This window comes from Diuraphis noxia, unplaced genomic scaffold, assembly GCF_037042655.1.
Source record: "Diuraphis noxia isolate RWA-SAM2 unplaced genomic scaffold, SU_Dnox_SAM2 contig0001, whole genome shotgun sequence".
NCBI lineage: Eukaryota > Metazoa > Arthropoda > Insecta > Hemiptera > Aphididae > Diuraphis > Diuraphis noxia.
This window is the reverse complement of record NW_028301711.1, coordinates 16344412-16416500: the sequence shown is the minus strand read 5'-3', so window position 1 is coordinate 16416500 and position 72089 is coordinate 16344412. Positions and strand designations below refer to the sequence as shown.

General features: G+C 28.8%; 4 protein-coding genes and 1 pseudogene across 7 annotated transcripts; 3 read left to right on the top strand and 2 right to left on the bottom strand.

Moving 5' to 3' along the window:
* The first annotated feature begins 3 nt into the window (after positions 1-3).
* LOC149059944 (uncharacterized) lies at positions 4-942 on the top strand. The gene has a single exon (XM_089226982.1). It carries the CDS (start codon positions 4-6, stop codon positions 940-942), a length of 939 nt encoding a protein of 312 aa, XP_089083108.1.
* Positions 943-2960: 2018 nt separating this feature from the next.
* Positions 2961-3755, top strand: LOC107168894 (uncharacterized). Its single transcript, XM_015518442.1, has one exon. The coding sequence runs from the start codon at positions 2961-2963 to the stop codon at positions 3753-3755; it is 795 nt and encodes a 264-aa protein (XP_015373928.1).
* A 26611-nt stretch (positions 3756-30366) lies between these two features.
* Positions 30367-35343, bottom strand: LOC107168899 (uncharacterized; annotated as a pseudogene). The gene is made up of 8 exons (XR_016191594.1): positions 35159-35343; positions 34649-34985; positions 34414-34553; positions 34144-34318; positions 33956-34062; positions 30883-30975; positions 30554-30622; positions 30367-30479 (listed from the first exon to the last, which is right to left on the bottom strand). The product of XR_016191594.1 is annotated as an uncharacterized LOC107168899 (transcript).
* A 7005-nt stretch (positions 35344-42348) lies between these two features.
* LOC149059943 (small ubiquitin-related modifier 3-like) lies at positions 42349-43915 on the top strand. Its single transcript, XM_089226969.1, has 3 exons — positions 42349-42462; positions 43243-43359; positions 43763-43915. Exons 1-3 carry the CDS (start codon positions 42445-42447, stop codon positions 43913-43915), a joined length of 288 nt encoding a protein of 95 aa, XP_089083095.1. The 5' UTR covers positions 42349-42444.
* Positions 43916-54245: 10330 nt separating this feature from the next.
* On the bottom strand, positions 54246-67753 carry LOC107168898 (uncharacterized). 3 transcript variants are annotated; one of them, XM_089215681.1, is made up of 5 exons: positions 67210-67753; positions 57053-57198; positions 56327-56524; positions 55227-55363; positions 54246-54527 (listed from the first exon to the last, which is right to left on the bottom strand). In XM_089215681.1, the coding sequence occupies exons 2-5, from the start codon at positions 57141-57143 to the stop codon at positions 54351-54353; spliced, it is 603 nt and encodes a 200-aa protein (XP_089071807.1). In that variant the 5' UTR covers positions 57144-57198; positions 67210-67753; the 3' UTR covers positions 54246-54350. The 3 variants fall into 3 exon arrangements, with proteins under 3 accessions (XP_089071807.1, XP_089071806.1, XP_089071808.1); XM_089215680.1 differs by having other exon boundaries at positions 67121-67752; XM_089215682.1 differs by having other exon boundaries at positions 67300-67752.
* Positions 67754-72089: the final 4336 nt, after the last annotated feature.

Below are 72089 nucleotides of genomic sequence, written 5' to 3'. Positions count from 1 at the left end.
ATCATGGGTGATCTTCCCAAGGCTCGTGTACGGCCTACACGGGCATTCAAAAAGACAGGTGTAGATTTTGCGGGTCCATTTATGATCAGGTCCAGTTTAAGGCGGAATGCTCCATTGAATAAGGCATATGCTTGCTTATTTGTTTGTTTTATTACTAAGGCGGTGCACGTAGAATTAGTAGGCGACCTGACCACTCAATCGTTTCTCAATGCGTTGCAGCGGTTCTGTGATAGACGCGGACTGTGCACGGACATTTATTCCGATAATGCCACGAACTTCGTGGGCGCCAACCGTCAACTCCAAGAATTGCAAGCACTTTTTCAATCTACTGAACATCAGGAGCGTATTCAGGACACATTATCCAAATCAAGTATTCAATGGCACTTTATACCACCGAGGTCACCACATTTCGGCGACCTTTGGGAAGCGGCTGTGAAGTCGCTGAAAGCTCATTTATATCGTACACTAGGCAATGCCTCACTCACTTTTGAAGAGTTGAACACTATATTAATACGTGTAGAGGCAATTTTAAATTCGCGACCTTTAACCCCTTTGTCCTCACATCCTTCCGATTTATCCATTCTCACCCCCGGCCACTTTCTTATTGGTGACGCATTAACTTCGCTACCCGATCGTGATGAGAGAGATGTCCCGACCAATCGATTGTCGAGATGGCGACGAGTTGTACAGTTCACGCAACAGTTATGGGCCCGTTGGACGAGGGATTATCTAACGCAAATCCAGGAAAGGACAAAATGGATGAGCTCCAGCGGACCTAAACTCGGAGTTGGTACGGTCGTGCTCATGCGCGACGACAATGTGCCTCCGCTCCAATGGTCCATGGGCAGGGTAGTCGCCCGGCCCTTCGGGGAGGCATGGGCATGCCATCGGGCGCGTCCCCGGGTTGCGGATAGGGGAAAGTCCTGCAGATATGCAGGATAGCCGCGAAATAAGCCATACCCTTCGGGATTGGACGAATAAGCGGTCGCGGACAAGCACACCATCGGGGAGCCGATCGACCCCCGGTGTTCCAGATGATCACGGCCTACTGACGGAAAACAGGACAACCGACGCGAGGCTGGCGTCGGCAGTGTTGGCTTAGCCACCAAAAGTCAATATGGAAAGTCACAAAACAACGAATATTGTTACTTCCCCAGGAGGTTCGGATATCCTCCAGGAGACTACTTCGCAGGGTGGGCAAGGGAGCCATGCGGGGTCGAAGAACGATCCCAAGACCGCCAGCGTTCCTGCACAGGCGCTGGCGGGCACCCGCGTGGGTGTCCAGAGATGTGAGATGACCGACTCGGAAAACAGAAACAAATTGGATTTACTGGAACGGACAAGGACGAAATTGGAGATTGAGAGGGTGTCACTGGCACAGAAGCTTAAGGCATCTGGGTCAGTGGGCACGCCGAGTGTTGAAAAGGGGAACGCAGTAGAGGTGGCCGGCCAGGCCTCTGTTTCTGGTACTACTACTAGCGCCGAGAACGATGGCATTAAACCATTGAAGCAGACGGCGTCATCGTCTATCGTACAAATGGACATAGAAGGGAAACGGATGGGAAACTCCACACCACAGACGGTAAGGACAATCAACATCCCCTGTGTGAGGATCAGTTGCTGGAAAAGATCCTGTTCTATGTAACAAGCATGAACAAATTCGCGAGTGCTACGCGAAATCTTCATAAGGAGATCAAGGATACTATCCCGAAAACTTGTATGCTCCTGACACAGTACATGAAAGTGAGGAACCAGAGACCAACGGCACTGAACAGCAAACCAGTCGCGGAAGACACGGGGAAAAATGCGGCTATCCAAACGCCAGCGTTGACCAACGCCGAGAAGCCAGACAGCCCCCTTATGCCAATACTGGAAAAGATACAAGAGCAGTTGGCGACGCAGCAACAATCAATTGACCAGTTAGTGGCCGAGCGGAACCACCAGCTGCCTCCGGAAACATCGAGGAATCAAAAGAACCAGGCCCTACGGAGCGAGCCACGGGAACAGCAAGGGAAGGTGGAAGGGGAAGAGCCGAACCCACCCGAGTACAAGGCTGTCAAAAGAAAGCGAAACGGGAAGAAAAGAGCAACCGCAGCTCCAGTTCCAGATGCAGCCCCTAGTGCAGCTCTCTACAGCCAGCAAGAAGAGAGACCAGCACCGGACCAGCTGTCTCCAATGATTCTGACGGGAACCGGAGGTACCAATTGGACGACAGTCAGGAAGAAAGGTACGGGAAAAAATCTGGCTAAAGAAGTTCCGGACGTCCTTATTGTGAAGGTAAACGAAGATAAGACCTATGCGGAAACATTAAGAAGGCCGAAGAAAGGACTAGGCGATGCTGGGCTCACGAACGAAGTAGGAATGACCAAGAGAACCGCTAGAGGAGATCTCCTCTTAAGAATGGTAAAAAGGACAAATAAAACTTCGCAGGTGAGAGAAACAGTACAGAAAATAACAGGAGCTGAAACGCACCAAAAGACGAGCAAAGTCGCGGTGGAGATACGTGGACTCGATGCAGATGCGACGCCAGAAGACCTAGCTGCGGCAATTTCAGTAAGAACAACGACTACAATGACCATAGAGGACATCAAGGCGATCAAACCCGGAAATGAAGGGAAATTGACATCAGTGGTCTTGCTCCCTGCTAGAATAGCCAACGAGCTAGCAACAGGTCCACGGTTGCGTATGGGCTGGGCAAACTGCACAGTCAAAATACGCATACCAATGAACAGATGTGCTCGTTGCCTGGACTTTGGTCACAGGAAAAGTGGGTGTACCGGACCAGACCGTTCAAGCGTATGCCTCAACTGCTGGAAGGCTGGACATACGAGAAAGGACTGCGAGGCAGAACAGCGTGGGCTGTGTGAAGAAGATGGTGTCGAGGGATCAGGTAACCACTTTTCTGGCAGTGGGGGATGCCCAACATTCAAGCGATTCCTTGCTAACCACGGGAAGAAACGATGACGAGAATGCTACAGATAAATCTCAACTGCTGCAAGGTGGCGCAGCAGTTGATGCTTCAAACTGCCACTGAAAAGAAGGCTGACGTTTTAATTGTATGTGAGCAAAACACAACACTGCCACATTGGCATTCAGATACAGACGGGAAAGCTGCAATCGCAATCCATCAGGAGACTATCTTAGAAGAAGTAGGGGACGCCGGAAAGGGGTACGTGTGGGTTAGGATCGGAGGGATCCGAATCTATTCCTGCTACGTCTCACCTAACACAACTTTTAATGAATACAGAGAGTACCTAGAGCGGCTAGAATCCAGCATACGAGCTGGAACGGGGGAAGTCATACTAGCCGGAGACTTTAATGCCAAAAACGCAGAGTGGGGATCAGCTATTAGTGATCAAAGAGGCAACGAGCTCGCAGCTCTAATCGCCTCCCTGAACCTGAATGTATGCAACATCGGAAGCACTCCTACGTTCGAAAGAGGATCGAGTCGCTCCATCCTGGACCTGACATTCACATCGCCGCTCACGGCGCGACAAATGTTAGATTGGAGTGTGCTTGATGAAGAATCGAGAAGTGATCACAAATACCTCTTCTTCAGAATTGGACCACATACCGGAAGACATCCCGATGTTCCCACGGGATGGTGCCGCAAGAAACTCGACCCCGGAAAACTCAAAGAATACCTGGATGGCAAGGAACTACCGCGAAATGCGTACGAATTGATGGATAGAATAAGAGGAGCATGCGACGCGGCCATGATCACAAACCTCAATATTGGTGGACAAACGAAATAGCAGAGCTAAGAAGAGCATCGTTGACAGCCAGAAGACGATACCAAAAGCGGCAAGGAGAGGTCCGTCCGAAGATGAAAATCAAGCATTCAAGGCTGCCAGGACAAATCTACGGTTGGCGATAAGGAGGAGCCAAGAGGCCTGCTGGAAAAGCCTGTGCGCCGAAGTGGATCGTGACCCCTGGGGAGTGCCATACCGAACAGTCATGAAGAAGATTGGGAAGCTACCGGCAATTCCCACAAGCATTGTCCCCGCCATAATATCAGAACTCTTCCCAATCCACCCGACAATAGAGGAAGGGAGCGCACCTCAGCGTCAAACACCAATATCTCCAGTCACGCTACAGGAAATGGTAGTGGCAAGTACAAGACTGTATCCGGGAAAAGCCCCTGGCCCAGATGGCGTGTCGAACGAGGCGCTGAAAGTGGCGGTGAAAACGCATCCAGCTATGTTCCAGGAAGTCTATGGACAGTGCATGGAAAACGGGGACTTTCCAAAACCGTGGAAACGAGCGAGACTGGTGTTGCTGCGGAAAGGGGACAAACCAGCAGAGCAGCCATCAAGTTATCGTCCATTATGCATGTTGGATACAACGGGCAAATTGTATGAGCGAATACTCTGCAACCGCATAGAGAAGGCAATGGATATGGAAAAAACCGGGCTGGCAGAAAACCAATATGGATTCAGGAAAGGACGTTCGACGATTGATGCGATTAGCAGAGTCATGGCGGAGGTGATGGTTGCTGGAACAGGGACGCTTCGTAAAACACAGTTGTGTGTGCTCGTTACAATTGACGTTGCCAACGCGTTTAACTCGGCACCATGGTGGGCAATAATCGAAGCATTGACAAGGAAAAAAGTCCCCGACTACCTTGTTAGGGTCTTGCGAAGCTACCTCTCCGACAGGGAGATAATACAAGGCAAGGGACACCAGACGGTTAAACTAACCAGCGGAGTACCACAGGGGTCTGTGCTTGGCCCACTTCTATGGGGTATAATGTACGATACCTTGCTCTTAACTAAAATGCCCGATGGAATAATACTGGTTGGTTTTGCTGACGATATAGCTATCGTAGGAAGAGCGGGGACAGTTGACCAACTGGAAGGCGCTATCAACGAATCCCTTAGGCTAGTTAAAGAATGGATGGACGCGCATCAGTTAAAACTAGCCTTACATAAAACGGAAGCTGTCATGCTTACGAGGAAAAAGGGCTACCGTAGGCCAACGTTCCTGATAGGAGGACAACAGATAGGAATACAGCACTCCATCAAATATCTGGGAGTTGAAGTGGACTCTGGAAGAAGATTTAAAGAACACGAGAAGATGGTCGGAGCCAAAGCCATGAAAACAGCGCATGCCTTGTCTAGGATACTGCCAAACATAGTAGGGTCGTCAACAGCAAAGAGGAGGCTACTGACAAGCGTGGTTCATAGCCAACTATTGTATGCTGCACCGATATGGGAGCCGCTGTTGTTCAACAGAGCGGGCAGCAGCACGCTGATCAAAGGAGACGCAGCCAAGCATTTGAAGGCAGCAAAACGGTTGATGGCTCTTAGAGTCACCAGAGCTTACAGGACGGTGTCTTATGAGGCAGCAATGCTTATAGCTTCAATACCCCCAATAACGCTTCTAGCGAAAGAGCGAGCCGCGGCGCACACTGCTACGAACAAAGCGCAGGCACTCAGAGACGCCCGGAAAGAAACAATGACGCGATGGCAACAGGATTGGGATACCACAGAGAAAGGAAGATGGACACACGTGCTGATAAGAAATGTGGAGAAGTGGACAAGCAGGGGCCACGGTGATATTGACCACTTTCTAACACAAGCCCTCACAGGCCACGGATTTTTCAACGAATACCTATATAGATTCAAAAAACTTGAATCCCCAAGATGTTCCCTATGCGAGGCGCCCATAGACGACGTGAATCACACGATATTTGAGTGTGACGCATTTGGAAACTGGAGATGGCAACTGATGGAAGAGATCGGGTACAGCCTAACAGCAAACAACCTAGTGGAACAGATGCTCCGGGGAAAGGCCGAATGGCAGCTCATCGCAGCGTACATCAACCGAATAATGAGGTTCAAGTGCAAGGAAGAAAGGAGAAGGCAGGCGGAAATACGCATAACAATCTAGTTTAAGTATATTTTTTTTTTATATGCTGAATAGCAAAAATAGAGGGGTAGGGCCCTCAAAATTTTGTAAAATTGATATTGTAAAGAAGGCAGGTAAGGGGATTGTCCTACCTTCCTTTCTATCTTGAAGCTGTATGTGTTTACTCAATAAACGATGGTGGCGTCCTTCACGATGTGCGGAAGCAGTTCGAAGGACGCCTACCGATACCGAACGCAAAAAAAAAAAAAAAAAAAAAAAAGGGTAGTCGAGGTCATTCACGGTTCCAATGGGCAAGTACGGGTGGCTAAGGTGCGAACTTGCGAAGGCGAATTTTCCCGGGCAGTTCGTTATTTATGTCCCTTCGAGGGCAATTCACCACTCGATCAACAGTAAAAAAAAAAAATTGTTTTTTCTAAAGTCAGGGTTAATAACCGAGTATTATATTTCGTATGGTATTAACTTTATTGTATACAATTTGTAGAATTATTTAATATTTATAGTAACCATATGTCATGATTTATATTTGCGTATCCACGCCTATTACATATGTATTTTTTATTTTTTATTTTATTTCATGTATAATCTGTTGATTGTATAGTAATGTATATGTTAATGTGTATAATAATGTATTTGTATAATAACTATAGGTAAGTAAAATTTGAAACATAATGTTCCAAGGTGGGCGGCATGTTCGGTCACTACTCATTATATATATTATTATTATTATCGGTTGTACTGTTATCGGTGACCGAGACACCGGATCTATAAAATTATTGTTAAGTCAGTCGACATAGTACCGCGCGACCGAGTGCGCGTCGTTCGACCCTCTAAGCTATTTTGTATTATTAATTGTAATATTTCAAGTTATGTTTGCATCAGCTAAATAAATTTATACCCAAAGTAAAAAAAACCAAGTCGGGTAATTAGTTTCATGAGTACCTACCCAAACCACGTAACATGATCTAAAAACAGTTATAAACAAAGGTACATTTTATTAGTTTTCATAAATAAATATTCATAAAAGCATTAATATATTATAAATTACATCATTTTGAAATACCTACTTACCTTATAGCAATGGCCAACATTTCTTCGGATCCTATAGATTTCCTCATTTTTGTATCTTTAAGAGATATTTCTTCTTTTAGAGTAACATGTAATTCATCAAATGTAGAAATTGACATCCGAAAAAAATTAAAGAATTTTTTTGGGTCAGACCTTAATTCATTGTATAAAGTTTTGTAAACACCCAAATTTTCACGATTTTGTAATATTGGATGAACCCAGTACTTTCTTCTGTGAGGTCTTATTACTAGTTTGTGTCTTCGGTAAAGTAAGTATAAAATTAATAACTTTTTTAATTGCTTTTTTAACACCATGATTACAAAAACTTCACAATATTTGCACACAACGTACCGATTGGAACTGTACGAGGGACTGTGTGAAAATTTTGTCCGTTTTCTATTTTTATCCGATCCGTTTCCGTTGCCGTTAAAGAAACGGACTGTGTGGCCTTATTCCTATAACCATTAGTAATAAAACGTAGATATCGCGTGCTAATGCACCAATGACCGCAGTTTTATGCAATAAATGTTCCCCGTTTCCCCCTTCATCAATTCGTCGTCGACGTGCCGTGGTTCGTGGTTGCCCGCCGCCCGTCGCCTCCAGTGCTTTCGTCGCGTCCGACGGTACAGCCTGCAGGTAATACTGTACTCCCACGATATAATTGTAATAATCCCGCAAAAGTACGACAATGAGCTGCCCCACTACTCAAATAAAGCATCAAGTTCCGTCGACGGCCTACGGCACACCGCCGCCGTCGTTCGCTTGACATTTTCTTTTTCAACGGCTACAACAGCAGACGTCTCCATCCACACTTTCGTCCAGAGATCTGCCAGATATCTCGTGAGCCGAGCCGCCACAAACAATACCGCGTTGGGTCCTGGTGTATTTTGTTTTTTTTCTACGTTGTCAACCCGGCCACCAGCCAAAATGATGGGCTAAGCCAATCACTACGGGCCCGAGGCGGGCGGAGCCAACACCACGTCGATCAACAACCATGTGCAGCTCAAAAGTCGTGATTATTTTTCCCCCAACATTCCTTTTTTTTCATTTTGATTATGTATCACAACTTTTTTTTTTACACTCCGGTTCTTCTCAACGGTGCCCCGAGATAATTAAATATTATTTTTTCCTTTTTTCATTTTGATTATGTATCACTACTGTTATGTCTACTTATGCTCAATTTCTCCTAATAGGTGTCCGGGTAACCGTCATGCGGAGCCGTGGGTCTTTTCCTTTAATACATATAAGAGTATAATGTGTCATACCGACGTATGATTATCATTCCGTGCCGGTAACCGCTTGTCGGCCGTATCCATTTTCCTCCAAAAACGAGATACCGTTTTCCTCCACTGACCATTTTCCTCCAATAAATAATAAAGTAGGTAATATAAATAATTTATTGCTATGGACTAGCGTCCCGCATTGCTTAGTTCACGGTCAACTAGGTAATAATTATGTAGACACCACCTGAGAGGGTAACAATTCCAAGGGAGTGGCCATGGATTATTAAAATAATAAGAGACTACTAAAGGTAAATGTTGGGCGTGGACACCAAATAACATTACATAACAATGGGGGATTAACTGAACATTTAGGGAAACAGATCGATAGGCGTTCCATGTCCTCAGGACGTCAGACACGACTATGGGATAAGAATTCCAAGAAACGATACCCAAATTAGGAATATACTGTCATAATAATAGATACAGTATTATCAAGCATGCAGCTGCACGGGATGTGTACTGATCTCATATGTGGGCGGGTGGCGTTTCCGTCAGTTTAGATGATTATACCACATCCGTGAGAACAGCGACAAGCAGGGCCGGATTTACTTAAGAAGCGCCCCTAGGCTAATAAAAACCAAACGCCCCTACTCCTTGGAACATAATTTATTCAATAAGAGCTGAGAGTCCCCCTCCTTATACAAAAATGTATAATCAAAAAATTAAATTTTTTTTGAAGTCAACCTAAAAAATTGAGTCCTAAATTTTTGTTGAGTAAGATACTTAAAAGATACTAGACCAGAAGGGCAAAAAAAATACATTTTATTATGATGACAGAAAAAAATATTATTCTTGATATATTTTATTAAATAAAAAAAATTACAAAATAATTAAAAACAAATAATCAATGCATTTTTTTTTCAATCTTGTGATAATATAATAATTAAACAATAAACACTATTGTAGAAAATAATAGCTAAACTTAGATAAATATATTATACCACCTGTTGTAAATTTTATCTACAGTTACAATAAGCAACAGTGGCGTAACTAAAAATAATTTTAAAAAATAAATAAATAACATTTTCAACTGAATTCATTTTTTAAATACGAATATTAATAAAATTGTGAGTACCTACGGCAAAAGAAAATATCAGTACTTAAAGACTGATGAAGTTATTCTGATAACTAATTACTAGTCTAATAAAATCTCTTTTAATAAGATGAAATATTGAAATCTATACATATAATTCACATATTAACATTAATAAAATAATAATATTTTTATTTTGTATTATAGAATAAAATGTATTGTTTAACAGATATCATATTACAATTAAAATACATTTTGACTATTTTATCTTTAAAATTCTATGTGGAGTGTGTTCAACTGTTGAACTGTACACCTGCACAGTGCACGTCGGCACGAGCCGCAAATGCAGCTTCTGTGTCTGTCACTTATTAATACTTAATAATATTAAAATATTTAATTAAGTTAAATACCTTTTACGTTTGAATCATCGCTTTCTATAACTGAAGATGTAGACGATGGGGCTGCTTCATTTGATTTTGATGTTTTTGATACATTAGATGGCAAAACATTAAAAAAATGATCAAGCTTTTTCACTTTTGTCATTACATTATTATGTTTATCATATTTTTCTTTTTGTAATTTTCTCCTTTGTGCACCACTTAATTTACTATTTGACATGGTGGTAGTTAATTAAATAATTTAAAACAAAACTAGTCAACAAACTGCAGAGCAATGAGCGTATAAACTTAATAATAATATCGTATAATGTTCAATAATATTAAATATAAAATATGTATAACCGTCCAATTTTCCATTAGTGGCTCTTGAGTCTTGGTGATTTGACACTGTAATGAGTGTAATGCGATAAAAATATAAACCAAAATAATAAATAAGCTATAAATAAGTGTACCTAACTAAAACTGCCGTCGACGCTGAAAGTATTATACGCTGCCGCTCGAATTATAATATAATTAGATTTATACACACAACAAAAAACTTGTTTTTATATTATATGCAATATTCAATATGTATCACACACTATTTATACGGTGATTGTTACCCCACATTTTACCATACAAAATCACATTATGTATATAATATATATATATATATATATATATATATTTACAACAGTAAACTAATTTATAATAATAAACATTATTCATTACTAATATTTAGGTTCAACTATATAAATTCTCGTAGACGGTAAATTAAATTTGCAAATAGTAATTATATTATCTATAGTATCTACAAAAAAAAAAATTCACCATCCACGGCTTAGCGCCCCCCCCCCCCCCAAGTCGTAGCGCCCCTAGGCTATAGCCTAGGTAGCCTAGTCCTAAATCCGGCCCTGGCGACAAGAGCAAGTAGACTATGAGGAGTAGAGGGTAGCACTATATAAGAGACCCCGAAACGGCCTGTATTCAGACGCGACTTGACCAGACTAGCCAGAGCACCTTCACGCCAGTCTGTTGTTTAATTTAATTCATTGGACTTAGAAAATTTCTTATAAACAATATTTTGAACTTAGAAAATATTCGAGTCAAACCGAATTTATTCTATCATTCAGAATACTTAACTTACATTCAGCTTTCATGTTATAATAAATATATGTTTTACCACAATAAATAAACAATTAATCTAATTAAGAAGAATTCTACGTTGTGTAATTAACTCAAGAGTCACCTTCCAAACATCATCCTTGACTACTGATACCTGTAGGCGACGTGATCACTACATTATTTATAGCATAGAAAAAAAATTATATTTGTCAGGTCATTATGTTTAATATAAATAAAATAACAAAATAGTTAATAGGTACCTATAAATAATTTATACATAGCAAAAAAAAAAAAAAATTATCAGGTATTATGTTCAATATAAATAAAATAATAAAATAGTTAATAAAAATAAAAATGAATTGAATATATTATTATATATTTTTTAAATTATAGGATATTTCAGGATATTATAGACATAATATGATAATATGATAATTATTTTTATATAGTCTATATATAATATGATGAAAAACGATTCTGAGTGATGATATACCAAGATTGCTAAACTGGATTAGAAATAAAATACTAGGTTTAAAGAATAAAAAAATTGTCTTTATTATTAAAAAACACAAAATAAGGGTAAAATACATTTATACATTAATATTGAAGCATAATTATTAGAATAAAAGTAAATTGTGATGTTTGTTGGTTCTGAAAAGAACCGTTTAATAAAATTGAAACAAATAGTCTTAAAAAAGACTATTTAAAAATGTAATGCTAAGTCCTGAAAAGAACTGTTTAATATAATAAAAATCAACGCTTAATCCTGAAAAGAACTGTTTAATGTAGTTGATGTGAATTGTCCTAAAAAAGACAGTTTAATGTAATTGATGCAAATAGCCCTGAAAAGAACTATTTAATGTAATTGATCCTTAGTCCTGAAAAGAACTATTTAATGTAATTGATCCTTAGTCCTGAAAAGAACTATTTAATGTAGTTGATGTGAATTGTCCTAAAACAGTTTCCTAAGACAGTTAAGACTGCTTCTATATTGTTTTATGCAAATAGGTACAAGGTCAGAACAAGAAAAAATGTATTTAATTTATTTAAATATGGTTTAATATTTTTAATTTAGAAAGTTTTGCTAATTTTGAAGACCTAGTTGAAAATAATTTTGTTTTATTAAATATTTTACAAATTAAAAGTTGTTCAATTATGTACATTTTATGATCTATGCAGTTTGTCAATGATTCATCAAGCCATTTTTTAATTGTATTATTATTTTTTAAACGCTCAGTTAGTTGAAATTTTATTTTCTTTTTATGCAAATAGTTTTAATAATTGTTTTCAAAAATATTTAAAATTTTATTTACTACATTATTTAAGCTATTTGATGGTGCTTTAAGTCCACTTTCATTATCAATTGAAGTATATTTTTATTAAGAAGATGCAACTGCTTTTTATCATTTAAGTTTTTATCAACAAATAGTTCAAGTTGACATTGGTTACAATTAAATTTTTTCATACATTTATAGCCCAAATATCCTGCGAAATATGTTACAGAACAGTCTTCTAAAGTGACATCATTATTACTATCAGTATTATTTGAGTCCTCGTTAGATGAAAAAAAACAGAGAGATAAATTAGAATTACATTCTGTGTCGGAATCAGATGATAATTTCGAACTGTTAAAATTTATTTTATTTAGTGAACTAACTGGGTCAATTTTTTAGTTATAGTAGTCAATGATTTAAGTGATAAAGTGGATCTTGAAAACTCAGTTGTACAACAGCAACATGAAGAAAATAATATTAGTATGAATTCATCAACCTCAACAAAAACACCTCCACAAAAGTATTATTTTTTTTTTCAATTGTTTTTATACAAATTTTTTATGTACTAAAAAATGAAAATTTTTAGGAGAAGAAAACTATTTCGTTACTTGGGAGATTATGAAGAAGAAGATTTGGAAACCCCTAGAAAGAGGAAAATGTTTTGGACTGTTTATAAAAAAACCTTAGAAAAAAAAGCCAATACCGAAAGACTGTTAAGACAAAAAAATCATAGATTGCAAGCTAAAATAAAGACATTAAATACATTAATTGATAGTTTACAAGCCGATAACAAAATTACAGCCAATTGTTCCAATATTTTGACGGTAACTTAAAACCTTCAACCTTCAACCTTCATCTACCTATCTTCATCTCAAAAATATACAACATAGCAAATTTATTTAAGCTAAATTTGGTATGTTGTCAAGACAACAAAATCTAAGTTTTACCTTATTTAACTATTCTGTTGGTGTACTTACAATATGCTAAATAATTATTATAACTCGCTTTAAAATTCAAATATAAAAAAAACCTATGAGATTCACAAAATCAGTGGTCGGTAATAGGCGGCTCACAGCCAAATCCGGCCAGCGGAGGAGAATTAATTGGACCGCCAGAGAATTCAATTGCCGACCCCTGCACTAGATAATATTCTTATTTATAAATTTGATAATAATTATTTGAATTCATGAGAATGTACCTTACTCAGTCTGTGCGCACGTGTGTTGAATGCTTAAATATTATATAAATATATATGTATATATATAGCATAAGATATTAAAATATATATTATGTAAGCAATTGCATACTTATTAAATAAAAATTCTTTCAAAACTATTATGTATATTTATTTATTTATACAACCTTCATGATACTATCTCCTTACAGTGGCATGGCGTGGAGAATGGTAATTTTAGAGGTAATTGCCTCTGAGATTTTTCTTAAATAGAGGGTGGGCGGTAGCCAGTGGGCCCCCTAGTAAATGATATTCTCAATAAGTAGTCAATAACTTTCTGAAATATAATTAGTTATATTATATTAATACATTATTATGCATTAATACTTGGAATATTTGTAATTTGCTTCTGGGAAATTTATAGTTCGCCGCGTCACTGTCTCCTTATAATATTTTATAATTAAGCTATGAATTAAAATCAATGTATTTACTTACTATAGTGTGCAACAACAGAAGAAGAAAAGCATCTCCTCATGCGTCAACTAAGTCTGTCATCTAAAACCATCAGTCCAGAATTACGGAAATTTGCTCTAACATTACATTTTTATTCCCCGAATGCTTATGACTATGTCCGTAATATATTCAACAAATCTTTACCACATCCAAGTACAATTAGAAAGTGGTATGCAACAGTAGATGGCCGTCCAGGATTGACATCAGAATCATTAAGAGCTATACAAATTAAAGTTCAAGAATTTCAAGAAAGTGGAAAACAATTAATTGGAGGACTAATGTTAGATGAAATGTGTATAAAAGAAAATATTCACTGGACTGGATCACGTTACCAGGGTTTCATTGATTACGGTCCGGGTAGCATAAATGAAATGGATAATTTGCCATATGCCAAGGATGCATTAGTAATTATGGTTGTGGCATATAATGCACATTGGAAAATAGCAGTTGGCTATTATCTTATTAATGGTTTATCTGCAGAAGAAAAAGCTAATATAATAAGAACATGTTTATCACAATTACATTCAACAGGCATTTTAATCAAGTCACTTACATTTGATGGAGCTTCCAGTAACATAGCCATGGCAAAAGTATTGGGAGCTAATATACATTATCCATACTTTCAAAGTTCTTTTGATCATCCTGAAACCATCGAAAAAGTACACCTTATTTTAGACCCTTGTCACATGCTTAAATTATGTAGAAATACTCTAGGAGATTGGGGATTGTTATTGGATAATGAAGGACAGCAAATCAAATGGTCATATTTTAATGCACTTGTTAATATACAAAATAAAACAGGATTACATTTAGCTACAAAAATTAGATCACAACATATCAATTATACCAAAGAAAAAATGCGTGTCCGGTTAGCTGTTCAAACCTTCAGTAATAGTGTTGCAGATGCGATTGAATATTGTATGAATGATTTGAAGCTACCCGAGTTTCAAGGAGCAGAAGCAACAGTTAAATTTTGCCGTTTAATGAATAATATATTTGATGTACTGAATACTAGGAATTTTTTAAGTAAAAACACATACAAAAAACCAATTAATGAAAACAACAAACAATCAATTATACAATTCATGAATAAAGGAATAGTGTACATAGAAAAATTACAATGTCTTGATAATAAGTCAAATAATGTAAGTACTGTAAAATAATTATTACAATCAAATAGAAGAACAGGATTCGAAGGATTATATTATGCCTTAAATCTTTAATAAATTTAACTTACGATCTTATTGATGGTGGTTATCTTAAATTTATTTTAAGCTACAAGTTCAGCCAAGACCATGTGGAGATTTTTGTTTCTGCTATAAGAGCTAAAGGAGGCTTCAATAATAATCCGACGGTAACTCAGTTTGAAGCTGCATATAAAGCACTTCTAGTACATGCTGAAATCAAATCAAGCACAAGTGCTAATTGCCTTGCACAAGGTGGTACAAGTATACTAAAAATATCAAGTTTAAAAAAAAAAGTCACCAACCAAAGATCAAGATATGGTACTTGATTTATTATGTGCAGCTGGGAGTCAACATATTGTAGAAGATGAAGATGAACTATTAACAGTATACCAAAATTCCAATTATATTAAATATGTGGTGGGGTATATCGCTGGATTTGTGGTGAGATCCATTTTGAAGCGTATTCAGTGTGAAGTTTGTGCTAAAGAAATAAAATCACATGAAACAAATTCACTATTACTGAATAAAAAAAATAGAGGTGGTCTTACAATGGCCAATGCTGATGTAGTTAGTATATGTCAGGTTGCAGAACGTACAGTCAGAGAATATTCCAAAAAATCTAACCACATAAGTATTGACTACTTGGTATTAAAATCAATATCAATGTTATGTATAGATAAATATTTTTTAAATTTAACAAACCACTTTATGGATCAAGAACCGCTCAATAACCATTTGATACAGATGATTAGGTTAATACTTAAAACATTTATAACTATAAGAATCCATCATATTAACACAACTTCAAATGAAATAGACCAAAGAGTAAGAAGGTTATTTACTAAACTAATCCACTTTAAACACCAGTGAAAAAAATTACTATAAGGAAATACTTTGTTTCAAAATATTATTGTATTGAGTTTAATTTTTAAGCAACTATCACTATTGTAAAATAAATTAGTTGTTACACTTAGTTATTTGTTATGAAACTAAAAAATATATTGACTAAGTTTATAAAATGTTAATTTTTAAATAAACTATTATTAATAACTAAACAATAAAGTACCATTTTTACTTACTTTTGTGATAATATACATTATAATTTATAATAATATAATATAGCGTATAATATAATAATTATAGTGGTAGTAACTAGTAAGTAACTTACCTTAATCTAGAAATATTCACAGATTACAGACATACTAGATTAAAATATAATACTGCCCAAAACAATTCAGGTATACTGGTATACAGAAATAGAACTACTTCAATAGTTCAATAATAATAATATTATGTAATGGCACGAAAATAAAATATTTCAAAGACTAATTAATATATTTTTGCTTATATCGTCTTTGGTATTTCTAACATAGCCCTTTCTCTCTCGCACATATCTTTGATTCACGAATCTCTCTCTATGCGCGGTCCATTCTTTTATAGGTCTATGGTTGGAACAGCTGATTTGCTCAAAAGATTTGGGCTTCAAGAAATACAGGCGTCTCGCGACAAGATAATTTCCGATACCAAAACTCAAAGCGCATGCGTGGGGACTTGGATTTTTTTTCAGGAATCGCATGCTTATCACTATTATTGCTTATCGCTATTCTTATCACTTTTGATCTTTTGAAATATATAAAAAATATTATCATGTCTAAAAATAGAGTAAAATATAGACGCCCGGGTCAGATATATGGTACATTAAAGTCTAATGTCTAAATAGTAATTATAGTATTATACAAATATTCATTAACTGCTAATAAATAAGTATGTTTTTATAATTATTAGTTTTTATAATTATTAAAAATGTTTAATTGTGATTTTTGCTCACTCCAATATAAAAAAAGATGTTCGTTGCTTCGCCATCAAAAATCCAAACACAATATTTTTTTATATAACTGCAACTATTGTGGGTATGGTTGCAATATGAAAACGGTTCTAATTCATCACTTTCAAGAACAACACTCTTTTTCAAATTTCAAAATAAGTATGTTATTATAGTTTTAAGTTTATACTAAATACTTTTAGTTATTACGTCATTTCTGATTTAATGTGTAAAAAGGAAACTGTAACATAATACACTATATTTAAATAATAATAATAATAAAAAGTATATTTACGAAAAACGATTCTGATCGGAGATGATTTGTCAGCCTAGGATAATATAATATTTTCCACTGGGTGTTGTAAAAGGTTTATGTTTTATTTGTTTTAATGACCTGAATACCCCTAAATTAAATCGTATAGAAAATGGCAATTTAAACAACTGATGTATATTTCAAGTTTCTACGAGTTATAATTTTTAACTATAACAACAATACAAAATTATTTGATGGTAAATCACTATTTTACACATGAATTTTGGATTTTGTAAAAATTTAAACTTATAACACAAATATCTTAAATGGCTAACGCTCAACTTCTTTTATAACTATTGTAAGCCAAACTTATGGAAAATCTTGTTTTAAATTGTCAACATTAACATATTAAACAAAACATTTTAAATTTAAAACTAATTTGCCTTTATAAAAACACTGGTGATGTGTATAAGTTATATTATATAGTAGTTTCTATATAATGTCATTTGACATTAATTATATAATATATTATTTATATTATTTATTTTTCTTAATTTATTAAAATTATTTATTTTTTCCATGTAACTTGTTCCATTTAATTCACTTGAAGATGTTTTCCACTAGGTAGTCATAAGAATAATTTTCATATTTATAAATAATAAATTTAATACAATATAGTCAAAATTTAGAATATATAGTTTTCATTTTTGATACATCAGTAAAAAGCCAATTATAATAAAATAAAACCAACTTTAGAACTTTTACTTTAGGTTAATGGTTATATCTGGTGTAATTCATGCATTTTTATTTTTTTATGACACAAGTATATGTTTCTTTTATAGCATTATGTGTTATTTCAGTTTTTGTGTTTATTTTTCTTTAATGGAGTGATTTGTTATTTTAATGTTATTCCAATTTAATATGTTTTCTACATAAATGTCTTAATTTATGTTTATTAAATATTTTCTAATCTAGTAATGACTTTACAAAACATACGTTAAACCACAACATTAAAAAAAATATTTTTTAAATATTTTAAGAAGGATGAAAGTTCAAGTAATATTAAACTTTTAATTGAATGCTTATAGAAAAGAAATACCAAAAGCGCTTATTATGTCCATGTTGTGAAAATCACCTAAAAACATACAATGAATTAGAATCACATTTAAACACAGAACATAATGTTGAAGTAGAAAAAGAAAAATTTATTTTTGAAAACATGACATGTAAGTTTCACTATATTATAATTTCAAATAAATTGAATGTTCTTAAAAAATATAAACGGATTTTTATAGTATTTTTGAACTGGAAACAAAGTATTGAGCAAAATACTCAAAGTCAATATGTGGTGCTTATGGCAGAAAGAGAAATAAAAAGCAAAAATTGTATTCGTAAAAAATATTTTTGCCATAGATCATATTCCATGCGATCAAATTCAGAAGAACGTAAAAGATCTATGAAAAGTTTGGGAACAAATAAAATAGGAGCTGTCTGCCCATCTAGAATCATAGTTGATAATTTAGAAGAACAAGTAGAAGTGACTTTCATTTCTAAACATATTGGACATTTGTGTGAAGTTATCCGGACAAAAATACCAAAAGATGAACGACTTAAAATAGCTGGTAAGACAAGAAAAGGACATATTATATATAAACATGACATATGTACAGCAATTTTGATTAGAAATAATCTAAGTTTTAATTATATTTAATATGATTTCAGGAAAACTAAAGCAAGGTGTAACTAATGAACGAGTACTGCGGGACATCCGTGACACAGGAGATGCTACCAACTTTGCACGTATTCATTATGCTGATAAAAAGGACTTGCACAACATCCGACGAGATTTTAAAATTGGTATGTCAAAATTCCATTCAGATGATAGTATCAGCATTGATATCCTTGTCAATGAATTATGTAAGCATGAAGATCCACCTGTAATATACTATATCAATAATAATCAAGAATTTACTTTAATCATCATGACTCCTTTTCAAAAATCTATGCTAATTGAACATAGTTCAAAAATATGTGTAGATGGTACCCACGGTATGAATTCTAAAATGTCAAAAATTCAATTGTTTACATTATTAGTGATTGATGAGTACGGAAATGGAGTACCTGGAGCATTTTTTTTGTCAAACAGAGCAAATAAAGAAGCAATGAAATTATTTTTTAACAAAGTAAAAGAAGTAATTGGTAGAAGTATTGAATGTACAATTTTTATGTCAAATGATGACTCAACATTATGCGAAGCATGGAAAGAAGTGATGGGTCCAACAGAGTACAAATTACTCTGCTGGTGGCATGTGAACAAAAATTGGAATAAACATCTGAATGAAAAAATTAAACATAAAAGTAAAAGGGACCTGGAAAGAAAACACTATACTCTCTAACCACCTTTATTGAAAATACTGATGTATTTGAAATTCAGTTGCAACAATTTCTTACAAATCTTGAAAATGACATTGATACCTTGTCTTTTCATAGTTATTTTTTAACATATTATGTACCAAAAAAGAAGAGTTGGGTATTTTGTTATAGAAAATACACTGGCATAAACACTAATATGGCATTAGAAAACTTGCACCGTAAAATAAAATATATTTATTTAGAAGGAAAACAGTGTACACGTTTAGATCTATGTGTCCCAAAATTATTATATTTATTAAGAGACACTATGTATGATAGAATAATTAAAATAGCAAAAAACAAACCAAGTGATAGAATTAAAAGAATTAATCACAGCCATATAAAAAGCAAGGATTTAAAAAATGATGATGTTGAACAAGATACAGAAGACTTGATGATTTACTATGTTACTTCACAGACAGCTGCTAATTATCGTTATAAAGTGCATATTCTTAAAAAGTATTGTACAGAGTCCCTATGTGTACTACGATGCTCAGAATGTAATGTTTGTATTCATACGCACATTTGTACTTGTCTTGATAGTGTTATATATTTAAATTTATGTAAACATATACACAAAGTTGGATCCATGAATCCTACAATTGAAGAAATTGATGACAGGAAAAATATTCAAGAAAATATTGGAGAAATAGAAATTCAGCAGACTAAACAATTTTTAGAGGTTCAAACTTCAAACAAAGTGGAAGAATTGGAAGAGATCAAAACCAAATTAAATACAATGATAAGTTATGTAGAAAATCCATCAGATGAATGTGATACTAAAAATATTTTGATGTGTCTGGATAAGGCTCTTTCTTTTTTTAAGCCAACTACTAATACAAGCATCAAAAAAGCAGAAGACAACCCTTTAAAAAAAATTAATCATCAGAATAGAAAATGGCCCAAGACAAAGACAAGGAAGACTGTTACTCAATTGTTAACAAAACCTACCACTGCCGAAAAAGAAAGCTGTATTAAGAACTTGAAAGGAGATTTATTAGTACAAAATGTGCATGTAGATTTTGACCATATTTATTAAATATTATTACATAATATAAGAAATATATAATATTTCATTATTAATTATTATGTTAATGTAATGAATTCACTAAAAATATATTTTTTAATTTTTTGTTATTAGGTATTTTTTATAAAGTCATTGCTACATGATCATTGATCACTAAATATATCTAATTAGTAATTATAAAATATTTAATTTAGAAAAATGAAACTGAAATACCACATAATAACTAGTGGAAAAAAGTTTCAAGTAAATGAAATGTAACAATTGTTAGTTAACTAGTTTATAGGTTAGCATGGACATACGCAGAAAAAAATTTTGAGGGGTGTTTTTGAAAATAAGTTATTGAAAAGTAGAACATTTTTTTTTCAAATTCTTTTGTACCCATCACATTAATATACAATAAATATTATTTTATTTTATTTATAAATCCTGTTTGAGTATTTTTATTTTATTCAAAATTATATTAATTATTTTAATTTGTTAGTTTAAAATTTATATTACAAAAACCAAATACTTCGGGGGGTGTTTGAACAAATGAGATATAAAAAAAAAATAATCTAAATTCTAAATTAAAAAAATATTAAATTAACTAATAATTATAAAAACATACTTATTTATTAGCAGTTAATGAATATTTGTATAATACTATAATTACTATTTAGACATTAGACTTTAAAGTACCATATATCTGACTCGGGCGTCTATATTTTACTCTATTTTTAGACATGATAATATTTTTTATATATTTCAAAAGATCAAAAGTGATAAGAATAGCGATAAGCAATAATAGTGATAAGCATGCGATTCCTGAAAAAAAATCCAAGTCCCCACGCATGCGCTTTGAGTTTTGGTATCGGAAATTATCTTGTCGCGAGACGCCTATTCAAGAAATGCAATTGTAAACATGGGCCGATTCCCAACCTGTATATCTTTAATCGTGTCCATAACCAAGCAATATCACAAAGACAAAAAACGTGTATAACTTCATGCCTATCAGTATCGATATTATCAAATTAACATTGTTATCATTCTTAAACAACGACTATCGCGTGTAACACTTGTTTTTGTAATGTTAGCTCCCGGACCATAGAGTAATATAGAGAGGCCGTTGCATATATTCCCCGTGTTCTAGTAGTGAAGCCAAATGTTCGGTCGTTGACCCTTATCGAGAGTCCAACTGCGCTCTCCTTGTCCGCTAGATCGCATAGTACAATAATATTCTTAGATCATATTAGGTAGTATATATAGTATATGATCTAAGGTTATATTAATATCTATCTATATAAATTAAAGAAAAAATTGTGTATTGTGATCTCTTAACTCTAATTGTCGTCCTTTTTGATTTCTCTGGATTCTAGTTAGGAAAATTTGTTACCTATATATTAGTTAACATATTTAACATTATTAATTTTGTTAATTATCTACTATCTAGACACGTATAAAATTAACTGTCCAATATTGACAGTTGACGCACAATATTATAATTTGTTATTATGTATATTACTATTTAGTATTTACTTATACCTATATAAATATTAAAATATGTTTATTTGGTTATATTATTATGTAATGCGTTTATTGTATACTACTTATAAATTTATGATTTGTATGTATAATATTCATTGGAATAAATTGATTTTTAAAATATATGTAATTTATATTAATTCATTTATTTTAATAGAAACACCAAATTAAATAAATCATTTAAGTACCTAATGGCTAGGTAGTTGTAGGACGACTAGGACGTAGCACGTAGGTAGTAGGTCGTAGGTGGGTACTAGATTAGTAGATTCTAGTATAGAAAAGAGATTATTATTCTTAATTAGGTACAATAAATAATAATAAATTAGTACAATATATTTTTCTTCTAAAAGTGGCTGGCCTGCCCAAAGTCTACTTGCGCTTCATGATAAAATGCAACGGCCTCTCTATATTACTCTATGTCCCGGACGTAGAGCGCTTATCAACTCTGATAGGTAACCGCATTCCTGCATACTATATTGCCTATTCATGTCTTACAAGGGGTTATAATAAAAATATGTATTTTTCAGATAGAATTCAGAATTCAAGGTGGTCGATGGATGGATGATAATTATTATTAAATTAAAGCAATAAAATTTATAATGCACATTATTTACATACCTAATTTTAAAAATAGTTAACATTATTAGAAAATATAACATAATGAAACATTTTAAAGTATTTAACTCTTTTGAACTAGTAACAATATGGTAACATAAAAAATCAACTACATTATGCTATAAAAAAATACAAGTTTCAAAACATCACCTACTATTATATACACCAATGTCGGATTTTCTATTAACTAATTTTTATTTTTGAGAAATATAACCATTATAGCGTTATACAATGCATGCATAAAAACTAAAAAGGCAATATCATTACAAGAGGTATAATGTTAATAGGTAATAAATTTTATTATCAATAGTGTGCTAAAAAACGAAGCGATTAAAATATTGCAAAAATATGATATTTTAAAATTATATAACAAAAGTAAAATACTATTCACTAAATATAATTATTAAAAAATGTATCTAAATTTTCAACGGATGAATTAGAAACAGTTGATAAAATTAAGCTAAGAAGGCAAAGTTTATACAATTCGGCAACAACCCATCAACAATTGTATAATATTCTACAAAATTAACATGGCATTTTGGTTAAACAGGATTGTAAAATGAGTAAAGATATCTTTTTTATAGTGTCATTCGATTAAATACAGAACCTAATAAAACTTAATTATAATAAAAATAATAATAAACTTGATTCTATTTTATCTGTTAAAGACCTCGCATTATGCTCATAAATTATTAAAAACATCTAGATCATTCTAATAAAATTATACATTTAAAGTACCACCCATCTTTGCGTCACAAGTATTCAAAAAAAAACAAGAATCTTTAAGGATATATTTTATATTATGCTCTAATGTTTTATTCCAAACATATATTTTACCTTGTATTTATTGACAAATTTTAAATAAAAAAAAGTGGGTAAGTGGATGTCGCTCTGCTGTACATTAGGTGGTGGGGTGGATCTCTGACTAGGGTAGGTTAGATTTAAATGCAATCATAGTTATCATTGTATACAAAAAACGATTCTGAACGGAGATGATTTGTCAGTCTTGGATATATTATAGATAATTAAAAACTTTCAAATCTTTGATTTAAAAAGAAAATTTTGTATAAATTTCTAGCTTAAAATAATTTGCGAATTTTCGTAATTTTTACGTATTTAGTCAATATTTGAACTTCAAATGCTAATAAAAAAAAATTGTGCCTACGTATTTTTATAATTTTTTATAAGAATAACTTATGAGGAACTTTGTATTCAATTTTCAAGTATTTTGATAGGGCCGAAAAATTTTATCAACCCTTTAAAAAAAATTTTCAGAAAAATTGAAAATTTCAGTTGTCTATTAATACCTCAAAAAAAGTATTTTTTAAATTAAATCATGTAAAGAAAATGCCAATCTAAATAACTGATAAAATTTTCAAGTATCTACGACTTATACTTTTTGAATAATAACAAATATTTAAAATCGTTTCAGGATAAATCGTTATCGTAAATTCGTAATGCTATTTCGTAAAAATTTAAAATTCAAACGCACCTCAAATTTTTCCTATAATGACGCTTCGAGATTTCTCTATAGCTACTCGAAGGAAAACTTATGGAAAACTTAGTGTTGTATTCTTAATCCTTAATTATAAACACAAAAAATTTTATGATTTTTCAGCTTCAAAATTACTTGCAAATTTTCGAATTTTCGACAGGTAATTTTATTTTGTCAAGGTTTGTTGTTGTAATCCGGCTCGAAGGACCAAAAAATGTACGCGCCCAATATTAGGGAGTACGGGACTAATGTGTTGTGATACTCGAACTAAAAGCTACCGTCTCTTGGTTAAATAAATATCCTATCGCTGATTGTCTATGTCTAATTACCCCTGATACTTGCTGGATAGGCAACTATATGTACGTGACGACACCAAGGAACGGGAGAGTGCTATTTTGGGAAAGAGGAAGGTACAGGTTAATTATGGGGAGTGGGTCTCTGTGATCGGTTCGGTATGGTGCAATGATCACAGAGCTCACAACAACTAGGGACAAGACTTAAACTAAAACTTAAAATAATGAGGTCTTGAGGTGATTGGAGTGCAGTGACGGTGATCTGGACGGCCTGGGCGGCCTCCCACACACCACGGCGAGTGCTGGCGGTCTTACGCGGGTGTGAACAGCACGACGCTCAGACGAAGTTGGCCCACGCGTTGCTGAACTCGAGGAAGCTGAAGATCTTGTCAACCTGGGCGGCCTCCCACACACCACGGCGAGTGCTGGCGGTCTTACGCGGGTGTGAACAGCACGACGCTCAGACGAAGTTGGCCCACGCGTTGCTGAACTCGAGGAAGCTGAAGATCTTGTCAACCTGGGCGGCCTCCCACACACCACGGCGAGTGCTGGCGGTCTTACGCAACGGTGAAACAGCACGATGACCAGACGAAGATGTCGTAATCGACGAGTATGCGATGTATAGGATTACGTACTAACCTTCAGTAGGAGTCGACGTAGTGACATTCACATACGACAAATCGGGTGATGAATAAAATAGCAACAAAAAAAAAACACCCATGATTTTACGCCTGAATGGCGAGACAAGTATAATGAATTTCGTGTCGAATTGACAACGAATGAAAATAATAAATATAACAATGTAACAATAATAATTGATGTGATGATTGCGCTCAATGCGACTTACAATAAAAAAGAGCTCAACATAACTCTAAACGACAAAAAAAACAACGCTACAGTAGCGGAATAGCAACGAACACATAGACACGGCGACGCCAATAATACATAATAATAATAATAATAAGGGCGTTGGCCGCAAAAACAATAATAAAAATAATAATGATTAATAAGAGATAATATGAAAATGATAATGAACTTATGCGGCAAAGACCGACCAATAATTGTTCGGTAGAAAATAAAAAGAGACTATAGATATAAATCAACATTATAATAATAATTAAATAATTTAAACAAAAATGACTGAGTGGTGTGAAGGGGAAACGGGAGACGAGATTAGGAAAGGTGCCGCCACGCGACAATTAGACAACAGCAATATAACTTGTTTGGCGCGAACAGTAAGTTATCATTACGCTTATAATGACGCTTCAAATTTTCTTTATAGCTATTTGAAGCAAAACTTATGGAAAACTTGGTGTTAAATTTTATAACCTTAGATATAAATACAAACAAAATTATGAATTTTGAACTACAAAATAATTTGCAAATATTCATGGTTTTGACGAACTTTTGTCAATATTTGAAATTCAAATGCTAATAAAAATTTAATTTGAATTTCCGGTGGACATTTTTTTTGTGATAAAGATTGACAAATTTGTAAGGAATCGTATTAAATTTTCAAATCTTAGATTTATAAAAGAAAATTTTTTATGAATTTCTAGCTTATAATAATTTGCGAATTTCCGTGATTTTTACGTATGTTGTCAAAATTAAAATTTGAATGCATGTAAAAAAAAAATGTGGCAATATATATTTCTTTTATTTTTCAACTACTATTGCAAAACTATTATGAGCCTTGTATTAAATTCTCAAATCTTAGAATTAAAAAGAAAAACTTTTATGAATTTCGATCTAAGATAATTTGAACATTGCCGTAATTTTTATGTATTTAGTCAAAATTTGAATTGTAAATGCTTATAAAAAAAAATTGTGACTATATATTTATTTTATTTTTCAAATGCTATTGTAAAAATATTTTAGGAGCCTTGTATAAAATTTTCAAATCTTAGGTACAAAAAGAAAAGTTTTTATGAATTTCTAGGATAAAATAATTTACGGAATTATTGTGATTTTATGTTGTCAAAATTAAAATTTGAATGCATGTAAAAAAAAATTGTGGATATACATTTATTTTATTTTTCAACCGCTATTGTAAAAATATATTATGAGCCTTGTATTAAATTCTCAAATATTAGAATTAAAAAGAAAAATTTTTATGAATTTCTATCTAAGATAATTTGAACATTGCCATAATTTTAGATTCTGAACGAAGTAATGAATGTATTGATTTTACAATGATGTGTGTTTTTTTGTTTTTTTTTTTTTGTTTTTGTGTCTGTTTACAGCATAACTAGTCGAAATAATGCTTCAATTTCAAACTTTGGGGGTGGTTTCCGATGTAAAATTGAAGATCCTTAGTGCATTATAGAGGTCAAAAGTAAACATTTTCCAACAGTTTTCAAAAAAATCGAGAAAAACAAAAAAAAAATGACAGAAAAACGGGAATTTTTACGCAAAACCAGTTTTCGACCAAATCGATTTTTTTATATGGTTGTAATTAAAAAACTTATCACTGTAAAAATTTTCACCAAATGTTTATGTTAGTGTTATCTATATACAGTTTAATTTTCAAAAATGTTTGACTTTTTTTGAGTAATATATAGACAACTGAAATTTTCAATTTTTTTGAGAATTTTTTTTTGAAGTGCCGGTTATAAAATGTTGGACGACCAAAAAAACTTGAAAATTTAATACAAGGTTCCATTTGAGTTGTTCTTATCATAGCTAAAAAAAATTAAAAATCGTAAGTCACAATTTTTTTTAATAAGCGTTTACAAGTAATTTTGAAGTTGAAAAATCATAAAATTTTTTGCGTTTATAACTAAGGATTAAAAATACAACACTAAGTTTTCCATAAGTTTTCCTTCAAGTAGCTACAGAGAAAACTCGAAGCATCATTATAGGAAAAATTTTAAGTGCGTTTGAATTTTAAATTTTTACAAAATAGCGTAACGATAACGATTTATCCTCAAACGATTTTAAATATTTGTTATTATTCAAGAAGTATAAGTCGTAGATACGTGAAAATTTTATCAGTTATTTATATTGGCATTTTCTTTACATGATTTCATTTTCAAAATATTTTGACTTTTATTGAGATATTTATAGACGACTGAAATTTTCAATTTGTCTGAAAATTTTTTTTTGAAGTGTCGATAAAAATTTTTTGGCCCTATCAAAATACTTGAAAATTTAATACAAAGTTCCTCATAAGTTATTCTTATAGTGATTAAAAAATTATAAAAATACAACATACGTAAAAATCACAAAAATTCGTAAATTATTTTATCCTAGAAATTCATAAAAAATTTTCCTTTTATACCTAAGATTTGAAAATTTAATACAAGGATCCTAAAATAGTTTTACAATAGCATTTGAAAAATAAAAAAAATATATAGTCACACATTTTTTTTATAACCATTTACAGTTCAAATTTTGACGAAATACATAAAAATTACGGCAATGTTCAAATTATCTTAGATTGAAATTCATAAAAGTTTTTATTTTTAATTCTAAGATTTGAGAATTTAATACAAGGCTCATAATATAGTTTTGCAATAGCAGTTGAAAAATAAAAGAAATATATATTGCCACATTTTTTTTACATGCATTAAAATTTTAATTTTGACAATATACGTAAAAATCATGAAAATTCGTAAATTATTTTATTCTAGAAATTCATAAAAAATTTTCCTTTTATACCTTAGATTTGAAAATTTAATACAAGATTCCTTACAAATTTTTCAATCTTTATCACAAAAAAAATGTCCACCGGAAATTCAAATTAAATTTTTATTAGCATTTGAATTTCAAATATTGACAAAAATTTGTTAAAACCATGAATATTTGCAAATAATTTTGTAGTTCAAAATTCATAATATTGTTTGTATTTATATTTAAGGTTATAAAATTTAACTCCAAGTTTTGTTTCAAATAGTTATAGAGAAAATTTGAAGCGTCATTATAGGAAAAATATTTTGAGCGTTTGAGTTTTAAATTTTTATGAAATCGCGTAATGATAACGATTTATCCTCAAACCAGTACCAGGTATTCGTATATATAAGGTATTATGAATTATGATAACTACACTAATTGATTAACCATTCCATATGCAAAATGCGTCTTAATTGAAAAATAAAATATTTGTTTCAAAATAGAATATATGACAATATTTAAATATAATATAATATAATATTATATTATATTATAATATTATATCCTAGACTGACAAATTATCTCCATTCAGAATCTGACCTGTTATTACATGGCATTTACAACACTAAAATGTTAGTTTATATGAATGTTATTGAAGTTATTTTCTTATATCTTAGGTAAAAATTTTAAAATAATTTTTTTTTGATTAAATAATATATGTTACACATTTTATTTAAGTTAAAATTATTAATTATATTACAAACAAACTTTTATTTATAAATTATTTAATTTTTATCTCCAGTTTAAAAAACACATAATAAAATAAACGAATATATTTATGTACTTGATAATATTGTATTTGTATTATAATAGTTATATGTAGTCTGAATATGTACCTATTATTAACTGCTCTATTGTCTTACAAATCTTACTAAATTAATAATCATACCCACCCCTAAATTTTGAAAGACCATTACTTAAAAATGATGCATTCCCCACACCATTACTACTACATAATAAAATCAATGTGTTATGTATAAATATATAGTCATAATATATCTTACCAAATATTACTGAACAAGTTGCTAAATTTGAAAATTTCTGTTTTCCTTTCTTCCCAGTATATGAGAAGTCTTTCAATAACTTATCTTTAAATAACTTAGCCATAATCCTTTTTACTATAGATTTAACATTTTTTCCACCAATATAAGGTAATTCATTCACTTAAATAATGTGTAAATATATTATAATAATTATTTTATATATTTTATAAACCCTATAAAGGCAAAATTTTCAAAAATTTAAAAACCGTGGATCAATCACCATCATCTCCCTCATGATACAGCTAATATTTACAATATAAATACAACTCATCATCTAGGTAAGGGGTCGGGAACCTGCGGCTCCAGAGCCGCATGTGGCTCTTTAACTAGCAACCTGCAGCTCTTTGGATAATTATCAATATATCGATATCCGTAAAATATAAATTATATTATACTAAATAATATTATATTTGTATAAACAATAATAATATAAATATAAATAATAATGAATTAATGAAATAAAGTTTTCCATATTTTCTAAATTTAAGACGTATTATTATGTTTTTATTGCCTACTAAAAAACGGTTGTTCAAACCTGCAGTGTGGCTCCTGGATATCATAGTTTTGTATTTTTTTGAAAAAATGGCTCTTTCCTACGAAAAGGTTCCCGACCCCTGCTCTATAATTTCTACAACAGAATAAACAAATAATGGTCAGTATAGGTAAGAGAAACTTGGCCATGTTCTTCAAAGTCCTTTAACTATAACCATATATGATTACTGTTATAATATCCTTAGTAATTTAGTTATTAATTAATTAAATTGCTTTTTTAGAATATATATACATAAGTAGCCAAGTAGGTATACAGCAATAATGTATTCTTAATACTACTATATTATGTAGCACAGAACTTTTATTTATTGTTTCCTCGGTTAGTAAACGCTAAAATTACTATATTTATTTGGTTACATAAGTTGATTTAAAATTCATTAAAACTTAATATTTCAACCATTTAATAACTAAATCAATGATTGTATAGTTTCTTACTAAGTTTGTGCGGAATGCTCCATCTCCCAAAATATTACTTTCCAATGTATCAAGATCTGTCATATTATCGATGGACAATGGACAACAAGTCATGTCATTTAATGATGAGGATATCTTACTATTGACAGAAGAATCTTTTGTTGGCATACTATTTAAACGTATCTCAATAAAATCAAGTCTTTGAGCCATATCTCTTTAAATTAATTATGATACGACATAATTCATGTTTGATAAATGTCAACATGTGTAAAGTTTCTTTTGAAAATCTTTGCCTGTATGAAATTAGTAAATATGTAATACTCGTATATAAAGTATATTTTTGAATCAAACTGAAGCATTACCTGGTGTACTACTGCCATGTTTTACTTTAGTTACACCTTCTGTAGATACTTCCAATAATTTAGGTGTTCTGATACATACTTCTGAACTTTTTTCATCTGTTAAAATGTAATTGAGATTTAAATTAAAAAAAGTAACTTTATTTTTATAAAAAAATATTTACCTCAATGACCATCAGAAGAATCTAATTTATCTTCAACAATGTCTTCATTACTATCTTTATCAGAGTTTGATTTTGGCACTATAAAAACAGAACATGATTAAATATATAATATTTTCTGACATATATAATTTTTAACAATTATTAGTGAATAATAAATACATAATCACTTACCTACCATTCTTATAGTTATCTGTCACATTTGACAATATATCATAATACAGCTGTTTAACTATTTATGGTTTTTGTTGACTTTTAAGCACTTATAAAAAATATATACTTATATATAATACATGTTAAAAATAACACAGTGAAAATGTATTTATTAAATAAAAACTTACTTTTAAACTTTTTTGGAGAAGGAGACAAACCTGCATATTTTATTAATTTATGATCAGACTTATTACTGTTGTTGGATTTATCATAATCAAAATCTATGTAAAATAATAATCGTTATGGGTAAAATAATTTAAAATAAACAGATATATTATTATTTAATCGGGTAGTTAAACAAGTAAAAATAATAACCTGAATACTCAGGACAATCTGTTAAACAATTTATTTATAAGTTCTTTTTATACATAAAATTAATAATTATAAATATAATACAACTAATTAATTAAAATATAACATCAAGAGTACCTATGTAAAATTGGGCATGCTACATTATTATTATCATTATCAAATAATATCATATATTTAGAAAATTCTGTTAACTCTATATCAATTATTATTGTGTAATCTTCTGCAGCTGATAATTCATCAACTAATGATATACCTAACTTTAAGCTATTAATAGGTTTTTCAAAGTAACAACAAATTGTATTAAATTTTTTAGCCAAAAATACATAATATCTATCATTAATAGAATCTTTACAAATATTTATAACTTTAAAAATACATAATTTTTTATCATATTCATAACCTATATAATAATCTGAAATAGACATTACATCTATTTTAATTCTATTTTAGATTCTGAACAAAGTGATGAATGTATTGATTTTACAATGATGTGTGTTTTTTTTTTTTGTGTGTCTGTGTACAGCATAACTAGTCAAAATAATGCTTCGATATCAAAATTTGGGGGTGGTTTCCGATGTAAAAGTGAAGATCCTTGTGGCGTTATAGAGGTCAAAAGTTAACATTTTTCAACAGTTTTCAATCTTTATAACAAAAAAAAATGTCCACCGGAAATTCAAATTAAATTTTTATTAGTATTTGAATTTCAAATATTTACAAAAATTCGTCAAAACTATGAATATTTGTAAATTATTTTGTAGTTCAAAATTCATAATATTGTTTGTATTTATATCTAAGGTTATACAATTTAACACCAAGTTTTCCATAAGTTTTGCTTCAAATAGCTATAGAGAAAATTTGAAGTGTCATTATAGGAAAAATGTTTTGAGCGTTTGAGTTTTAAATTTTTATGAAATCGCGTAATGATTACGATTTATCCTCAAACCAGGTATTCGTATATCTATGATAATATAAAGTATTATGAATTATGATAACTATATGATAACTACACTAATTGATTAACCGTGCCTTATGCAAAATGCGTCTTAATTGAAAAATAAAATATTTGTTTCAAAATAGAATATATGACAATATTAAAATATAATATATCCTAGACTGACAAATCATCTCCGTTAAGAATCGTTTTTCGTATACAATGATACCTATCATTGCATTCAAATTTAATCCCATCCATTACAGTAACCTACAGTACAGCAGAGCGACATCCACGACTTACCCGCTTTTTTACGTATTAAGTCAATATTTGAACTTCAAATGCTAATAAAAAAAAATTGTGCCTATGTATTTTTATAATTTTTTAATTTCTATAAGAATAACTTATGAGGAACTTTGTATTCAATTTTCAAGTATTTTGATAGGGCCAAAATGTTTTTATCGACACTTCAAAAATTTTTTTCAGAAAAAGTCAAAATATTTTTAAAATTAAATCATGTAAAGAAAATGCCAATCTAAATAACTGATAAAATTTTCAAGTATCTACGACTTATACTTTTTGAATAATAGCAAATATTTAAAATCGTTTCAGGATAAATCGTTATCGGTACGCTATTTCGTAAAAATTTAAAATTCAAGCGCACTTAAAATTTTTCCTATAATGATGCTTCGAGTTTTCTCTATAGTTACTTGAAGGAAAACTTATAGAAAACTTAGTGTTGTATTTTTAATCCTAAGTTATAAACGCAAAAAATTTTATGATTTTTCAACTTCAAAATTACTCGCAAATTTTAGCGTTTTCGACAGTTTTCGTAAAATTTTGAACTATAAACGCTTATTAAAAAAAATCGTGACTTACGATTTTTAATTTTTTTTGGCTACAATAAGAACAACTCATAAGGAACCTTGTGTTAGATTTTCAAGTTTTTTTGGTCGTACAACATTTTTTTATCGACACTTCAAAAATAAATTCTCAAAAAAGTCGAAAATTTCAGTGGTCTATAAATAACTCAAAAATAGTCAAAAAATTTGTGAAAATTAATCTGTTTATAGATAACACTAACATAAACATTTGGTGAAAATTTCAAGTTTTTACAGTGATTAATTTTTGAATTACAACCATATAAAAAAATCGATCTGGTCGAAAACTGGTTTTGTGTAAAAACTCCCGTTTTTCTGTAATTTTTTTTTGTTTTTCTCGATTTTTTTGAAAACTGTTGGAAAATGTTTACTTTTGACCTCTATAATGCACCAAGGATCTTCACTTTTACATCGGAAACCACCCCCAAAGTTTGAAATCGAAGCATTATTTCGACTAGTTATCAGAAAGTTAACAGTTAAAAAATTATAAATTTAACTCGATAAGTTAAAAGTTAATATGGAAAAAATTTTTAACTTAACTCGATTTAAAAAAAGTTAATCTATTTTTTTTTTAATTAGTATGTAAATTACATAAAGGGCGAATGTGTCTTTCTAGTTTCTAATTTATAAATTATAAAAAACAATTTCATTGAACTTTTATCATAATGTGCACTGTATATACCTTTTAACTTTTAATTGACTAAAATGTATTAATTTAAACTATACTCATCCCTAATTAATAATTTTACAAATATATTTTTTTTATATCATATAGCAACTGAATGACATAATATGTGAACATGAATACATGACCTTCATATATATATTTTATACTTATATATCATTAAAACATAACAATTGTCAATTTGTAATTATTAATTTTATTAAAAACATTTCTAATATTGCAACTCTCATAATATATTATAATTTACAACTTTATAATTAAATATGTAAAACAAAAACTTCAAAACCTTTAAATTTTAATTATACATTTTATTTGAATGGTTTAATCCATAATATTGAAATATTTAAAATATTGAAATATTGAAATATACAAGATCAAAAAATCAATCAAACATTGTCTTATAATAACTTTGTCAGGAGGTTTGGCCCAATTAAGTTTGAATTTTGGAACTAAAACTGCTGATATCTGACAGTTTTCGCAAGTCATGTATCTTTGAAATCTAAAAGGTAAAACATAACATGTATGATAATTAATAGTAAAAATTATAGAAAAAATAATTTATTTGTAAGAACAGCTTTACCTTTTAGCAAGCCCCTTCTTTAAGCTGAGAACAAGAGGTTGACAAAATTTAAGATTTTTCATCTCATCATAGGAATTATTAATTGCGCTAATGGTGGGGGGTAATAAATAACCAATGCAAATTTTTTTTCTCCTTGCAAAATAATATCTAAAGCTCGGGCAATTGGTTTCATTACCTAGAAGTATAGATTTTAATTTAAACAACTTTTTATATTTTAACACTTTAAAATATTTAAATATTTGATTGACTATCACATAATATGAGTATTACCTTGCAGTATTCAATTAAAAAACCAACTTTTTGAGTATTTGAAAAAATAGGCAACTGTAGTTTAACACAAATTTCATTAAGTTTATTATCATGATTAGGTATCCACTATAACATTCATTGCATCATAGAATGAGTTCCACCTAAATACCAAAACATATGTATTACTCCGTATACAACAGTAGTGTATTACAATATTAAATTAGAAACGAATTTAATAATGTATTTATAATTTTACCTAGTCGCGTTAGGAACAATAAGATAACGACCAAGAATCTCTTTTATTTGAGCTGCGCATTGTGTGGACTGGTTTTGTTTATTAAATAATGCTTGACACTTGGCAAAAACACATCTACTATTTTGTTTATAAGTTGTATCATTAAGAGCTTCTTCACTAACTATTGTAGCAACAAGATTAAGCGTGTAAGCAGCACATCGTTGGTGTGGAGGTAGAGTCAATCTCCAAACTATTCATGGTCATGTCAACATCTAGCACATCAGAAATTTCAATGTTTGTAAAAATTTCTTCTTGATTTACATTCAAATTGTTGTCATTATTATCTCCATTAAAAACTCTAAACAAAAAATATTTAAATGGTTTAATACTTGAATCAGTACATTCTTTAAGTAGTATATAAAAATTTCAAGAATTTGAAATTATGGTCTATGAGTACATTTAAAGTGTACTTGGTAAATCACCCTCTTAAAAATTAATATTTAGTATTTTATCATTATTAATTGTACATACCTAAAGGCTTTCACAAAATTAGCAGCATTATCAGTGACGATAAGTGTGGTCTTGTTTTTCAAATTGAATTCATTTAGAATTTTATCTAGGAGTTCAGCTATGTTTTCAAATGTATGTCTGCCAAACATACGCCTACATGCAAGAGCTTTACTGGACCTTTCAAGGTTTATTGGGTCAAGCCCATATATGCAGTGTTGGGATTAGATAAGTACTTTTTTATCTAGATAAAGATAACAGGAAAAGAATGTATCTAGATAAAGATAAAATATAACACAATTCAAATTTATCTAGATAAAGATGAAAGATAAATACATTATTATCTAGATAAAAAAAAAGATAAATTTTTTTAACACATTGAAATCCAAAACATTTTAAGAGTACCTACACCTTTGATACTACTTTGTACTTCAATATTATATAAACACATGCTATATGAGTTAATTAATGTCAACAGTAGACATTATTATTAATAAATAACTAATGTATAACTGAAAAAAACATTTTTTAAATTAAGTATAAATATCAAGTAAAAACTACATATTTTACACGACTCGTAACAATATAATGTAGGTATTATTAGATCACCGTGTCCGGGCCCCTAACGAAAATATCAATAATAAAATATAATACCTGTATAATAAATAACATTATTATGAACATAATTTTTTTTTTACTGAGATGACTCAACAATTCAAATTTAAAGTATTGGCTAATTATCATAAAAATAAATTGAAAATCAAAATGTGTATTATATTTTTTTGTATAGAGATGAATTTATCTAGATGAATGAATATTTATCTTAGATAATTATTTAGATAAAATGCAACTATTTATCTAGATACGATAAAAGATAACTAAATAATTATCTAGATAACTTAATATTTAAAATACCAAACACCATTACTTAATGATTAATATTTTCTATTTATTTATGAATTATTTATGATTAGGTCAGTGTCGTATTTGGTGGGGGAGGGGGGGGGGTGTTCAGACCACAAAAAAAATTCAATTTTTAATTTTGATGGATTTTAAAGGGAATTTGACAAACAAAAATATTATGTGGTTCGTTATGAACGGTTTTAATATTATATAAAGTCCTAAACTAATTAGGAAAAAAAATAAATTTAGTATTAAGTAATGTACTTATTATTCTATTATATTTTTAATTATTTATAAAACTGTTATTCTTATAGCACCACTGATATTGAATGTAACAAACAAAATATATAGTAATAATTATTAAATTATTGTGACCGAATTTGTGTATATTTAGATATTAATATATTACAATGAAGTTTTTTTAAAATATATTAATATGTTGGATCTTAAATGTCCATGTAAATTTATTTTAAAACATATTATTATTTATCAATTGCATTTGAATCGTTTTTCATATAATCATAATTCATAGTCAAAGAAACAAGGCAGATAAAATATACAGTGAAATAGTAATATTATTATAAACATTTTGAAGTGTATTTATTATTTTCTATTTTCTATTTTAAAAATAATTATTATTTGCTTTTATTTTTATTTTTAAATTAAAATTATGTTTACATTAAGTATTTTATACATGAATGATTTAAATTACATACAATTTACTACTTTTAATTAAATAAATAAAAACGTTCATTACAATATTTGATGAGTATATTATGAATTTGGTGGAAGTAGATGTAAAACAGAGAAATATTGCAACCAATTAACAAAAAAGTATATACACCTATATGATCTAGACACCACCCCAAAAAACATACAAAATACGCCACTGAATTAAGTAATAAACTGCTGTGTAATAATATTAAATATTTAAATTAGGTACAATATTAAAGAATACAGAATATAAAAAATAATAATTACCTTAATGTGACTTCTGAGATTGGCATTTGAAGTATGAGAAACAGATGTTAATTTTCTTCTGGGTACACATAACAAACATTTAAATATTAAAGAATTATTGCGAGTATTGGTTGCAGCATCAAATATTTGTTGAAAAAAAGAACTAACGCACGGCCATTTTTAACTATTTGAAGATTGAAGATCTCTGGTATTTTCACTACTCGTTACCGTATTTAATGACATTTTTAATAATTTTAGGTAATACTGAAATAAATATTATTAAGAAATCTGAAATATCAAATGTCTATCGTATATTATAATTTATAACGAATAACGACAACATAGATACGGACTAAATATCGTACACGGTAGGTAAACGAATGACGATTATGATAAAGTACGATTATGAACAACGTCAGGGACTGGTCGATGCAAGCGCACTATAATAATTCTAATTCATAATATTGTCTACAAGTATACAACGCCACAACGGCATAAGCATAATGTTATATTATATTATATTATTATATTATCAATATAATATATCCGTATATATTATAAATAACTATGAATATATACTTAAAACGATAATTTAGTTTTAAAGTTATTGTTAGAATTTTTTTCCTATTTTCAGAATCTGTTTGCCGGCTGCATTTTTCTTATCGATAATAAATTATTGTTATTACTTATTTGTACTGCAAATATATTATTATAACAATATTGTTATCGTGTATATTTTATGGCTTATTGCCTTTCTAATCTAATAAAATATATTAATATATAGGTACAAAATTATGTTATCAAAAAAAAAGGAGACATTTTTGTGTTATTATAGTATTGGAATATTTTTGTTCTATACTAATATATAGTAATATTTACGTATAAACAAAAAATTTCAAATGTTTTTAACTTGATGGATTTTTTTTAAATCAACTGAGAAAAGATAAGTTTTTTCATCTGTAAATTAAACTAGTTAAGTTCATAAGTTGATTAGAAAAAAAACTAATTAGTTAAGTTAAAAAGTTTACAAAAATTAACTTTTTAACTTAAGTTAACTTTTTAACTAGTTAATGCCCACCTTTGCTACCAATACATAGTCATTTTAGTAATTATAAGAAAAATACTAATTTAATAATTCCTAGATTAGAACCAGTTTAGCTCAATCAAAACCTGACTATGTATTTGTAAATTTCTGTATCAAGTTAAAAATAAACCCTCATAACTTTTATTATTTGCATAATTAAAAAAAAAACTATTAATGCCGTAATTTATAATTTTAGCTTAGCATAAGTCATCTTTGTACTCTTTATTACTGTCATTCTACTTTATTTTATAACCAATTTTATCATAATCTATTTAATATTATATCTATTCATAATCATAACTTAGTATTGTTTATTGTTTTCTTTTTATATATTAAGAATATTGTATTATTGTATATAACTTACTAATATTAATTTAAAGTTGAACTCCCACTTCCACACGGCCAACGGCTTGGGAGTGGCCAACTACTGTAAGTGTATCTTTATATTTTAAACGTTAAACCATATTGTTGGGAGATAAATATATTATTTTATTAATATTGTAAGAGGAATTGAACTAAGAAAAAACTTAAATGGAACTTAACTGATTAAATAATTTTATGTAAATTTTGTTTATTCAGTTATCTAAATAAAGAAAATAACAAGTTAAAATTTAAAATCACATTTTATGTTTATAACATCAAAAAAGCGGGTAAGGCCCGGTTTTTCAGTCATATTTAACTGCTAGTTAGAGACATTTAACTATCAGTTAAATTTAACAGAGAGTTAACTGAAACTTTTCAGTTTATCAGTTAATGGTTAAACATAACTGTAGGATAAAGTGTTGGTTAAGTTATCGATTACTTTTTCTACTAGTTAAATGTTTAACTGAAGGATTAAAACATAGAGTTTATACATTATTATTATATTATTATTAAAAAAATAAACTACCTCATCATTATATGATTGTATTGTACAACTTTATTTCAAAATATATAAATTTTATGTGTAGGTACCTGACCTAAATTTTTGTTTAGAATAAATAACTATTATAATATAATGAATATTCAGCCAAATCTTTTATTTGATGACGACGATGATGAAATATTAGAGTTTATTAATTATCGCCGAAGACCTTACACGGTACGAGATAGAATTAATCATAAAATAAAATGGGATGATCATGATTTTAGGATAAGGTTTAGACTTTCTAAAGTTGTTGTTGAACAAGTGGCGGGTAAGTCGTGTATGTCGCTCTGCTGTAAAGTAGGTTACAAGTGGGTTACTGTAATGGATGGAATTAAATTTGAATCCAATGATATTATATCATTGTATACAAAAAACGATTCTGAGCGAAGACGGTTTATCTGTCTAGGATATATTATAGATTATTAAAAATTTTCAAATCTTAGATTTAAAAAGAAAATTTTTTATGAATTTCTAGTTTGGAATAATTTGCGAATTTTCGTGATTTTTACATATGTTGTCAAAATTCAAACTTTGAATGCTTGTAAAAAAAAGTTGTGACTACGCATTACTTTTATTTTTCAATTTTTATTGTAAAAATATATTATGAACCTTGTGTTAAATTTTCAAATCTTAGATATAAAAAGAAAAACTTTTATGAATTTCTATCTAAGATAATTTGAACATTGCCGTAATTTTTACGTATTTAGTCAAAATTTGAACTTTAAATGCTTATAAAAAAAAATTGTGACTATGAATTTCTTTTATTTTTCAATTGCTATTGTAAAAATATGTTAGGAGCCTTGTATTAAATTTTCAAATCTTAGATATAAAAGGAAAATTTTTTATGAATTTCTAGCATAAAATAATTTACGAATTTTCGTGATTTTTACATAATATGTTGTAAAAATTCAAACTTTGAATGCTTATAAAAAAAAATTGTGACTATGTATTTCTTTTATTTTTCAACTTCTATTGTAAAAATATGTTAGGAGCCTTGTATTAAATTTTCAAATCTTAGAATTGAAAAGAAAAACTTTTATGAATTTCTATCTAAGATAATTTGAACATTGCCGTAATTTTTACGTATTTTGTCAAAATTTGAACTTTAAATGCTTATAAAAAAAAATCGTGCCTACGAATTTTTAATATTTTTTAACTTTTATTGTTACAATGTGTTAGAAGCCTTGTATTAAATTTTCAAGCTTTTCTACCGAACAAATAAATTTTTATCGATATTTATAGAAAAAAAAACTAAAAAAGTTGAAAAATTAAAATGTCAGTAAACAGCTCAAAACAAATCTAAATATTTTGAAAATTTTATCAAATATATAAAACGCCTATATAAACATTCAGTCAAAATTTCAAGTATCTGCGGTAATTTGTTTTAGAGTTACACCAAAATAAGGAAATCGCTAAAAGTGAAAATCCAATGTTGTAAAAATTTAAATTTCAAATGCTCATAAAAATTTAATTTAAATTTCCGGTGGAATTTTTATTTGTGATAAAGATTGAAAAACTTGTAAAGAATCTTGTATTAAATTTTTAAATCTTAGATTTAAAAAGAAAATTTTTTATGAATTTCTAGCTTAAAATAATTTGTGAATTTTCGTGATTTTTACATAATATGTTGTCAAAACTCAAACTTTGAATGCTTATAAAAAAAAATTGTGACTATGAATTTCTTTTATTTTTCAACTGCTATTGTAACAATATGTTAAGAGCCTTGTATTAAATTTTCAAGCTTTTCTGTCTAACAAATAAATTTTTATCGATATTAATTTAAAAAAAACTAATAATGATCGAAAATTTGAAATGCCTATGAATAGTTCAACTTAAGTCGAAATTTTTTGAAAATTGCATGGTGGATAGAATATACTTATATAAACATTAGGTGAAAATTTCATGTATCTATGGTCATTTGTTTTAAAGTTACATCAAAAACCAAAATCGATTTTGTCGAAAAATGAGTGTCCGTAAAATTTCCCGTTTTCCCCTTAATTTTTAGTTTGTTTTTCTCAATTATTTAGAAAAGTATTAAGAATTTTTTACTTTTGACCCCCCAAAGTACCAACTAGATTCACTTTCTGATCGAACGAGGTACTGAAGTCAAAAATCGAAGCATTTTTACTGCCCCAAAACGTGATGACAGACACAAAAAAAAAAAAAAACACATCTTGGTAAAATCAATACATTCATCGCTCCGCTCAGAATCTAAAATATAGGTATATAATACTATTACACTAATTAATTAATTCAATTTTTATTTAACCACTCATTTCACAAAAAGCAACACTAGATGGTGTTGAATAACCAAATATTTTAATAATTGAAAAATCTATTATTTCTTATTTATTTTATAATAATTGTAGGTATGTAGGTAATGTAATTATATAATTTGCATTCAATTTACAATGTTGAATTATTTAAAACAAATTATTTTTCTCATATTTCATTGCATACTAATTATCATTCACAAAAAGGTGAATTATATATTTTTCATCTGCATTTGTGAATGAGCGTCCAATAAACACATAACATAATGGTTGTGAATGATTAGATGTCATAATATTGGTAAGTAAATTATTTTTCTTAATATTATAATTTATTACATTTCAAAACTTTTAATTTTTGTAATAGCCCATGTTGGAGTACGGTTAGTAGGTTACAAGGGCCTCTATCAAATGGGTACTATTAAATATTATTTATCTTCTCGCAATTGTATAAGCACTGAGCTTCAAAGGAACCCTCCTTATTTATTTGCATCTGGACCTTTTATTTTAAATTTACGATGATACGATAATTTCCAATGATCGTACAATAATATTTTAACTTAAAAATAAATAAATTCATTTTTCATACTTAATAGTATTAAGTTGGTATGACAGTTGAAAGAAAATTATTGGGATTTTTAATTTTTAAGGTTGGCAGTATTGAAATTCACAAAATCAAAATTTTAATTTTTTTTCCTTATCACTCCGGTAGAACTGGCCGGGGTATCACCTTCCTGTGGTCGTACGACCCACGACGTTTTTTCATCCATTCATATTATCAATATTATGGCACTATTGATATTCATGGATGAATATAATGCAAATTGTTATGTTCCTAAACGCGTAATTTAGTTCTTTCTTTCATGGACTTCATCTACTGGTTTCTTTCTCTAAGCAAGCAACATCCATGATAGTTTATAGGCCTAAAGCGCCTATGCGTGCAGTCATAATTTTTAATTTTTACATCCATCGACACGACGTACAGGCGTGGAAGTGTCAGTGTAATTTCCATATACCTAATAGTTTTAACATCTACAAACCGCAAACGAAATTTTATTTACTTTTTTTTTTATTAGGAAAACTAAATTTACATACTTCACCAACACCAAATTTCTCATTGTCACTAACGTCGTCATTGTTGGTCAGTTCACCTATTTGGTTTTCTACACGAATTCAAGGATTAAAAATGTCCGTGAACAGAAATGTAAGTATCAACACAATTCCATGTAGTGCTTGCTGAAACAATTACTTAAGTTTCAGCGTGTCGTAATAATAGTGTCCAACACCCTAAACCAGTCACACCTGTGACTCGACTGTCTTGACGTGTGATTTAGGGGACGTTTTATTATCTCATGTCAGTGTCACTGGCCGGCGTCGTGCCCACGCCATTTTCTCTACGCATTTTCCATCTAAAATATAGTGTTTCACAATATCCACTTTGCAGGTTCGCCGACTACTCGTTTTTTCATTGTTATGAGCGATCTTTTATTACAAAAATACCCATCTCCGTTTCGTTAAACAATCAATATTTTCGAAACGGTATCAGTGCTGTGTATGGTGTATCCATTTCCCAAGCACAGTCTTATCTGATACCAAACTTTACCTCTTGGTAACGAATCGATAAAATACCATCGCACAGTAAAAGGTGCCATTCATAATATCATAAATTCAACTGTTTACCACCATCATTGAACCATCTCAATACTATTAACACAACTATCATCCTTAATATTATTAGGTATATATTTGGCACTATAATGTTTGACTTCTGAATTCTGAAGACCAACAAATTGTTTTAGTTCATAATCATGTTATTTAAAATAATTAATTTTTAAACGTGTTGTTTTGATATTATTTTTGTTTAACATTCCTTACGACAATTTAAATGTTGAACATTTGTATGAATAAAATATGAACAAATTTGTTACAAATTTTAATGTTAGTTGTTTTATATTTTTTTATTAAACATTTTCATGTATTTTAGGATGGTGAACAATTACACCTTAAAGTGCTAGGACAGAATGATAATGCTGTTATTAATTTTAAAATTAAAAAAATTACACCACTTCAAAAACTGATGAATGCGTATTGTGACAAAGCTGTAAGTATAAACTTTTAAAAACTATTTTAATGAAATAATTATTACCATTTTAATAAATTTCAGTTAGAAGCATTGATAAAAATTTTAGTCTAAATGACCAAGTAATATTTTAGATCAAAAATTATTTTAAAGTGGTATGTATTTTATCAAGCATTCACTTAGGCATTGATTACATTGGGTAAATTTACTCACTGATTAGATGCAAATAAAGTCAACTAGTGACTAATATTACTATTAATTATATTTGAGATATTAAACTCACTCAGTTTTGACAACTATTAGTCATTGCCAAACTAGAATTTTTTTAACTGTGTTGATTACACAAAAGCAATTTTACTCATATATTACATACACATTATTCATATACTTAAATTTTAATTCATTCAAAATTTTATAATTTCAGGGTATAGATGTGGATACAGCTAGATTTCGATTTGATGGACATGCAATTCATGTAACTGATACTCCAGCATCACTAGGGATGGAAAATAATGATACAATAGAAGTCTATCAGGCACAGATTGGTGGTATTGTTTTTCAGACTACTATTGACTAATTATCATTTTATATAATAAAAGCTTATATTTAGTTTATAATTTACATTGTATGTAAATAATCTTGGTGTTTCAACCGAAATAAGTACCATATAGAATGTTTATTATATATTAAACTGGCAGTGTTTAATAAATTATGACCATTTCAAGAAAAAAATATGTGCATCAATCAGATAAATATGAGGTGCATAAAACAGAAAAATATAAACACAAATATATATGTATGATTCACACCATGAAAATCAAAATCTTTATTATACAATATATAAACACCAATGTTTTTTTTTAAATTCCTAAATATAATCAAAACAAATTTTGAAAATGAATATATTTTTATATTAAGGTTTACTACTCAAGTTTTAAACATATATTTTTATTGTCATCATAAAGGTATTTTTATATCTTAATTTTGAAACTAATTATGAGTATTTTAAAATAGTAAGTTTTCTGTGAAAATTTAAGCGATTATAACTTTCTTCAAAATTAAAATATTCAAAAATAAACCTTCTTGAGCCCCTCACTAATATTATTACATTTAATAGTTATGCAATGTGCTCTGAGTCTTACATGTTGTATAATGGAACAATTCATTTTAATTTTAAAAATGATAAAATAAAGTGGAATATTCTGATCATAATATTTACTATGTAAGATGGAGATTACATCCCATGAAACAGTATTATAATTTAAGATGGCTAAAAAAAATTTGCATGTATTAGAAACATATTTAGCCAATGACGCAGAGTTTCTACCACTGATTTATGCTGATTTAGAATTATAACAAATAACATTAAATAATTGTGAATGATATCATAAAAAAATAATAAGTTTATTCAATTCATGAATTTATCACATCAATACTTTTTCAATTGTATTACTATTTTATAAAAACGTGTGATTTGATGTACAAAATGACTGAAAAAGAAATATTTGTATTTATAAATAAATATATGAATTGCAAGCAGAGAAAATAACTTTGTTAGACTTAGGAATTGTCTTACAAATTTTTACCAATTTCATAATTAAAAATTGTTAATAGTAAATTTTTTCAATTAAACTACTTAAATGAAAATTGTTACTCAACCTTACCCAAGCTGGACTAAATCAAACAATAAAAAAATATTTAAATAGTTTGTCATAGGTTTAATACTCAGACTCATCTTATGTATTTTAATATTAATTATTTCTTTTCAAATGTCAATATTTATTACTACTAATATCTAAAAAGCATATATGTGTCTTAATATGAACGTAAACGAATTCTAGAGATGGAGAATTTTTGTAAAAAAGAATATCGGTAAATTTACCAATAATGTGGTAAAAATGGTAAAATAGCTAAATCTTAGAGCCATTGTAAATTTTACTATTAGAAATTAGTAAATACGATTTGTATTAGGTACTAATGTTGTGTACCTACTTATTAAATCTAGTTCTTTCTAATAATAACAATAATTAACAAAAAATTTTAAAAATGAATCTAAAATATCTAATGTTCTGTATTAGACATAAGTAATTAGTACATTTTATGAAATATGAATATTGAATTATTCATATTACAATTAATAAATAATTTAAATTAAACTAAACTATAAAAATTCACATAACCTTTACTTCTTTTTAAGTCAAAACATTTATACTTAGACTTAACTTTTGTATTAATAATAGTATATTATCAATATCACACTATCTGCATTCTTGGTATCTCCCTATAAAATGTTTCCTTATTACCTAATGATATTTAATGTTGTAGTATATAGTAGGGGTGGCAGAATATTGATTTTATAGTCTATAACAAATTATATAAACAATAACATTGTTAGTATAACATTGTTATTATAACAAGTATATAAATATTACAAATGATAATATCCATTAGATTTATCTTAAACCGTGATTAGCAAGGCTGGGCAAGTTAACTAATTATTTTAACTCGTTAAGTTAAGTTAATACAGAAAAATGTAAGTTATGTTTAAAGTTAAAAGTTAGTTTTCTTATTTATTTAACTCGTTAAAAGTTAATTTGAAAAAAAAGTAACTTAACTTAGTAAAAAATAAGTTAATTTTCTTTTTTCATGTACAATAAATTATCATACATTTTTATCAAAGCTTAACAAATAACACAATATAATGGAAGTCTAACTATTTTCAATAAACATAATATGTAATTGTATTAATTACAGTAGGTATTTAGTAAGTACTACTTACATACTTCAATAAATTATAAAATCTAACATTAAATTAGTAAGAGTATATTATCTCTGTATACAAGGAAATTAAATAATATGTTTTTCTTTTCTCAAAATAATGATTACCCCTATTATGGTCCTATAACATTTTTGTTTTATAATAATATATACATATTTTCTGCGAATAAGCAGAATAAAATAAAATATTATCTAATACTATTATTATTACTCGTAAATCGTTTCCCAAATTTTATATAGGTAGATAGTTGTACTTATACACGTTATTCTAATATCTATTGAAATTTCAAATATAAAAATAATGCAAAACACTCACATTCATATCGTATAGTATTTGGTTATTCCCACAATTATTATTTTTATATACAGGGTGATTTTTTTATCGAAGAACACTCATTATTTAAAAAAGTATGAGTGTATGAGTATGAGTGTTCTTCGATAAAAAAATCACCCTGTATATAATATCAATAAGTTATAAAAATCAAAATATAATTTTAAATATACCTATGAAATTTATATTAGGACAAATTAATAAATTAACTCGTTAAGTTAGAAGTTGTTTAAAAAAAAAGAAACTCGTTAAGCTGGAAGTTACTTTTGAAAATAAAAGTAACTCGTTAAATAACTTAGTTAAAAGTAACTTAATTTTAACTTTTTTACTCGTTAATGCCCAGCCTTGGTGATTAGTACTTTATTCATTATTGTATAGTTATCATTTTATAAAAAATATATCTCTTTACAATTAAGACTAGGCAAAACAAAACTAAAAAAAATGAACAAAAATTGAACATGTCCATTAATAGCTCAAAACTACTCAAAATATATTATGAACTAAAAAAACGATGAAACAACTTATGATTTAAATTTCAAATATCTGCCTCTATTTGTTTATGAATTACAATAAAACAAGAAAATCGCACAATGAGAAATCGAGTGAATCCAATACTGTAGAAATTTAAACATTAATTTGACTATTTGGAATTTTATTTAGATGAACAGTAACTAACTTATTTATGTATTAAATTTTAAAATCTTAGCTACAAAATGAAAATATTTTATGAATTTTTAACTCAAAATTGCCTTTTATTAGAAACACTATATTATCCTTTCCTTACCGGATAATTGAATCACTTCATTTTATATCGAATCTATGGCTTTTCAAACTGATTACGTTAGATTGTTAGGAAACCAAGAGTATTGTAAGAATACAATAAGCTTAAATTTTTAATGTAATTATTTATCTATTGGTATATCATTGTTATAGTTCCTATTCAAAAATTGTTCTTACATTAGTCGAGCAAACGGAAAGATTTATCTATAAAAGAAAAAAATGTTCACTATTTTTATAATTCAGAAAAGTGTTCACAAAGAGAATCCGCGTTCATTTTAAAAAATTCCCCAATTTACTTTAAAAAAATTGTTTTTATTTTTTATTTATTATGAAAATTAAATTACAAGTCACTTAAGTAAAATCTAAAATACAACTGATTTCTTTATTTTATTTATGTTATTTGAAGTTTAAGTAAAAATATGGTCCCTCAATAAAAAAAAATATATATAGAATAAATTGTTTAATAGGATCAAAATGACCTGCATTAATAATTGTATTATTCAATGACTGGGATATAATTTTAAGAGGTATTGAAAAGGCAAAGTTTCCGAAATTTAAAATATGATAGTTTTTTAAGAGTAGATATAATTGATTGATAGTAATTATATAATCTTTACCCCTTTTGTCTAGCACTGCTAACTTGCTGCCCAACGATACATTTTCATATATGGATAAAGTGTATATTTATTTGTTGTTTGTATTATGTATATTTTCAATAGTTTTCTTTATTATATTAAATATACGTAGGTAATACTCAGTGATTTCACATGTTGTACCTTTAAACGGATTGGGATCCATTACTTATTGTATAAGATTACAAACTACGAGTTGTTAACTACTCATAGTTATTGACCACAGCTTTTGATGGCACAAATGATCGTGATTATAATTCTAATACCTAGATCTCAATGGCTAGCTGCAGATTATCTAACTGCTAATTTATTTTTATTATTATTTGTATTCTAATATAATATTTTCAATATAACATAATATTTTTATGAAAAAAATATAAATAGAATAAATTTTAAATATTTTATAAGTTTAGGTCTTATCTAATTATAGTAAACATAATAATATAATATAAATATTCAATAAACCTAACATCAAAATAATATTAATATAATAATACCTATATACTAACATTATATTACTATAATTATTTATTATTAAATAGGAAATACAAATAGTATTTTAATTTTAAATAAGTATATATCTATGTCCTTTTGAAGTAGGTTTATATGTTACCGTAAATGCCAAATCACGTCTAGGTAAACCTAGGTTTTACTGTTTGTACTCAGTAAATGCTGAAATTCTTAATTTTATTCGGACTTTTACTTAACACGTTGTGTACATCCTAGGATATACAAATTGACTTAGTAAAAGCTGATCAATACACGACACATAACATTTAAGCGATGAGCTGCGTAAAAATTATAATTAGGGGATAACGGGGTATTACAACTGTATGCGAGGCAAAATCGTATTATCGGAATGTTATCAATAATTGTTATCATGGAAGTAAACTGAATACACCGATTCGAAACGTTTTGTTTGTTTATTTATTGATTGAATATGATAGTGCACGTGTTTTGATATCACGTTTTTAAAATAAATACGTTTTATGTTTTTACATTAAATTACTAAAATATTATCAAGTATCAACTACATTTCAAGGAGTGAATTTTTATATGCGAAAAAATTGTTCAGGTATGCCATATTTATTATTCAATTGCTAATTAAGTCATTAAGTGTAATTTACATTTGTAGTATAAATACATTATTTTATTAATTTAATGTTTGATATGAAGCTCGATAACTTTTAATAGTCTTGTGGGGCAAAATCGTATGGTTATACACTATATATTAACTATATAGGTACTTAGGTAAGTTGTATTTGTTGTACTACTGCCAATGGTAGTAGGTTTTATCGCATATTGTTTTGTGTTATTAATTTGTGGACATTTTGATGAATTGAAAACATGTTTAGGTACATTTTTAACTAATGAAAATGAAATCATACATAACTTACTACCCACTGCCTAATTTTAGTTAAACTTTACAAGTTAATTAAATAAAAGTCCAATACCAATTAATAATTTACCAATAAATATAATTAACTGAGTTTTGGTATAACAATTATCCTCATACGATTTTTCCCCAGAGCACATACTGATTTACCCTGTCCCTGGGGTGAATCCGTATTTTTCTCAAAAAAAGTAAAACGCAAATTAAACAAATTTAAAAAAAAAAATAGAAAAAAGTTTCGAATAAAAGTTATAGACCATAAGTTTTTCTATATTATAAACCAGTTTAAAAAATTTAATTTCGTTAAAAATTACATGATTTATAAGCCATGGAAGCTTAACCGTACGGTACTGCCCCGCCTTCCCCTACCTATATAATATTTAAACAAACTTTTGACAGTTATTAAAATTTTTGTACAAAATAAAAATACATTTAAAATGCCATTATAGTACATGTGCAAATAAATAAAAATTTAAATAATTATTTCTAACAACCCGCCAATTTTACAAATTTTTATGAACAAATAAATAATAATTATGTTTTTAAATACATTTTTATTTTGTATAAAAATTTAAATAACTGTCAGTTGTTTGTTTTACTAATATACCCATACCTAATTATAATTTTTAGGAAGCTTATCACTTAAATGTTATGTGTCATGTATTGATCAACTTTTACTAAGTCAAATTGTATATCATAGGATGTACACAACGTGTTTAGAAAAAGCCCGAATAAAATTAAGAATTTCATAATTTACTGAGTACAAACAGTAAAACCTAGGTTTACCTAGTGATCGAGAATTTATGATAACATATACACAATTAGATAAGTATATAAGGTATAAGTACCTACAACATACTTTAGTACAGTATAAAGTTTTCTATACCACCTAGGTACTTCTAAACAGACTGGTTTTAGATGCTATTTATTTTAAATGTGGTTATTACCATCGAAAGTAGAAGTTTGTTTTTATTATTAAAATAGAAAATTTACAATCTCTAGGATAATTTACAATAAACGAATTGGATAAATATGATAGGAAAATATTTATATAATAATAACATTTATGAGGAGGGAGTCTATCCAGTGATAGAACTGTCAAACAGCATTATGGTTAGGGATTTAGTAAATCTCTGCACCAGCTTCTTTTTGACCGTCAGGTGTGATTATTTTGTAGATTGGCTCCACCTAGAATAACTAATAATTATTAGTGGGTTGGCGTGGGTGGCTAATTTGGAGTGGATTTTTTGTATTTGGTTTGATGCAACTATGGTAATGGTTTGAATTTTAAGGTCATGTGGAGTGAGATATTAGAGACATTTAGAGACAAGGGTGTGGAAGTTAGGAAATGTAGAGTAATTAATTGGAATGCTTGAATTGTTTTTATTGGCACATCCTCATATTTGTATTCCTTAAATCCAAGTAAAAAGTAGAAATCTACCTTGATGTTTCGCCCATCTAACCATTTGACGATAATAATTTTTAAAATTCCTCTCTGGTATCATTTACTATTTCTAAATCACTCTTCTTGCGTTTTCATCAAAAATCAGTTGATTTCACAAATTCAGTGGAATGGTAAAGTCAAATATTTTATCAGCAACTCTTTTTTTGAATGATCTACCATTGAAGACAACTATTATACTAATACTGGATGTATATACATTTTTAAAATTGATCGGATAGATTGAAATTAAATGAGTACCTACATAGTTTTGTACTGAAAAATTGTCGGTACTCGGTACCCAATATACTTAAGTACAAATACAAGATATAACTTACAATAACAATGTTAAGTAGAAAATATCTTGTGTTCTATCAAAATAAGCTTATTTTGTTTGAATCAAATAATATTCCTACAACCAATTACCATGATTGTATTGGATCGTTTTCATTTATCTTTTTAAGATTTAACTCCATTTCCACTTTTGCTTGAGTTATAATGATGAAATAATTTTGTGAATCTCTTATATTATATTTTATAAATTTTATAAATTATCTTTTGTCATTACTGTCTTTAGTTGATTTTTTTGTGTTGGAATAAATATGTTATTACATTACCTATTACAGTCAAAGTTTTTGAATTAGGAAATAAAGAGAGATTTTATTTTATTTTAATTATCATACAAAGAAATAATATACAAAAACTGCATAGGTACTATTGAAGAACTCTTATTTTGAACTATTTATATTTCAGATGATACCTAGCTACTTAAAAAATATTATGTGGGTGTCTCAATTATTTTTAATTTAATATTATGTGGCACTAAAAATATATATTAATTTTTAGTAGGTAGGTATTATATTTTATAGTGAGAGGTTCATATTTAACTCAAACAATACTACTATGCATGCTGCATATTCAAACATCATAAAGACAATTATAACATCTAGAAGTTATAAATATTTAAATTAAATAAATAGGTAGCCAGGTAGGTACCTATGTAAATAGTTTCCAGTTGACATATCTTGCATTTAACTACAGAATTGTTGAAATAATTGTATGCTTTTGCAATATATCTGACTTTATTGTGCCAGACACTGCCAGTTAATTATTAATGTAATTCTTTATTTCCATAGCTACCTACAAATTATTGTGTACTTAATAATTTTAGTAGATGTTATATACAGATATACTTTTGGAATTATGTTAATTCTGTACCTACGATCTAAGTAAATAATAACAATAATAATAATATAAAACTAGGTATTTTACATAAAATGTTTCCATCATAGTTAATATTTGATTATATGCCCTCTTTCAATAAACACTGATCATTATTTGATATTTTTATATTAGAAATTTGAATTTAAAATTGTATCAATCAATCCCAGAAAAAAAATATTTAACACAAAAATCACTCATAACCACTCCAGTGGCAATATTTATGTCTACTAAAAATAATATTAATTTGCATGGATTTTTGAGAATTCGAAATGCGAATACCTAATAGGTATTGCTTGATTTAATCTCAGTGAACCACGGATCAAGTATATGAAAGCACTTCCATGATATTAAAATGGATAAGTTTAATAATTACACTTACGGGCTATTAAGTTAATAAAATAAAATATTTATACTCAATAACAAAATAATGTATACATGACTAATATTCATTAATATTGTACATAGGTTTATAACTCCATTTTTAATTCAAGCATTACCTATCACATTATCTGACTGATAGGAAATTTGAATAAAAGTAGTACTAAATCACTACTATAAACTGTACATATTTTGTAAAAATTATTATATTATTAGTATTATTTATATTAGTTAAATTACTTACTATTTCATTTAAAATCTGTCAAATTAAACTTTTAAGGTTAAATATTTCCTAATTTTATATTATAGTAATAATATTAAATACCTATCAAGGTGAGTCAACTGTCTGATATAATCACTAAATCATATGATAATTTCAAAAGTAGTACAAAATAATGATTCAGAATGGTATGATGATAGTATTAAAAATTCATTTGAATTTTATGATACAGAATGAAGTGTGTGTTTTAAAAATTGTATTTTAATAAAATATGTGATTACTAAAAATATTCAATCTCTCAAATTGTTCTGATTTACACTGTATTTTAATAATTATTGACAAGTCAAGTGTTCACAATTAAAACTACAATACAATAAAATTCTGATGATTATTTTATGATAAATGTTAATTACTAGTTTATATAAGTCCTATAACAGGTATGAGTCTATTTCTAACTTAAACAAATACATTTCGTAACATAATCTACATATCCGAACATTGGATGAAGACTATTCGGTTTCTATAATAGGTACACTCAATACTCAAATATATTTTTAAATTAAAGTGAAAACTGAAGGTTTAACTTATTATTATTATTTTACCTACTTCAGATTAAATTATTAATGCCTGGGCTAATTCACTGATGCTACTAATAGTTCAACTTCATATAGTTAATTGTTTTCCTCATTTATATTCCACTTCCATGTAACTGTTATGAAAGCTGATAGTTTCAGATATAAATTTTTATTAAATAACACCACTAGCTATTAAATTAATACAATATTCTTTATATGAAGTAGTTTTTGAATACATTAAATGATATCATAGCCTAAAATTGTATGTATTAGTTTACTATGTGCAGTAACTAACAAATATATTTTTAAATATTTTGTCAAGTTAAATTAGTTGTGTAATATAAAAATTTGTGAATTTTGGCACTGGATAATATATGTATACCTCATAGTTCATACAATTATATCCATAATATATAACTACAATAATTTTTTCCTGTCAAATAGGTAGGTAATAATGCACATTCTGTCACATCTCAAAGTTGGTGAAAGTTTCAGAAATTATTCCTAGAGATTAATTAACTCCCATTATATTTTATATTTATACTTTTTTGATACGCTTGCAACCTTATGCATGGAATATTTATATGCATGTATATATATATATATATATATATACCTATTTATATTAATAAATTATGAACAATGAGTATGGTTGAATAAAACTAGCTATACCTATATGGCTGTTAATAATGTACAGTTCAATTATAAGTTAGACTTTAAAATATGTGAGACATTGTAAAAACAAAAAAATAATTGGAGAGCTATTTACTCATCCCAAATTTTATTTTTGTATGCATTTTATGAAAAGTTCATATTAAAGTATTAGTTTTAGAAAGTGTTCAATTTTATGGCATTTCTATAAGTTTAATTTTATAAAATGTTATATACAAATATTAAACTGCAGGTTTTTAATTTTATCTGATAACTTCAAATAGGTACACTAAACTACCTAGTATAAAATATATTTCATTATTAGGTTCTGTCGTTTATAAAATATTTTGTTTTAACATAATAATCATAATGAAAAAAAAATACCTATAGGCTAGATTATTACCTAGTCTAGGCTGGTCATTCGTTTTACAGAAAATGGAAAGGTTTTCGTTAGATTACCAATTAGGTTATCTTACTACGATATAAATACAATACACATTTGAGTTATTTTTGAAGGTTTTTATTATATTAATTTTTAATGATTATTTAGGTCAATGTCTAAAACCTATTAATCTAGTTTCCAGAAGTATCTAGGTTCTAATAAAATGATTAGACTCTTATTTGGTTAGATAACAATCTCGATCTGCGCAATTGCAGTACCATGGCCCCATCGGGAAATGTCGTCTGTAGGTTTGACTGCAGTAAATCTGCCAAACCATGGCATGAATTGTCCCCGCTAACTGCCATACGGAACGTTGTAGCGTTGCTTTTGACCATATCGTGAATCTTCGGTATGTAAAAAAAAGAGAATATAAAATAATTAATCAACCTAATCATATTATGTGAAAAAGCTTAAATTAAAGGAAAAATTTGTATCCAGGGCGGAGAGGCAAATTCTGTCATTAGATCAAAATTATATCAAATTATCATTCATATGCCTTAAGAAAACAAATAGATAATAATTGTTAAAATTATACGACACCACCCTGGTCTAACCCATGACTGTCCTCTTAAAATACTTATATTAAAAATAGTTACGATAATATTTTAATAAAATAATAATATGATCGTATAAACTGTGCATTTTATACTATTATAGTATACGTAAGTCACACACAAAAATATATTATATGTTATTATAACGAATATAAAATTTGCAATGTAGCGTGTGGGTCGGAGAAAAAAACGTGCTGATATCCACTTAAGTGTCCGATAAAAATTATTGTAGAAAAAATGAACCTAACCTAGAATAAGCAATACTTTTTTAGAACAACATCTGAAATGATGACGAAATAAATTTAGGTACTATAGTTTGAGATAAATCGCAAAGTAATATTTAGTTAATTGAAAACATATTTAAATTTATTATATTGAATTAAATTGATGGAATGATATCTACCTACCTAAAATTAATTTAAAAACGAATTCAAATATGTTTTCATATGCACCAGTTGCCATATTAAATTAAAGTCATAATATACTCACAGCACATCTGATACTTGATTTGTCCTCATTGTTGTTGACTCGGCCGAATACCTGTCCAAACATAACTCCCTTCATGAATTCTTCTGACTCCGGCAAGGATGTTTCTGACTGACAGGAAAAGTTGAATTGTTCCATATCTAAAAAGTCACCCGTGGAAGACAGAATAAAAATATACGAGTTCAGCTAAAGTGTCATGGTTAGATGATTTTATATCATTGTAATGACTGCAGGCTGCTATATACGTTCGTGTCAATCCCTCATTGAATAGACAATCATCAAACAGTTTATCAACTAATATTTAGATGCTAAATTAATTTGACCAGAACTATGTTGTTGCCTGTGATATAGGGAGCTGGGTGGTTAGTCTAACGTACTGATGAAGCTGAGACAGGCATGAGTGCAATGGTTTTTATGGTGTTGTACAAGTTGTCTTATTAAATGTTGTATCAGAAGTTGCTAAAGAGGTTTCTTTTTAAGCATTTATGATTAAAATGTTGATGAAATTCATCAAAATCACAACATTTGTATAGCTAAAATTTAAAATTTAAAACAAGGTTTCTCATCGTTGTTTATACGATAATCAAAAAGACTAAATATATATAGATACATTTTTTTTATAGATATTTAAAGTAAACATATTATAATTATTCATGGATACTTGAAACTTTTAAAGTAAATTATTTTATTTTATACACACAACAATTTCAAATACAATGTTTTCGGAAAAAATACATTATTCAATCTACTGTGTATTACTAGTATCACAATAAATAATTTTAATAGCAATAATATCATAAAAGTATAAAAATATACTTAGTAATACCTTTACGCCAACCTATACTGTCTAACATATACTAATATACACAATATGTTATTATATTTCACGGAAAATGCGGTATATCGGGCCAAATGGCCCTGCTTGGTCTATATGAATTTCGAATGAAATGATTTAAAATATATTTAATATTCATATGCAACGTAGTATACTTGTTATATGTACTATTATTGAACTGAAATAAATTTCTTACGAATCGTTGTAGCAGCCCATATTATTAGGTGAATTCCTATAATGTACTAAAATAATAATTTGTGACATGTACCTTTCTCACGGCAACGTTGCATGCCATTATTCAAACTTCCAAGCCACACGCTAAATGATTTTTTCAAAACGCCTGTAGATTTGAAGTCGATTAACCCACAACCACCAATCTGTGGCGAATCCAAAGTCATAGCAGTGATAACAGACACTTGATACTCTGCGGCGGTAAACCCAACTTGTGGACACATATCTTTGACAACTAAATATACAATAGAATAAATTAGTATATAATTGGTGTTTATAATGAGTTAGAAGTGTTAGGAAATTAATGATTATAGATAAAAAGTTAAAAATTAAACATCACATGAAACCTAAAATAAATATATAATGCGATACTATGTATATTTCAGATTGAAAACAGTTCTTAGTTAGCACTTAAGTTCAGTTAAAATGTATTTGATAACATCATGAATAATTCACGGTTAAGTATAACACTATCCGGAAAATATTATTGAAAAATGAAAACATTAACTACTTCTGAAAAAAACTAGGCATCACGAATGTGATTCATTTCATTGAAAAGTTTGGTCTATCAAACTGTGCTTTAAACTATCTATTAATAATAATAAGAGTAAAATATTTAAAATAAAAATAATATTTTTTAAAAAACCAAAATAGGCATATTTTAAAATTGTCATAAAATATAATAACAGTAGGTAATAAGCTGAATGATATTATAAATTCGGTTAACTAATAACAGAATGAGAAAATGCTTTTAGGTACTTACTGTTACTCCCGGGAAATTCTTGAATCACTGAACCACTGGTAATGGTGAGAATAGCGGAAATAGACATAATCAATGCTACTACCGAAGTCATAATGGAGTTGCCTCTTGTAAATTTAAGACAATCGAGAAGACGAATAAAATGCAAGCTGAACAAACAGTTGAAGCAAAATTAAAAAATCTAAATGCGTGAAAGAAACGAGGAAGACTGTCAGAGACCTTGAAAAAGTCAGTAAGTACACGGATCGTACTGATAGTGAGAGACCCTTCGCGAGCTATTTTATAAGCGACCGAAGCGGTAGCGCTAGTTGTGGCAGTTAGTAGTCCCACCTAGTGGTTTTAGTTCCCCAGGTTCATATTATATTGTTGACACCACATTCTTGCAGTGAACAGCACTCCTACCCACCACACAATAATTTTAAAAAATACAAACATGTTTTTGAGTACCTATCGACTATCCATCTAAACATCAACCAATATGTTATAGAGCACATAGAACATAAATTAAAAAAGTATTGTTTGAACCACATAAATATTTAGGTATTTTATAATAAATTATTTTAGTGAACACTTACTTACGCTTTGTCGAGTTTACGCTTTTCCTATAAGTACGTGAGATTTTAAATGTCCCAGAAATACTGACTTTCCATAATAATAGATAATTATTGGTCAGTGACTGAATTTTGACGTCGGCCGGACGACACACAAAATACCATAGAAGCCGATCACTCATAATTTATTTTTAATCCAATTTTTATATTTTTTATTAATTTAAGTGCATAGTTGTTGTTTTTTTAAATGTTCAGAATAGTCTTTCCCGTTAATGTATATAAATAAATAATAAATATACATAAAACGAGTTTGTAAAAGTATCTATTTTATATTCAATCAAAATTGTTGGAGCTTTATTAACTACACCAAAATAATAAAATCGTTCAACGAGAATTCGTTAATAATTGGCTATAAATCTACTGTCAAAACTATTTAACTTTTAACGCTTATAACGCAAACTGTTAACAATACATTATCACTCCTCGTAGAATCTTAAAGTCGGATTTTAGATTAACTAAATAATATACGGGACTTACAAATTTAAGTGATTATAGTTTTTATAACAATTTATATAGCACTGATGCGGTATACTGAATAGCGGTATGCATACTACTGTTAATCTGCAAAAGGATTCATGGTGGTACGCAATAGGTGTAATATACTACGGACAATAAAAAAATTAAAATTTTTACTTATGTTTGTAACATTTGTTTAATATTATTTAATGTTTTATATACCTAAATAGAGACTAAAAATTTTAAATAAATATATTGTTAGTAATTAGTTGTATACATGGTCGATCCATATAATAAATATGAGTACTGAGTAATACCGAAAAAAATGTTTAAGAGGACGCCACACCCTCTTGTGTCATCTTCGTTTGACTCCGTTAGCTTAAAAATTAGAGTGAAAAGACCTATTACGAAACTTGATGGTAAGAACATTATTTGTGCTTTGTTGGAATTATTTTTAGAATGGTTCAGTTTTTAAATTGAGTTATGAGCATTTTTATTTTACAATTTATTATACTCGCATAACTCACTTAAAAACTAAAGTATCGTAAATATACTTCCAACAAAACACAGATTATATTCTTACCATCAAGTTTTATAATAGGCCTATTCACTCTAATTTTTAAGCCAACGTATAATGCTGAGCGTAAATTTTCTATGTTACGCATTTGTAACTTTGTATGACAAAGCCAACACATGCGGGTGTGGCGTCTCCTTAAGAGTCTCTGTTCTATTGAAGTATTATAAATAAGATATGTGGGCTATGGTGATTTGAACATTTTATTCAATAATGTTAAACTACCAAGATTAATAATATATAAAAATAACCCAAATATGATTAATACTAGTTCCATTATTACGTTTATTTTACATTTTTATAGAACCATTTTTAAAGACTAATCCTTAGTACAAAATATACTTTAATAACTATAAAAAACCACTCATTCGAATTTTGAACTAGGCATTAAATAATTTTCAAAATAAGTTATATACATAATAATATAAAGAAGCAGAGATTTTCATTAAAAAAAAAGTCGATTTCGCCACCAAAGACACTTCTCAAGTAGTACAAAAAATGCAGTCAAGAATATCACAGTACTAGGAACAAACTCCAAAACTTGATGGTTTTAATCTTATGAACTTTGGACTGTTAACGGTCTACATTTCTGATTAAGTTAAATCATACATCGTTTACTATTTGATCAATGTATTATAGGTATCTCTAATAATTAATGAATAATAATGATTTATTACTACACAGACATTTATATGATCCAGTCACACTTTGAAAATTGGCCGATTGAACTTTTTAAAAACTATCAGTATTGAAGATTAAGAAAAGTCTGCAGTTATATTGCAATCAAAATATACCAATATTTCTTCAATCATGTCGATGGAGGCTTGAAGCTATAGTCATGTGATCACACTTTTAGAAATAAAAATATAATTATTATGTCTTATTGAGACCGGTCGACCACTCAATCAAATTTTGTTTCTTAACTTCGATGAATTTGGTTTGAATATAAATTTGTTCGTAGGCCCACTATAGATATCCAACAATAGTGATCTCCTGGTGCTTAATACGTTTTTTATAATAATTTTAAAAACTGGTATGGAATAATCAGTAGAACAGTTAACCAACAAGAAAATTTAACTTATTTAATGGTTTTGTATTCTGAAGGTGATATTTTTTAAATAATAAATAAATAAATAATTAAAAATGGGAAAAAACTTGTCTTCGTATTTATAAGAAACAATCGTCTAAATCTTATTAAACAGCAATAAAGTGATGTCCCGTGGATACTCCAGACAGAGTAGGTATTATTATTATCATAAATTAACGACCAGTGCGACCGGCCGCCGCCATTGTATTGAAACCGTCATCATGACGCCACCCAAAAGGATCCACCACGTCACGACGCCCGTACCTGCACAATCAAAAACGAGTATTAATCTGTTCATATAGGCGACGGCGTGGCGGGACGACCGAACACGGAAAAACAGTTTTAATATTATTATTTTTTCAGTGTTGTACCAAATGTAGGCACTCACCTAGTCCGTGGTTGCTTTTCATTTCGCTGCTTACGAATTACATTTCGTATAAAAAGGTATAAAAAGGTATATTACCTACTAATTACTGCGTACTGAAGTTTTTTTTAGTGCATCTGAATTTCGTCCCCATTACCTGTGATAATGTGATATCTAAAATTTTTAAAGACGAAAACGGTTATTATTATCAATTGCTTCAATATTTTAGTATTTTCGATTTAATAAAAATGATTACGTTAAAACTTTGTTATTGATAGTGAGTTATGCTCTGTAAACAATCAATACAATTATTGTCGTTGTATAGTTTACATTGTTCCCTACTCCGCACGTATGAAACAACGTTGTCGTATTAACTTATGAGGATGCTATACACATATTTGTTGTCTCCGTCTCATATAAGTGCGTACCATATAGCAAATGTACGCTTAGCATAGGTATCGCATTTGATTCCGTTACCTTATAAATTAGAATAAATTGACCTATCATGAAACTTGACGGTAAGAACATTATTTGTGTTTGTATGTGGGTTTTTTACGATAACTTAGATTTTAAGTGAGCTATGAGCATTTTTAATCTACGCTTTTTTATATACGCATAGTTTGCTACAAAATTGAACGATCTAAAAAAACCCACATACAAACATAGATCCACTTACGTCGAATCACTCTAATTTTTAAACTAACGGAGCTAAACGTGATCTGCTTAGCGTAAATTTGCCATGTTATGCACTTGTAAAGACGGAGACAACTGATAGTTGTTTAGCGTCATCTTAAACAAACGTACAACCTTTATAATTTATATGGAAAAATTGTTGAAAACAAGACAACTCAGATTTTCGATGAAAATAAATCAGTAATTTTTAGAAATAAAAAGTTATCTTATACCTACCATAATATTTTTATTAAAATAAAAATTTCATAATACATACAAAAAAACATATATTTTATATCAGTAATGATTAACGCTATAAATTGTATACAGTTCCAATTAAAAATGGGAACGCATTTAGTATCCCCTCCGAAAAAAAAATCAGAAGGAATTGATGCCGTGGGACGCAATTTTTATTCAACATTTTATTTAATCGTGATTTGAAATTACACTTGGGTACCTACAGTTATTCTACGACGCAACTAGTACAGTTAATCAAACTCTTAACAGTCATCACAGTAATACCTAATATCTTCATAGATAAAACACCCGATAATACCCATAGGTATTCATTTTTTTGTCTGAATTCAATCGTCTTCCCAATTCCCAGGTAAGAAAATCGTATTATAATCAAACGTGTTTAGGGTCATATTATTTTATTTTAATATATTGTTGTTGTAATAGACCTACGTGTGCGGTTGTCGTCGTCAGCAGCTGGTTTTAGGTAATAGTGATATTATATTCCACAGTTCATGCATTATACGAACGTCGAGAAACGAAAATGAAATGAGAAAAAAAATATTATATGGGTACCCAAGTATAATAATTTATTATTATAAATCTTCTACAAATCCCACCGTCGCGTCGTGAGATTGGGCTGGGATATGAACAGCTGCAAATGTGCATTGTGCGGGCCAGAGGGTGCATAGGAATGTTCATCAACGTATCTAGGGGAGTGGTGTGCGTGTATCCATGTATACTGTATAGCGAAGAGAGGCGTATTTAATAGTAGGAATGTGACTGTTAAAAACAAAATAATATATAATAAATCGTCTATACATAGGTAGATATATTATATATGTATATATATATATTTTTTTTTTTTAAGTGGATTGGTACTTTGTAGGCGTTAGTAGACCGTTTAATACAAGGCTGAGCATAAAAAATAATATAAACTAAATGCTTTATTTTCATTTATACTACATAAATTATACGTTTACGTTCGTTGTTATATATTTATGTAAAATATTTTAGTTTCTTTAAAAGTTAAGTATTCACTGCGGTTTAACTGACACATACCCACACTTGTTTTTTTTTTCGTTTTTCAGTCGATCAGAGGCGAGTTTCAAATAACAACCACCGCTACTACACCGCCTTTCTGTGAAATCTCTCATAAATCTGTGGCAGTGGCGTCGGTAAGTCGGTGATAAATATACCTATACCTAATCCGATGGACTGCTCCTAAGGGGGCTAATCACATATTACCAACACGGCCTATGCAGCGCATCGTTTGTTACCATAATAATATATTAATATATATATTATTGTAATTACTTTCTTTTTTAAAACTAGTTTTATAAATTATGTATGCGTGAGATGTGCACCGCATTTGATTTGAACCTGTGGCAGGTAGGACGATAGTGCGATGCCTATCTATACAACTACGACTATTAAAATAAATTATGCGTCACCCGTCGTATATAGTTACCTATTACGTATTATCCACGCTTAAATGATGATTATGATGACGATAATATTAATAAAGTAATCATAATAATTATAATTATACATTATAAAGGTATATTCTATAACTACGTAGCGGCGGGGACTTTATGTTTTCATCAAGGGCCTCTACAAGGTGGGCTATTGAAAGAGACGATTCTCTATTTCGTGACTAAATGTTAAAAATATTTAGTTAACGAATAATATTTTATCATATTTTACGAAAATAGTTTATTTTAAAAATATAGCTATAACAATTTAAAGGCTGAGTGAAACGACGAGTGAATTATGTAAATTTTTTTGCTCTTGTTAATTGGAAAAAGTACTAATAAATGTCTGTTTTTAAATTTCAAAAATAGAAACCCGATTGAATTTGCTACCAAGAACTTAGGTAGGAACCTTAAAGTTGATGATCAGATCATTTTGATATTTTACTTCTTTTTTTTTAAATATTATTATCAAAATAATTGTTTGGTAGCCTTGGTTAGGAACTATACCAACTACTTGTAAATTATCCAACAAAAAATATTTTATTCAATATTTATTGTTTTATTTGTTTTCAAAATAAATCAGTAAATATCTACGTTTTTAGGTTAAGTAATTATATATGATTCTTATAATTTTTTTAGATTTGCATAATAGTATAAAACGATAGGATTTTCATATAAAAAAAGCGGTAAGTGGGTATTAATCTGCTGTACATTGGGGGTGGGGTGGACCTCTGACTAGGGTAGGTTAAATTTGAATGCAATGATAGGTATCAATGTATCATTGTATACGAAAAGCGATTCTGAACGGAGACGGTTTATCTGCTAGGATATATTATAGATTATTAAAAATTTTCAAATCTTAGATTTAAAAAGAAAAACTTTTATGAATTTCTATCTAAGATAATTTGAACATTGCCGTAATTTTTATGTATTTAGTCAAAATTTGAACTGTAAATGCTTATAAAAAAAATTTGTGACTATATATTTCTTTTATTTTTCAACTGCTATTGTAAAAATATGATAGGAGACTTGTATTAAATTTTCAAATCTTAGATATAAAAAGAAAAACTTTTATGAATTTCTATCTAAGATAATTTGAAAATTGCCGTAATTTTTACGTATTAAGTCAATATTTGAACTTCAAATGCTAATAAAAAAAAATTGTGCCCATGTATTTTTATAATTTTTTAATCACTATAAGAATAACTTATGAGAAACTTTGTATTAAATTTTCAAGTATTTTGATAGGGCCAAAAAAATTTTACCGGCACTTCAAAAAAATTGAAAATTTCAGAGGCCTATAAATAACTCAAAAAAGTCAAAACTTTTTGAAAATTTAACTGTATATAGATAACACTAATATAAACATTTGGTAAAAATTTTCAAGTATTTACAGTGATTAGTTTTTAAATTACAACCATATAAAAAAATCGATTTGGTCGAAAACTGATTTTGCGTAAAAATTCCCGTTTTTCTGTCATTTTTTTTTTTGTTTTTCTCGATTTTTTTGAAAACTATTGGAAAATGTTTACTTTTGACCTCTATTATGCACCAATGATATTCACTTTTACATCGGAAACCACCCCCAAAGTTTGAAATTGAAGCATTATTTCGACTAGTTATGCTGTACACAGACACAAAAAAAAAACACACACACATCATTGTAAAATCAATACATTCATCACTTCGTTCAGAATCTAAAAAATGTTACCTCCATCTTTCGGAAATTTTAAGAAATAATTGCCAAACCTTCTATGGACTATGTCACTATTATGAGCTATATTTAAAAGAAAAACACTTTTGCCCGTTTATATATTATAATAATAATATAGGTAACACCCATGAGATCACGCATATATATATTAAATTATAGTATGAAGTTTTTATCATGTATAGGTAAGTACCTACATGGTGGCACACCCGTCTCGCACGTCCAGATGTTTGGGGCATAAAAACACTTACCTACCTACATTCTATATTATAGAAAGCAGGCGGAGTGGTTTAAATACCTTACAGCGTTCACGATGAATAGCATTTACGAACACATGATATATTAGGTACATTACCTATTATAAAACCTGCTACGTAACGAATCTATGGGCTAGTGCATGGTGCTTATAACCAGTGCAGCTGTTCTCACAGATTTGAAAATGAACAAAGAAAATAATATATTATCTAAACATAATAAATGGTTTTGTTATTCGTGTCGGCAGGTGTCAGCAATATAGGCCTTTATACGAAATACTGCCCATCCACTATTGTGTTCGATATTTCGAACTGCACAATTATTTTTATAATAAACAAAATCATAAATCTTCCGCTACCTCAATCATCCTAACCTATCACCGTATGGTAACATCACAAAATTGTATTTTCAATTTAATATTATTGATACACCTATATTTTAGATCATGATTAAAATATATCACCCTGCGTGTTACCAATCTATAAGAGATGCGTAATAAAAAATTATACAATTAACATTCAGCAATAATTATTGTGCAATGAATATTTTATTTAAAAGGGGCAAAACCCGTATTTATTGTCTCAATCTTACAAACGCGCGCGTAACATAGCAAATTTACGCTCAGCAGTTTACGTTTGGACTCCGTTACCTTAAAAATTAGAGTGAATAGGCCTATCATGAAACTTGATGGTAATAGAACATTATATCTATATTCTAGTACCCTCAGTACTGTATTGTACATATATTAACTGTTACAATACGATATCGGTATTTTTAAATATAACTGAATGTTGATAGTATATTTTATTGAGGGACAAGTTTTTATCTTATAACGACCTCATAGGCGCGAATTGAGTAAAGTTTTTGGGGGGACTCAAGCCCCCCTCCCCAAAGGCCACAATATAATTAATACAAATTTTGGAGGGAAACGCTCTCCATAAAATCCCCCACTCACTGAGCAACTATCATTACGGATATTATATAAAAATACAAGTAGGTATTACATTTTTAGAATATATTTATTTTAACAAAATTCTCCGTTCTTTTTAAAACATTTAAAATATCTTCTGTATTTATATAATTAGATAAATCCCTCCCAATATGTAGAATAGATAGAGTTGAGAACCTAGTCTGATCCATAGTTGACCTTAACCAAGTTTTCACGCTTCTCATGGCACTAAAAGATCGTTCGCATATAGCTGAGCTGATGATGGGTATCGTGGTCGCGAGTTGCAAGTATTTGTACAGGTTAGGATATACTGTTGGACTAATAAGCTCAATCATATCTGTTATATCTAGACTTCTATAAGACTATAATAGATGTTTGTGAGTTGTGACTGGTTTATCACATATAAATTACTTATCTATTATCAATTATCAGTTTGACCACGAGGCACCATATAGCATGTTATATATCTATGCGAGGCACGGACTAAGATATGTATTTTTAAAAAGATTTATAAAAAAAAACTATCATAATAACAATTTTTTTTCAATAATTGTATTTTGTAGTTTGGTTAAGTTTAAAAAAAAAATACATATTTAGAACTACAGGATATAAAAATTAGTACTAATTACTAGATTTTGAACTGGGGGGCCTTGATCAAAATCTGGGGAACTAAGTCCCCCAAGCAGCCCCCCTCCTATTTGCGCCAATGAACGGCCTAAATGCGATAATCGCTCTATAGAACACATAGAAACATTATAACAAATATAGACATTTGTTCACTGCTACGTTAACTTACTTTTATTTTATACACCTATTTATCATATAACATTATAAGTAAACGAAAATTATGAAAAATAATTAAAATTTCAGTCAAATTAAAAAAAATCGCCAAAATTGCATTTATTGCAATACAATTCTTTTTTGTTCAAATTAAGAGTTTAACAAAGCATATTTTAAGCTCATTCAACAATAAATATAAGCATTTATAAAAAAACATGCAAAATGCAACAACTTCACTGACCTAATTATAATGATAATATTACGGGTGAGGAACTGAGGAGGTTGGTAAATTGGTTCAAAAATTATATTTTTAAAAACCAAAAATTTCATAATTTTGTGGAAATTATGAGTATTTTATAATGAAATGATATTCAAATTTTAAATATTACATGTTAATTTATTTTACCAGTTATATGTATTATTTTAAAGATTATTTTTCGGAAGTCGATTACCTTATCGGTACTTGTTTACGCCGAATATGGAAATAGTTCCCAAGTACTTATATACTTGTATGATTAAGTATTATATGAATATTGAATTATACACTATTTATATGCGTTATAAATATAACATTATAATAGGTATGCGGGCCTTGGTTTCTTTCAATTCAATTGCTGCAGTAGTTCCACCGATAATTATTTTACAAATCATTGGCTTTCTTTCTCATTGTACTGGTATATTGTATTCATATTTTATGTACAATAATAGAAGTTTGAATGTGTCTATTTTTACAGCCCAACTTTAGTTTATTAAAAGTTATATTAGCATTATTAACTGATTATTTCTAAAATACGTTATAATGTCTATATAATAATATTAAATGTATAGCTGTTAAACATTAATAGAAAAACAATCTCGTACACTTCAATAGTTTGACCAAGTTTGAAAATCATTTTTACATACAATAATCCAGTGGCGTAGCGTGCGTTTCAGCTTAGTGTATGCATTGAAGTTGTAAGTTAATAAAAGCGTAGCCTTAAAATATAACTAACGTAGTCTTAAAATATAACTCGAAACTAGTTTAAATAGTTTTAATTTAAAAACGATATGTCACACTTATAATATAAATTAATTATACGCACTTTACAACTTTAAATAATAATTTTTTAATATAACATTATAGCCGGCAAAATATACGATAGACGGCTCTATGCAATAGCGTATGCAATACTGATCCAGCATACACGAGTGACGTAAACACGACCGCGAGCATTCTATGTTTTGTTATTAATATTATCGATAAGAAATATAAATAGCTGTCGCTAAATGTCTGTACTAGTATGCAATCGCCAACGTGCATACTGCGTACATAATGAACATGTTACATGATAGGTATTAGCCATTAGATATAAATATGACGGACAATAGCGCGACGCGGCCGTAGTGTTGCGGATTAATCAATCCTAATGTACTTAGAAGAAAATATACAAAATATTATAATATTATAAAATATTAAATTAATACAATCTAACATGTTTTTATAAAAATATTACATTATTAATACAAAAAAAAATTATTATTTCAATTTGGGAAGTGTATGCTGTGCATACACAGCATATGCACACGCTACGCCACTGCAATAATCGCTTTAGGTATTTGTGTTATATATTATTATATGATGAATCGTGTTAATGTACTTTCAATACTACTCATTAAAAAATTATATTTTATTCTATACCAAAACTACCACACATATTTTTTTGAACAATGCTTAGCAATTTAATATTTTTATTTATAAATAGAAACAAAAACAAAAATATTAAATTGCTCAGCAAAAAAAAAAACAAATCGAGACAAAAAAAATGTAGTCGAGTCGAGTACTCGAAAACTCGAACATTTTTCCAAAGTCAAGTACTAGTATACAGTGTGTTTCCTTTTAAAGGTAACACTAAATAATTCTGTCCAGTGACATCGGATTAATATGTGGATTTCGGGAGGGGATAGGGAATACATAAATACACATTTCTTGATGATTTTTACATTTTTAGATCTATCCGTGTGCGTATGCGTAATACAACTTGCATTTTTTTAAACGGCAACAGGTATTTTGAATACCAAATTCGGATATACCGAATTTTTTTAAGTCGATTTGGTCCTTTTTACCATACCTTTAAAATCAAAATTGACTAAATGGCAACCAGTCAAAGTTTCGATTAATATTATTGAATTTTTCACTAATCATACTAGAATTTTATGAATTATTATGTAATTTTATTTAATATTTTTGTATCCGTAGGTTTGCAGATATTATTAAATCATTTAAATTTAATTTTGAGGAATTAATTAACTTCAATTAGACGTAAATGTTAAATGATTTAATAATATCTGCAAACCTACGGATACAAAAATAATAAATAAAATTTCATAATAATTCATAAAATTCTAGTATGATTGGTGAAAAATTCAATAATATTAATCAAAACTTTGGCTGGTTGCCATTTAGTCAATTTTGATTTTAGAGCTATGGTAAAAAGGACCAAATCGACTTAAAAAAATTCGGTTTATCCGAATTTGGTATTCAAAATACCTGTTGCCGTTTAAAAAAACACCATGATGTGTGTGTTTTTTTTTTTGTGTCTGTCATCACGTTTTGGGGCAGTAAAAATGTTTCGATTTTTGACTACCTCGTTCGATCAGAAAGTGAATCTAGTTGGTACTTTGGGGAGTCAAAAATGAAAAATTCTTAATACTTTTCTAAATAATCGAGAAACACAAACTAAAATTTAAAGGAAAAATGGGAAATTTTACGGACACTCATTTTTCGACAAAATCGATTTTAGTTTTTGATGTAACTTTAAAACAAATGACCATAGATACATGAAATTTTCACCTAATGTTTATATAAGTATATTCTATCCACCATGCAATTTTCAAAAAATTTCGACTTAAGTTGAACTATTCATAGGCATTTCAAATTTTCGATCATTATTAGTTTTTTTAAAATTAATATCGATAAAAATTTATTTGTTAGACAGAAAAGCTTGAAAATTTAATACAAGGCTCTTAACATATTGTTACAATAGCAGTTGAAAAATAAAAGAAATTCATAGTCACAATTTTTTTTTATAAGCATTCAAAGTTTGAGTTTTGACAACATATTATGTAAAAATCACGAAAATTCACAAATTATTTTATGCTAGAAATTCATAAAAAATTTTCTTTTTAAATCTAAGATTTAAAAATTTAATACAAGATTCTTTACAAGTTTTTCAATCTTTATCACAAATAAAAATTCCACCGGAAATTCAAATTAAATTTTTATGAGCATTTGAAATTTAAATTTTTACAACATTGGATTTTCACTTTTAGCGATTTCCTTATTTTGGTGTAACTCTAAAACAAATTACCGCAGATACTTGAAATTTTGACTGAATGTTTATATAGGCGTTTTATATATTTGATACAATTTGTTTTGAGCTGTTTACTGACATTTTAATTTTTCAACTTTTTTAGTTTTTTTTTCTATAAATATCGATAAAAATTTATTTGTTCGGTAGAAAAGCTTGAAAATTTAATACAAGGCTTCTAACACATTGTAACAATTGAAGTTAAAAAATATTAAAAATTCGTAGTCACAATTTTTTTTTACAAGCATTCAAAGTTTGAATTTTGACAACATATGTAAAAATCACGAAAATTCACATATTATTTCAAACTAGAAATTCATAAAAATTTTTCTTTTTAAATCTAAGATTTGAAAATTTTTAATAATCTATAATATATCCTAGACAGATAAACCGTCTTCGCTCAGAATCGTTTTTTGTATACAATGATATATAATATCATTGGATTCAAATTTAATTCCATCCATTACAGTAACCCACTTGTAACCTACTGTACAGTAGAGCGATATACACGACTTACCCGCTTTTTTATTTTTGTGTCTGTGTACAGCATAATTAGTCGAAATAATGCTTCGATTTCTAACTTTGGGGGTGGTTTCCGATGTAAAATTGAAGATATAAATACAAACAATTTTCAAAAAGTTTTGACTTTTTTTGAGTTATTTATAGGACTCTGAAATTTTCAATTTTTTTGAGAATTTTTTTTTGAAGTGTCGGTAAAAAAATGTTGGACGACCAAAAAAACATGAAAATTTAATACAAGGTTCCTTATGAATTGTTCTAATTGTAGCTAAATAAAATTAAAAATCGTTAGTCACGATTTTTTTTTTAAGCATTTATAGTTCAAATTTTTACGAAATATGTCGAAAACGCGAAAATTTGCAAGTAATTTTGGAGTTGAAAAATCATAAAATTTTTTCTGTTTATAACTAAGGATTAAAAATATAACACTAAGTTTTCCATAAGTTTTCCTTCAAATAGCTATAGAGAAAACTCGAAGCGTCGTTATAGGAAAAATTTTAAGTGCGTTTGAATTTTAAATTTTTTCGAAATAGCGTAACGATAACGATATATCCTCAAACGATTTTAAACATTTGTTATTATTCAAAAATTATAAGTCGTAGATACTTGAAAATTTTACCGGTTATTTAGATTGGCATTTTCTTTACATGATTTAATTTTCAAAATATTTTGACTTTTTTTGAGGTATTAATAGACAACTGAAATTTTCAATTTTTATGAAAAATTGTTTTTGAAGTGTCGATAAAAACTTTTTGGCCCTATCAAAATACTTGAAAATTTAATACAAAATAAAAGTTAACCAAATTTATTTGAAAAATAAAAGAAATGTATAGTCACTTTTTTTTTACAAGCATTTATAATTTTAATTTTGACAACATACGTAAAAATCACGAAAATTCGTAAATTATTATAAGCTAGAAATTCATAAAAAAATTTCTTTTTAAATCTAAGATTTGAAAAATTTATACAAGATTCCTTACAAATTTGTCAATCTTTATTACAAAAAAAAAAATGTCAACCGGAAATTCAAATTAAATTTTTATTAGCATTTGAATTTCAAATATTGACAAAAATTCGTCAAAACCATGAATATTTGCAAATTATTTTGTAGTTCAAAACTCATAATATTGTTTGTATTTATATCTAAGGTTTAAAATTTAACACTAAGTTTTGCTTCAAATAGCTATAGAGAAAATTTGAAGCGTCATTCTCATTATAGGAAAAATGTTTTGAGCGTTTGAGTTTTAAATTTTTATGAAATCGCGTAATGATAACGATTTATCCTCAAAACAGGTATATGTATAATGTATATCTATGATAATATAAAGTATTATGAATTATGATAACTACACGCAATGTTTTTGGAAAAATTGAGTAACCATGCCTTATTCAAAATGCGTCCTAATTGAAAAATAATTTATTTGTTTCGAAATAGAATATATGACAATATTTAAATACAATATATTTTAGACTGACAAATCATCTTCGTTCAGAATCGTTTTTCATATACAATGATACCTATCATTGCATTCAAATTTAATCCCATCCATTACAGTAACCTACTGTATAGCAGAGCGACATCCACGACGAACCCGCTTTTTTTTAATTAATGTTTATCTTTTTTGTATATTTTTGTTGAAAATATAGGTATATTTAATATATATTTTATGGCATATATAATCGCATAGTATTTTGATGAATTTTAAATGCATATTTTAATATAATTTTGGTCATTAACATCCAAACTCTGTTCTTTGTTTAGATATTTAACCCAATCTAAATTTTAAATTAAAATTTCAATTAAAAAAAAAATGTTTTTATACATTTCTTATACTTGTAAACTCCTTTCCTCAACTTTTATTTAATTTTAAACCTTTTGCTACAAAAATTGGATGATTTTTAAACTTTTAACTGTATAGGTAAAATAGTTGTTTACAAATATTTTTGATTTTCATGAAGGTTGTGAAAATTTAAGCTTCAAATGCCTATGGGAAAAAAAATTATTT

What these genes read in the sequence shown, in the direction of transcription:
- LOC149059944 (XM_089226982.1), top strand. Translation starts at nt 4, where the DNA reads ATGGGTGATCTTCCCAAGGCTCGTGTACGGCCTACACGGGCATTCAAA.
- LOC107168894 (XM_015518442.1), top strand. Translation starts at nt 2,961, where the DNA reads ATGACGAGAATGCTACAGATAAATCTCAACTGCTGCAAGGTGGCGCAG.
- LOC149059943 (XM_089226969.1), top strand. An exon ending in ATGCGTATTGTGACAAAGCT is followed by an intron (nt 43,360 to 43,762) that starts GTAAGTATAAAC and finishes TTATAATTTCAG; the next exon opens with GGTATAGATGTGGATACAGC.
- LOC107168898 (XM_089215681.1), bottom strand. Translation starts at nt 57,143, where the DNA reads ATGACTTCGGTAGTAGCATTGATTATGTCTATTTCCGCTATTCTCACC. An exon ending in AGAATTTCCCGGGAGTAACA is followed by an intron (nt 56,525 to 57,052) that starts GTAAGTACCTAA and finishes TTGTATATTTAG; the next exon opens with TTGTCAAAGATATGTGTCCA. An exon ending in GCAACGTTGCCGTGAGAAAG is followed by an intron (nt 55,364 to 56,326) that starts GTACATGTCACA and finishes GTGACTTTTTAG; the next exon opens with ATATGGAACAATTCAACTTT.